Source organism: Magnolia sinica, chromosome 9 (genome assembly GCF_029962835.1).
Source record: "Magnolia sinica isolate HGM2019 chromosome 9, MsV1, whole genome shotgun sequence".
NCBI lineage: Eukaryota > Viridiplantae > Streptophyta > Magnoliopsida > Magnoliales > Magnoliaceae > Magnolia > Magnolia sinica.
Window position 1 is genome coordinate 66,484,009 of NC_080581.1, and position 72,089 is coordinate 66,556,097.

General features: G+C 42.6%; 1 protein-coding gene across 1 annotated transcript; it reads left to right on the plus strand.

Annotated features, from left to right (window-relative positions):
- The first annotated feature begins 17,945 nt into the window (after positions 1-17,945).
- LOC131255571 (aldehyde dehydrogenase family 2 member B7, mitochondrial-like) lies at positions 17,946-32,707 on the plus strand. Its single transcript, XM_058256320.1, has 12 exons — positions 17,946-17,964; positions 18,068-18,197; positions 19,031-19,156; positions 20,357-20,499; positions 20,625-20,778; positions 20,894-21,123; positions 21,580-21,669; positions 25,893-26,066; positions 26,152-26,289; positions 31,586-31,723; positions 31,812-31,873; positions 32,354-32,707. Exons 2-12 carry the CDS (start codon positions 18,122-18,124, stop codon positions 32,625-32,627), a joined length of 1,605 nt encoding a protein of 534 aa, XP_058112303.1. The 5' UTR covers positions 17,946-17,964; positions 18,068-18,121; the 3' UTR covers positions 32,628-32,707.
- The last annotated feature ends 39,382 nt before the right edge of the window (positions 32,708-72,089 follow it).

A 72,089-nucleotide genomic window follows, 5' to 3' on the forward strand; every position in this document is an offset into this window, starting at 1 on the left:
GATCTTGCAGGTGAGCATTGTCGTTCGGTTTTTATTTGCAAAAATTGACAGTTACATTGCCTCTACGGATAAGCTGATGGGGCTAATGGTTTGGAATATTTTTGGATTTTTTTGAAAGATCCGTTCGATTTTGCCAGTGAGCACAGTCATCTGGTTTTTATTGTACGGTTTGGATCGAATAGCCAGATGGCCTCCACTAATGAATTAATGGGGCAACTGGGGAACATGGGCCTTATTTGGACATGTGGGCCTAGGACCATGGGCCTTGAAATAGGGCTTGTGAAGTGGGCCTTGCCTTAGATATGTGGGCCTAGGAAATGAGCTTGAAAACATGGGCCTTGAACCATGGGCCTTTGAACAATGGGTTTCTGGGGCTTTGAACTTGTGGGCTTTGAAATGTGGGCCTATGAGGCTTTGAACTTATGGGCCTTGTGTCTTCGAAATGTGGGCCTTTGAGGCTTTAAAATGTGGGCATCTGGGGCTTTGAAATGTGGGCTTCTGGGGCTTTGAATTTGACTTTGTAGATCCCCGTCTTTGTTGGCTGATTGTCCTGTATATGCATGTATGTTTTTATTTTTGTTCTTATAAAGGAAGGAAAACAATGTACTTGTAAAAAAGATGTTTTAAAGGAATGAAAATTTTTATTTACGCCAAATTTGTTAGTGTTTGCTTGTGTTTGGATTTATGCTTTGGATGATTGGGATCAGGACATTGAACTCAACCCATGATGAATCCGATATTCTGAGTTGTTTACCAGGGATCTCTGTTCCCTTAGAGTAACGCATATTAGGATCATACGCCCTTGGATTTGGGTAGAGTTTGATAGAATTCTAATACAGGACCTATCTTTTCCTTGTGTTTGTTCTCTTTGCTCGTTGCCTTAACTTCCTTTGTACCTATAATTTTTTTTCTTTTCTACCCATTTTTTGCCCGTAGCGCCTTTTTAGGTTTTCACCACGACTTGCTTTCTCGTCATTTTTGCCCGTGGCACCCTTTTAGATTTTCATTACGTCCCGAGTTTTTATTTTTGCCTGACCCTTGACAGCTGTACTCTTTTTACCCTTGGTGCCTTTTCAGGTTTTCACCAAGTCCGCTACATGTCCTCTATTTTTACTCGAGGCGCCCTTTCGGGTATTCGCCTCGCCCGTTTCGATTAAACATGTTATTTTTCTTTTTCTTTTAAAGTAACATAGGTGGGAGGCTAGACTCCATTCATTACCAGCCGATTGGTAAGCTACATGACTTTATCTTCAATCACGATCGTAAAGCTGTTAACGTTGGGTTAAACTATTCTAAGGGGAAACGGGTTGGTGACCTGTGTTCTCACTCATTGAGTTCGACTCTTCTTTCTTTTTCTTTTTCTTTTTTTCATTTTTTTGGACTGCGCACTTTGTTCGTCCATTTTTTTAAAATTTCTTTATCTTTTTTTTCTTCTTTTTTTTGAACCCTCTATTTTTTGGAACACTTATTGGAGGAAAGGAATGATGATGGAATGTACCTCAGGATGCTAACATTTTATCATTTGACTTTAGCTTTACGATTGTGGTTATTGACATAGTCAGGTAGGATTACTGGTGAAAGATATTCACGTTGTCGGCATTGATGGGCTCTGGAAGATCTTTGCCCCTAATGATGGTAAGATGAAGGGAACCTCCCAGAAGAATCTTCGTAGGATGGCTTGGACTTGTCCCTTGGATCTAGTAGGCGCAATGGTAAGATGTGCATTGTTACCATATTGCTAACCTTTCTTTTAGACTTGCTTGTCGTTGGTCCTAGTGATCATCATACACTTTATGTCTATAGTTGGTTGTATCGAGATTACCACCAATCATTTTCCTTGACTTCTCTTTTTCATTTGTACCGATGATGTAGGATGTTCTTGGTGCCCGCTTTTGTATGCCACAAGAATGCACTCATGACCATTGAATGCCTTTGAGCTCATTCTTTCGATGATATCCACACCTCATAATGAAGAAGGGCTAGAATGTTATCAGGTTATAAAGATTCGAAGCATGCACATGGATCCGTTATGCAAGCTTTGAATACTTGAAGCACTTCCTGACATGCTGTAATAGCTTATCTCCATCGTTCATCAGTAGGACTCCATCGTGGACTTCAGGCATGATCTTAACAACTTTGCTTGATGGGTTTGACTTCAGGTTTCATAGCAGATGGTGTAAGATTGGTTCTTCATTTGATATAGGTAAGGCTTCATAGGAGAACGCAAGGTTGGATAGCCTTGACCTTAAGAATTCTGCCATCCTCTGCTTATACTCAAGAGGTGAGGATCTCTTGATGCGTACTTTTCTAGGGAGCTCCAGGGATCCCAAGCTTACAATTTCAAAATCGTCCATCACAACATTGACCTTTGTTTCGAACTTTCTAAGGGAATCCTCAAGTTCGAGAGCTGTATCATCATTTCCCTCATCGTGGGCTTCATCTAAACACATGAGTTTGAAGTCTAACTCTAGATCGAAACCATATGAGTCGACTTTAAACTTGGGTGTTGTAACAGATGCATTTGGCACATTATTGCTTATGAGCTTTGAAAGATTTTCTACTATTTTTGTGTTTTGTGAGATTTCTGATTTTTTTGGATTTTGACAAGTATTTGATTTTTTTTTCAGCATTTTGAAAATATCTAGTATTTCTGGCTTTTGGGAATTTTCTGATTTTTTTCTTTTGGATTTTGACAAGTATATGATTTTTTAGTATTTCAAAAATATCCATTGTTTTTGGGTTGTTGGGAATTTTCTGATTTTTTTTATTAGAACGATGGTGATGCGAACCAGGGATTGCCTGATTCGGCTTTGAGGAGCCAAACGTTGTTTTTATTGTGTCGTCTTGGGGACTGTGAACCAGCTATTGCCCTGCACTCCCTCCTCTTAGGAGGCAGGGCCAAATAAATCAGTAGGTGGGCCCTTATTGTTGTATCTAAATGTTGTGATGAGTTTGGGATTGGGTTCTGAGTTGGTGTTGGATATCACTTTTCTTAGCTCATCCTCGATGCATTGTAAGTCTTTGGATTCTTCCTATTCAGGTGGGACCGAGACTGTGGTCCAGTCAATCAGTGGCAATTCTTGCCCCCTGCCTGAGTTATTTTAAAATGGCTCAGTTAGGCCCGTTTGGCTCATTTGATCCTCCATGGTGGATCTCGGCCTGCCCACTGGATAGATGATCCCCTCCTTGATGGATCTGATTGATGTGTGGATGAAGGGATTGTTCTTCTCTTACCGATTTTGCCCTCATTCGATCCATTTGTGCTTCGGTATCTTACCCTTAGGAGGCTAATATCCTAGTCCTGGCATGCCTGTATTTTCTTGATATTTGAGCTGATAATAAAAATGTTGGTGCTCGATTGAAGGGAAGACATAGTTTGATCTGATGGGACATACAAGAGGCATGCAATTTACAGTCTCGAATTCGAGAGTATGGTATGAGATATCCTCATCAGAGCATTGTATGTCTATGATCAGGATATTTAGCTCTTGATGGTTGGCTGCTTTTATCAGAAAGGTTTGTTTGGGATCATTAAGAACGGTCAGCGCCTTGTCTCTGAAAATGTACTTGGCCTTTTGGTGAAGAATTGAAAAGAGAGCCTTAACTCTATGGATCCAAGACCGATCAGGGAGGAGATGAAATGAAACTGTGATCTCAAAGACCTGAAAAGTGATGGTTGATGCTTTGGGACTAATCAAGATCTCGACATTAATCTCTTCCTCGAGCTTTCTCCTAGAGGCGGGAACCATTCTTCCTAGACTCTTCTCTTGAAGGATTGAAGACTAAGTAGAGCTAGGAAAATCCCTTTGAGCAGCAATGTTCCTAAAAAGTCACCATATGATTGAAGCTGGGCCCTAATTTTGTTATGACATGCGGTATATTACTCGGGGAAGGAGAATTTTCTTAGATCATGAGGGTTGGAGTAGGAGCCGGATAGGTAGGTGGTGCCCCTTGTAAGATAAAGGATGTATGGACTGGATTGATCGGTGGTGGCTCCTGTAGACTTAGGGGCATGGAGATTGCACTAGATGGAGATGCCCCTTGCATATTTAAGAGCGAAGAGATTATACTGGCAGCGATTGAATGGATGCATTAGATTGGATTGACCAGGGGTGGTTCTCCTTGACTAATATTATTAGTAAGGGTTCCTTATGAGCTGGGGCATACTTGATGCGGTGGCAGAGAATTCTGGAGGATGTTGGCCTGAGCCATAGTGTTAGCCTGCGGGGTGATCGCAATCTTCTAGCTTTCGATCAAATACTGGACTGCATATGTCAAGGCATAGCAGCGGTTGGTTAGATGGCCAGGAGACTGATGATATGCGCAATACTCATTTTCATTGTAGCTTGCAGGTAGGGGATTTGGCAGAAGTCGAGGTTGGAGTGGTGTTAGAAGTTGCCTTTGCACCAACATTGTCATGATCTGACTATATGTTTGTGCTAAAGGAGTGAACTTCCTGCCCAGCATTGCTTACTGGTATGGGTTTTGCGCATTTTCCCTAGGCTGTCGTTGTTGTTGTTACCATTGCCCCTTTTGAGGGGCGAATTAAGCGCCTTGGGTAGAGGCGACGAGATTGTCTTCTTCTGTTGGATGGGGGTCAGAAACATTCCTGTTACCGTTCTCGTATCCAGTAGACCTTCCTTCTATTATCCATTGTATTGGGGAGGCCTGATGAGGCCACTAAGGGGAGATCATCCCAGCCCTTATTCTGGCTTCGACTTGTTCCCCATCACGGATAAGTTAGGTAAAGTTGGCATATGGATAGGAGATGAGGTATCTAGAGATACTCGCGTTTGCTGAGTGGATGATCATGTAGATTTGCTCCTCGTCATCAATGGGTGTTTTTATTCTGACGGCCATTACCCGCCACCATCTAATGTAAGCTAACAAGAACTCATCATTCCTTTGCCTTAAGGTAGCAAGATCCGTCCTTTTGGGTACTACATTAAGATTGTATACAAAATGATCAATAAAAGCTTGGGAAAGTTATTCCCTAGTTTTAATTCGATGGTAGTTTAATGATGTGTACCAATCTAACGCATCACCTTTCAAGGATTTTTAAAATAAACGGATCAACGCTCCGTCATTACCTGCCATAGTATTAAGCTCTCCATAGAATGCTCTTAAATGGTCCATAGGATACCCCGTACCATCATACCTTTTCAATTTTGGTACCTCAGAGTTTTGAGGTACCATTGCATCAGGGAAGGGACAAAGATCCCTGAACTTGGTGGATGGGAGATCCACCCCCTGCTGCTTTCATAGCTTCCTCTGCATATCTTGCAATTGCTCTCGGAGCTCTTCAATTTCGGAGAGACTGGTCGAGAGAGGTTATGCCCCCTGGAATTGATTGGATCTCCTATTAGGAGGAAGATGTGCAAGAGGGTTGCTCCCGTTTATATGTTCGGCTAATTCTGTTGGAAGAGGGAGAATAGGATTTACTGGAGGAATGAGGGAGAAAGTAAAAGGAGTTTGTGGGATTGAGTTGTTTTGCACGCTAGGCTTTGTTGCCTACATGTTTGGTATGACGCCTTACACTAGGCGAAGCAATATCTCTTGTAGTGCATGGAAACTTTGGGCCATCTCATTCATGGCTGCAGTAGTTGGTGAGTCTGTTAGAGCTGTCAGTGCCAGTTCCGGTTGTAAGGCTCATATCTTAGTCCGTACCATTCCATAGGCTTCCGTGATCCTCCTGGTCGAATTTCGACAACTCTCGACCCGTATCCGACATTTGCGCATGATCCTAAGCCGGGTCCCACATACCAAAGTCGGCTCGAACCGAAACTTATATCTTTGCGACTAGGCCGTCGCCGCGGTTCCAACGCTGCGACTCGCGCACCGAATTGATACCCGTACCGGAAGATGTGGGCCCATGTTTATTTCAAGAAAAATGCCGCACGTTGTGAATTTCAAGGGAATCTCTACCACATGTCCCATCAATCAATCAATCAATCAATGTCAAGTACAAGCCATACCCCAATTACATCACCCATCCCTCCCTTTTCATAAGTCAACTCTCTCTCTCTCTCTCTCTCTCTCTCTCTCTCTCTCCTACCCATCCCTCTTTTACAAGATTTCAACCCAACCCATACCTCTCCTTACAAACACCACTCCATCCATCCCTTTAATCCATCATTTCTCCTTTTCTCTCATTTCTCATAACTCAATCCCAAGCAACCAAAATTCCATACGTTTAAGCTCTTCCCCAAAGCCAAGTGTGGCCCACTTTTCCAACCCTCTCATCTCTCATCCCCACCATCAAAATTCCATCATCCACCGTCAAAGGTTAAGCATAGGAACTAAGGAGGCTAAGGGACCAAGGAGAAGGCCTAGAGGTGAGTTATCCACCGTTAAATTCTTATTTTTAGGGCCCACTTGTTGGTGGGACCCATTTTGATGTATGTAATGTAACTACGAGGGGCCCATAGTGGTGGGGTCCCTTTATCACCGTCTCTCTCTCCCTCTCTCTCTCTCTCTCTCTCTCTCTCTCTCTTTCTCTTTCTTTATATGATGATGATGATGAAGGGGTGTGTGGCCCATCTAGTGTGTGTGTCCCACCATGCGGCATATATTTTATCCATTCACCTTCATGTGGGACCCGCCTGATGAATGTGTTGGATTTACACAATCCAGCCCATTAGTGGGCCCGGACGGAAGGAAAAAAAACACAAACATCAGATGATCCAAATAGGTGGGCCACGTACATGTGGGACCCACCATGATGCTATGTTTATCCATGCTGTCCAGCGTCCGTGGACGCTGGACGTGAGGCAGGGAGGAGCTAACATGGAGAGCATGTACTGACATGGGTGTGTACTTACAAGCTAAAAAAAAGAGCTTTTGGGGTAGGCTACTCATGTAGGCCCTACCTTGATGTAGAAATCAAATCTACACTGTCCATTTCATTTCTCAACCCACTTTAAGCATTGAGCCGAAAAATGAACCCAATCTGATCTTCTGGCGGGCCCTAGCATGGAAAACAATATTTTTCACCTTTAAAATCCATTAGGACCCACCTTAATGTCTCTACCCGCCAAAAATATACTGCATATTGGACTTGTTTGATCCGTCATGGGCTATAGAATCCAGTGGCTGGGTTGGATTTTCCTAAGGTAGGCCCCACATGTGAAAAACCACGAGAAAACGGTTTTCCAAAAAATAAAATAAAAATTTTGAGGCAGCAGCCGGCGTTGTTGCTGACCGTCCTCTGGACGTGCAGCGTCCTGTGCTGCTGTGTTGGGCTGGGACCCACAGCCATGGGCCCCACATGATGTATGATGAACATCAACACCTTGCACTTGGTGGGTCCCCCTCAGGGCTGCAAGCCACCCAAAAATTAACTGTATATGAGACTCAGGTGGCCCACCTCCAATGGAACAGTGTTGAATTGGACGTTTTCCATTGAAACCCTTTCTGGGTCACGGAAGTTTTGTATCAATATGAAATTTGTTTTTCCACTTCACCCATGTCCGTGTGACCTTACCAACAGGCTAGGTGGAAAATAAACGTTATGGTGGGCCCAGGTCCGTGTGACCTCATCCACAGGTTGGGTGGAAATTAAACTTTATGGTGGGCCCCAAGGTCTGTATGACCTTGTCAACAGGTTGGGTGGAAAATAAACATTTTGGTGGGCCCCAGATTTGTGTGACCTTATCCATAAGTTGGGTGGAAAATAAACATTATGGTGGGCCCCACATGGGACCCACTGATGTATGTATGTATGGTAATCCACACCTTCCATTAGTGTAGACCCCACCATGAGTTATGTAATTCATCTATGTCGTCCATCCTTATGGGACCGACCATGATGCATGTTTTTCATCCAAACCGTCGAACCATTTTGGAGATTATTTTAAGGCCTATGATGGAATAAAAATATATATAAGACAGATCTAGGATCAGGTGGACCACATTATAGAAAACAGTGGGTTTGAACATCCACCATTAAACCCTTAGGAATTCTAATGGTGGAAATCCTTATCACCACTTATAATTGAGTGTGGCCCATTTGTTATGCATGTGGCCCATGTGGTGTGGCCCACTTACCATATTTATGGCCCATTGTTGAGGCCCACCTTGATTTGTATGAGGCCCGTTGTTGAGGTCGCCTTAATAGATATGAGGCCCATGTTATGAGGCCCATTGTGACGTATGCGAGGCCCATGTGATTGGGCCCATCTTAATGTGTTTGTGGCCCGTCGTTGAGACCCACTTTAATATATACGAGACCCATTTGATGTATTGAAGGCCCATGGGTCGAGGCCCAATAGGATGTACAGAAGGCCCATTGTAGTGTGATTCCACCATGGTATGTGTTGACATTTATAGCGGGCTATGCCTTAGGAGCAATGATGGTTTAATGTCTACATTTTAAGGATAATGTTGGTTAAATATCCGCATTATGACTGTCCCTAAGGCCCATTGATAGGCCCATACTTGTAGTGTGTAGGTCGTTTAGGCCCATCTCTTTTATGAACAGAGTCCATCACCATATAACATATTTAATATAGATCCATAATTCATGCTCACACGCATCATATGTATGCTTGATATGAGGAGTGACTAATCATAGCATATGCCTTCGGGTAGATTGTTATGGGCTCCCTGATAGGCGGAGTTGCCCTTCATGAATGCGCGGTACGCGCATGACTGTTGCATGACTGGTAGTATGATTCATGCACTTCACATTTATATGACATGATTACTATATGTCCTAGCGACATCAGGGTTATGACCTCCATAGACACATCATGGATGAAAGGATCGAATACTGAAAATATTGCTACTAAGCATCGGGGCGCCATAGATGTCCCTGAGTGAAAATCTCTAAACCCGATGGTACTAGAGGATGACTCCAATGTCGAGATCGAGTGGATATATGAGCGCACGAGGGCCAAATACCAGGATGCTACGTCTCCCATTGTGTCGTGGCCGGTTAGAAAGGGGTGTGGCTTTACTCGCCTGAGAGTAGGGGGCAATACTAGGCTGAGTTTGACCAGCTCGTGAATGGTCCGTTATCAACATGCCGGATAGGTATTGACAGACTATTGGCCAAGCAGATAGTGAGGTTCCTTACGCTCACTTGGACTATGCGGCTATGAGAGCGGCAGTGCCATTTGGATTGTACTAAACTCCGGTGATTATCCAGAATGAGAACTGTACTGATATATGATGAGGATTGACATGCTTGAACTGCATCTCGCATCGCATAGTCTTGACATGGACAATAACATTCATATCTTGCACTGCATAGCCTTGGTACAGCTGATTGCATTCATGTACTCATTAGCATAATTTCGCATTTCTCTGACCCTGTATTTTGAGCACGCTTATTTTACGCACACACTTACACCACCCTTTAAACTTTCTATAAGCTTATGCACAATTGATGCGTGCAAGTGACATCAGGACGCAGCCGTAGCCTTGTCGCAGTTGGAGTGTGCAGCCGAGCTTTTGGAGTTTCTGTTATTATCATTATCTTGTATTTTCCTTCATACACACTATATGCAAAGTTTTTAATCATAGTAGATTTTGTGATGATGTTCTTATGGTTATTGTTCGTGGGTTATGCTTATGGTTATACTTATATTGAATTGAAATCATGTTTGAAATCCTCCTTGTAGGATCCCAGGATCGGAACCTGATGTATAGATGCCGAGAGCCGAGAATGGGGTACTACGGAGGCTGTCAGCGCCAGATTCGGCGATTGAGAATTTTATGAGCTCGGTTTCCGAGTTTGGGGCGTGACACTGATGCCAATACTGATGCTTCAAGAGCTGGCAGAGCTGCCAGCTCTTCCTCATGGGTAGCCATAGCTGCATGTGATCGAGTAGTCGTAACTGAGATTAATGCTTAAACAAGTGTAGCCAAAGATGTTTTTTTTTGTATGAATGTAGTGATGATGTCCCTTGAGATTAAAGTACCATACACTTTCGAGTCGGGTCTTAGCTAGTGCGAGCTAGTAATTCCCCAGTGGAGTCACCATTCTGTGGACACTGGAAATTGGCGTCCATGCGAGTTTAAAATGTTTTTGAATTTTAGTTTGATAGGTGGGAGTTAGTTGACTTATTTGTGAATGTTGGAGTCGCCACTAGCCAATTAATCTTAGAATCCTACAGTCGGCTAGAACCTGTAAAATATATATAAGGTTGGAGAAATCCAAAGAATCTCCTACCTTAGATTGACTCCTAGTCTACGATCCAGGATTCCGGGTAAGGGACATCGATTACAAAGAGGGAAGGTGTTAGGCACCCTCTTTGCCTGTACAAATGTACGGTCTCTACTTGATGCGGTAAAACGATCTCAAGGGATGATGTATGCTGTGGTTGAGATGAGACTAGGCACACACACGAATTTCTGATGTATAAGGCGGATGTCCAACGACATGTCTAGAAGGCAGATGTGATAATGCTTATATAAAGTAATAAAGAAAATTGGACTAAATCGATAGAAATTTTTGATGTGACAGGATCTAGCACACGGCAAGTCACAGAGTATACATTCACTAGAAATCTAAAGGAGCAGGGGTTTGAGAAGGAAATAAATGACATGATGAATGCTTGTGTATGAGATGAATGAATCTTTGGCTTGAACTCGAATAGGCTAAGACATGGACCGAGCCGTGACAACTTTGGGGTAGGTCTAAGGGTTGAGATGGTTGAGGTGAGGCTAAGAGATGGCTGGAAAGAATTTGGAATTTAAGGCTTGGGAGCTCCTCCTCACCCTCACTCTCACTCTCTTCTCTTCTCTCCCTCTCTTTCTCTCACACTTGGAAAGTGAAGTGGTTGTTTAAAATGTGAAGAGGAGAGGGCTATTTATAGCCTTCTCCAATGACAATGTGGTTATTGTTGGGTTTGAGAGGGGTAAATGCTGACATGACGACTTAGGATTGGTTGAGGAGAGATGAATGCCACGTGACGTACTCTCATTGGCTCTTAGAGGTTGGTAGGATGGTAAATAAGATAGGTTGGAGAGGTAATTTCAGAGAAAAGTTGACTTTTAGGCATAGAGACAACTATTACTTGGGGGACACATGCGCCCCGCCAGCGGAGGTAATCGGATTACCGCCAGTGGTAGTCAAACTATTGCCCGGGCCTGGTTCAGGCCAGGCTTTAGTCGGTGGGCCTCGTTTGGTGTGCTGGCTCGTCTAATAGTTTTCTTTCGGGCTTTTGGGTTCGAATAAGTGGGTTTTCATGCTGGTTTATGTGTATCTTCTGGTTCTAACGGGGTTTAGGTTCGGATTAGAATACGGGTTAGGCTTGGTTTAAGGTTTGGGCTGAGTTTAAGGTTAAAGCTAGGGTTTGGGGGTGTGGATTAGGGTTTCGAGGTACAAATTAGGGTTTTGGGGTGCAGATTAGGGTTTTGATTAGGGTTAGGGGCTTGGGTATTGAACATAGTTTAGATTGTCCTTGCCTTTTCAAGATGTTAGCCTGTGTGAGGTGTCTACACATGCATAGGAAACATTTAATGACAGCAAACAACATAGAATCTTAAACACTGTTATTAATGCAAATGTGTGATTATGATATGATGCATGCTCCTCGCCAAAAACTAGCACTCCCTTAAGCAACAATATCTGACGTTCACAATGAAACAATACTCCCTCAAAAGTGACAATATCTGACGTTCACAATGAAACAACACTTCCTCAAAAGCGACCTCGACTGTATAATCGCCACAAATATGTTAGCCTAGTTGATTAGTTAAGTTTGTTCATCCACCAAGTTGGAGAAAGCAGAATCCCCTTAGTGGAGCTATTGCCCTAACCCGATCGCGTGGCTTAAGAGACGTGGCCATGTGGCTCTCGCGACCCTTAGCCCTATATTGGGTTCGTCAATCCCGAAAATTAGTATAAACATAGAAAAAATCGGTTGAGACTTAAATGTCCTACTCGCGGTCACTGTAGGGAGGTCATTACCCCAACATAGGCCGACAATACGGGTACAATGTCTCATACTACCGTTCCCGGCTAACGAGTCCAAGTACTCAATGGACACTACGGGGAGGCTCGTCACCGCAGCGTAGGCCGACAACACAGGCATAGTATCCCATACCACCATCCCTAACTCATGAGACTTTGTGGGTTGTAAATCATAGTTAACAATGGGTGCAACGGTCTTAGGGTACTTCGGATTCATATACGCGTGATCAAACAAGGTTAACGTACAAGGATGGTCAACTATTAGTCAATGTGCCTCGACGGGCTGAACCATAATAAATTGGCTTGAGAACGTAGTCTCGCGTAGTCCAACTACGACCAACAACGTATAGTTCAACTATTCGGGCCAAATTAGTCGCGGGCAGATCCAACAAAAGGAGTCACCCGAGCAATTCCAGGTAATCGGCCCATCCAAAAGGGTTTATGCAATAATACACAACATGTATTGTCAAACTCAAAGATAGTTCACTCATGGCAAGCATAAATCAGCAATTTAAGTACATGGACAACAATATATCAAGTTCCGCTAACCCATACGGGTCATGTTCACCATGTTCTAACATATACACCCATAAGGGCAACCATGCACCAATATACAATAACTAGCCTTCCATGAGTTAACATAAGTCACATAATACAACTATAAATCAAGGAAATCAAGCAAGTAGTTCAATAAATCAGTAATGTGACAACATTCCATGCCTTTACGCTTAGCATAATTGACATGTAGTGACAATTCAACCGACAATCAGGAGTTTACAGCAATGCATATCATTGTTAAAGCATAGTTAGCACCAGATTAGGAGATTAACAACCAACTAACATAGATTTGGAAAAAGTTAGATATTTGTACCCTACATGAGCATGCAGATGTACAAGTCACAGATTTGGGGTATTAGGTTCTAATCCCCTTCATTAATTTTAGCAATTTCTAGTTCATTAATCTAATTATGCAACCTAAATGAAAATTCAGCAATACACACTAACGATGCTCCACACACATTCACTAAACCTATACTAAGCGCGATAATCGACTACCTAAAGGTAATGGTCTTCATCTAAACTTAGCTGGAGATTGCTAAGATGATTCTAATGACGCCGGGTCCTCAAGCTCGAGGTGCCGGGGTCTAGCATTGCATTGGATGGACATGGATGACATGCATGTTGTAGAAATTATGAAAATAGTGTGAGAATCCCTATATTACTTTAGATGGGTTAAAATTTCTCTTCCAACGGCGGAGAACAACTGGGATTTGCCGGAATTCACGAATTTCGGCCACCGGGGTCACATGCAAGTGAGGTGCCCTCAAAATCTCTCCTCTACTCTCATTCTCACTCTCTCTCTCTCTCTCTCTCTCTCTCTCTCTCTCTCTCTCTCTCAGCTACTGGAAATGGGGTTTAAGAGAGGAGGCTAGACTTTTATATGTCCAGATTTATTTCAATTGGCCCTAAGTTTCAAGAAATGCTTCTCATGGCTATTAGGGCTGTCCTGATGGCCCCTTGGCCCATCTGATACATGGGATAGGTTCTTCATGACCCGATGAAGGCTTGAGCAAAGTTTGATCGTAAACAGATGCGTAGTTTTGTCGTGACAACCCGATTTGCGATTAATAGTCACCATTCCACGATTAACGGCTAGATTTTATAGGCGCGGGACGAGAATTATTTTCAACATTCAGTGTGAATTTAGAAGAGATCTGATGGCTAAAACGCCCGGATCTGCATACTCAAGCAGCGGGGTTATAAGGGCAAATTTCTGAATTTTATTTCTTTAGGCCAGGTGATTTGCAGCTAGCAAGTGCCACTAGGGTAGCGCTGTCAGATGGTTCCTGCATATTTCCAGGGCCTGGCATCCGCGTGAGACCACAAGCCTAGTGAGCTCATAGGTCTGACAAAGTTTCGGGATTTTTGGATCTTCCTCGGGCGATACACGGTCTATTTGGACAGTCGCCGAATATAAATAAAGGGGCTACCTGACTCTACGACCCATGCTCGACCTGAGCACGACTTGATTTAATCTCATTAGTAGTTAAGCTTGACATTAATTAGTCCATAGCAGGCCCACACGTGCGACTGAATTATCTGATCCTAAGTAGGTTCGCATGTGCACCTCAGGACACTGTTCCCTTTTCATATGGGGCGTTACATATATTATAAATGGGTAATGATTATCATTATTACAATATTCGAAAAGAAAGCCTTATATAATACCAATACCACTTTCACAGCTTTAATCTTTTAATATGCATATAATGTACTCACGTGATAAGATTCATGTTGATATCACTTGCCTAATGTGTGTTATCTCTACACCGTCCATCCATTTTGCAATATCATTTTACAACATAACCCCAAATATCAGCTTTATCCAACACTTGTGTGGGCCATAGGAAGGTTTTAATGGCAAATGTTCAATCCCTATTACTTCTGTGGTGTAGTTAATTTCCATTTTGGATGTGGCTCATTTTTTATTTTTTATTTATTTTTTATTTTTTATTTTTCTTTCCAAAAAATAATCTGGCAGGATGAATAAATGGTGTGTATATAATACACATCATGGTGGATCTCACGAAAGTATGATTTGACAACTTATTTTATCCAATAGGCTACTAGGAATAATGATTTGAGTTTTACACTTACATTACCATGAACCCATCTAAACAAGCCCTTGAAAATGACCGTTCAAATTCCAAGTGGGCATTCCATGTATATTTTGAAAGTGGATTAGGCATTACTCGGGCCCACCTTGATGTATTTGTTGTATATCCATGTTGTCCATTCATTTTTTCATCTCATTTTAAGACATTCCAAAACTTAAGTAAATCAAAATTTAAGGTAGACAACACCATTGGAAATAACAGCAAATTATCATGAAAAAAAAATTGTGGGCCACAAAAGTTTTTAAAATGTTTATTTTCCATCCAACATGTTGATAATGTCTAGCTTTTATTGGAGGGGCTATCAATCACCACGTTTCTTTTGTTACGGTTCACCTTAAATTTTAATCTCCTATTTTTGAGGAAGGGTTAAAAAAGAGTCATGTACATGACGTGAACAACATGAGTTTTATGAGACAGACTGGACCACAACACCTACCTCGGTGAGGAGATACAGTGGCGACGGTCGTACCCTTTCAGAAATGACCAAGGCACATACCTTACCCAACTACCTTGAAACAGGTTGGTCAATCTCTAAATAGGGTATGTGTCCGCATCAAATCTCCCCACATTTCCTAACTACCGAGGTGGGTAATGAGGACCACATGCAGACCATAGAGATAGTATGGCAGGAGGTTAGGTACCAACCAGCTGTGGCCCACCATTGTAAGGAATCCACCTTATTTATTTTTTCTGTCAAATCATGTTAAGACCTGAATTAAATGAAGCACATTTAGAACTGTAAGTTAACTGCATTATTGAAAATAGCAAGGAATGAAAAACTTATGGTCCACAATATTTTTAGATGAGGTTAATATTTTTGTGCTTTCAATTAATCTTAATAAGAATGATCTTATGAATGGCATATGAATATCACACTAGGCTTAAGGTAAGTTTTAATGGTTTTGGATTTTTGGTTTCATGTCTTAAGCCCTCGTTTGAAATCGTGAATTCCGAATATTCAGATTAGAAATTTCTTGAATTTGAATTATAATGTATTTGGATTTCTCTAATTGTGTTTGGCACCCTGGATTCAAAATCTCCTGTAATTGAAAATTAGCTGTGCACTTAAATTATATAATATATTAATAGGAGTTTAAAGTTAATTACTAAATTAACTTTAATAGGTGTTTGGATAGTAAGTTAACCTTTTTTTTGTTATTTATTTATTTTATTTATTTTTATTTTTTTACATACACTCACACCACTATGAGATTTCACCACAACAGGTACTCAAACCCATGAGCTCATGTTGAAACTCTTGTTAGCTTACCATTGAGGCATCAGTAAGGACCTAATAATTTAATATAAGTTACTTATATCACAAGTAGTTTGATTTAGTTTTTACTTAATAAGAAGATGAGTATGTTTGGTAAACAATATGCTAATCGACTTCTCTCCTATGTCTTTGCTTATAGCTACTTCAGTAACTTTTGAATTGAAATGTATAAAAGTTAAAAAAATTAACTAAAGTGATTAAGTATTTTTAAGTAAAAAAGTTACTTATAACTAATCATAAACCAAACTATCTTATCTAAAATGTCACTTATCTACTATTGTAAGTAAAAAAAAGTTGGGCATCCAAACAAGCTCTTAATATCCTTAATTATTGTACATATATAATGTTTGACACAATGATCATGATAAGCCCATTAAATATATACTTGGACAAAAAAAAACAAAGAAATTTCAAGCCTCGAATGAGCCACAAACATATGATCACAAGTGAGTGATTAACCAACGATATTTAATAATTGATTCACGTGGATAATGCTTGAATTGCTTAGATAATCCTATTGAAATAATTTTAATGTAGTTGATAACATGATTGGTTTGGGATATCATCAATGTGCTACATGCCTAGTAGATTACAAGCCTAGTAACATATATGTTACAGCAAAATTAAGGCAAGAATTAGAAATCTAAGCAAAATAGAGTAATTGCAAAACTCACCAAAAATGATTATTCGAAATCCACTTAGATCATAAATACCTTCTAATCCACTCTACCAAACTGCCTTTGGATTTGAAATACCCTCAAATCCCCTAGATCCTTAGCACCAAATAACCCTTAATATAATTGGGCAAATCCCCCAAATCCTTAATGCCAAATGACCCCTAATGGATGTACGGCGTAGATTTTTTTGAAACATTACGGTCACCCATGTTAAATTGATTTTCTCACATAATTAAATTAATTTCGACCGATACCCAGTGGCACGTACGAAGTCTTTTCCTTGGAAGCCGATTGGCTGGTGTACCGCACACCAGCGATCTGGCTGGCATGGATACGTGTCCTGCGAAGAAGCGGATTGGCTGGTGTACCGCACACCAGTGATCTGACCTGTGTGGGTATGTGTCGGGTAAAGACGAGTGCTGCCACTCCTTGAGCTCCGAGTTTCAGAACGACTCAAGGGAAATCAAAGCTACATGGACCACAAAATTATATATTTATTATATCCACACTGTTAATCTATTATTGTTATCATTTTAGACCGTGAAAAAAAGTAATTCATATCTAAAGCTTAAGTGGAACATACCAAAAATAGCAGTGGAGACTAATTCTCAACGTTAAAACATACGTAGGGCATATCATAGTGTTTATTTTCCATCTCATAAGCTCACGGGAAAATGGATGAAGAGGAAAAACAAATATCATACTGAACCAAAACTTCTATAACCCTGTTGGGTTTCAACGGTAGACTAAACGTACAATCCCCACTGCTTAGCTTTTTGTAGCGTGGTCCACTTCATATTTGAATTTATCTTATTTTTTGATTCAATGATAGGATATGCTGGCGAAATGAAAGGTAAGTTGGGTTATAAAATATACATCATGATGGGACCACAGAATTTGGTGGCTTCGACGCATCGGCCAAATCGATGTTGTGTACTACACCAGCAAATCGGCTTTCCTTTTCTTTGGTGTTCAACCTCTACACGTCCTCCCCTAAATTAAGATTGAACGCCCACCGTTGAAATGTTATTGTGGCCCACCGTGATGCTTATCTGCCATCTGACCGTTCATAAGGTAACTACCACCAAGATCAAGGAAAAAAACACATATGATCCTGATCCAAAATTTCTGAGTCTCATGCTATCAATACCCATTGTTTCGCGTGTTTTGGCCCACCTGATTCCTGGATCTTCATGATTTTTTTGTAATCACACTCTCAAGTGAGAGAAAAAACTGATGGACGGACTGGATTTTAGATGGACATCCCCAGTGGGCCCCACAAAGTTATATGACGCACGACTTCATGTAGCATATCGCTGCACGCAATAGGCGTTTCTGCCAGAGCGAAAATTAACCACTCAAGTGGAATTTCTCATTTTCCTTGTCACTGTGCCGTCTCTATCCGTCTGCCTCGCAAGCATATCCAATCTCTTGCATTAAAACCCTTAAAGTCTATAAATGAGAGAGATCCTTTTTGTACTTTGATTATTCTTCTTTTCCGTATATCGATTTTCAGAGCTAGCAGTAGGGTCAAAACAAGCGCTGGAGATCTTCCGTTCATCGACTAGTAATGGCGACTAGAAGGATCTCATCCCTCATTTCTCGATCTTTCTCTTCTTCTTCTGCAGCAGCTCTGCTGCTTCAAGGTATTCGCGATTTTCTTTTCTTTTAGTTAATTGGTTTTTTTTTTTTTTCGCTTTAAGTAGATGTAAACTGATTCTTAATGTGATTTGAATTTGGAAGAATAAAATAGGGTAGTTTGAATTCGATGGGAGAATCGAGATTCAAGTTTTGTTCCGATTGTTTTGAGTTTTGGATTTTTCAGTTGATTATGTGAAGAGATTCTATTCTCTGATGTGATTTTTTAGTAAAAAAGAAGAGATTTTGAATTCGAAGGACGAATCGCGATTCTATGGAATACTTACGGATTGTTATAAATGGAAACTCTGAAGTCCCAACTGGTTGGAGGATGATAAGTTGCTGTCCAGCCAGCCGATAGCTTCCAACCTTTCATGTGCATGCAACATCCAACCCGTCCAATAGGTTTTCTGCATCATGAGGATGATCTTGTGCAAAAATCAACCACATCCACTCATGCAATACGGAATTTCATGCTCATGCGTTGCATAGAATAGGAACCGTTCACCAAATTTCAATCTCAAATAATGTCTCTTTAATGTTGGAATTCGAAATAAACTTAAAAAAGTTAAAACAGAGAAAATTCCCAATGGCAGTTATAAGATGGTATTAGAATAGCCAAAGGATAAGTGAGTAGCTGTTTAAATCTTTCTTTATCTGTTGTTTATGATTTGGAGGCTTACTTGTAGAATTTGATGAATATTTCAACTGCTTGGATGCTTGCCACTCAAAACTCTTGTATCAATCATCTTCTGATTCTTTTGACTGTGAAGTTCCTCACTGATTGTGGCAGTTCTAGCAATTCTATTTACAGAATTCTGTGTTGTAAAATAAACTTCAGGCAGAAATTCTAGAAGCATCCGTAGATTTGGCACGGCCGTTGCAGCTGAAGAGCCGATAACACCACCTGTTAAAGTAGAGCATACGCAGCTGCTAATCAATGGGCAATTTGTGGATTCGGCATCAGGTCTGTCCTTCAACTCATAAACAAGAATATTTCTTTCATTTGGTAAATCAGTTTGTGATGTCTTTTTCCCATGAGATCGGGCATATTTCGAAGTGCTAGATTTCTTCCATGCTCCGATGGTGCTTGTAGTTACTGGTCTATCTTAAGGCACCTAGATGCTTATATATTCTAAGCTTAATGTTATGGGGATGATATGATTGCAATAATGGTCAATAGGGCTGTTCAGTGCTTGGCCCAGCCTGTCATTGGCCAGGCTTGCGTTCAATATGTAGGCTTGCAGTTTGGGCATGTGTCTGATCTCCTGGCCCGAAATAGGGTCTGCGTTCAATTTTTAGGCTTGCAGTTTGGGCATGTGTCTGATCTCCTGCCCTGAAATAGGGTCTGTGTTCAATTTTTAGGCTTGCAGTTTGGGCATGTGTCTGATCTCCTTGCCCGAAATAGGGTCTGTGTTCAATTTTTAGGCTTGCAGTTTGGGCATGTGTCTGATCTCCTGGCCCGAAATAGGGTCTGTGTTCAATTTTAAGGCTTGCAGTTTGGGCATGTGTCTGATCTCCTGGCCCGAAATAGGGTCTGTGTTCAATTTTAAGGCTTGCAGTTTGGGCATGTGTCTGATCTCCTGGCCCAAAATAGGACCAGGCCTAGGCCCGATTCGAACAACATTTTTTATTGAAGCCCAGTCTAATCCTGAATCTAGGTCCTTTTTTGAAGGCTATAGGCAGAGTTTCAGCCTAACTCGCAGGTCTGTTGGCAGAGCATGGGCTTACATACCAGAATTAACAAGTAAATGGGCTGGGTGGACCTCCGGCTGGCCTGACGCTGGCCCCATTGAGAAGCAAGTATACTTGTAGGATTTGGCTTAAATGTATGAGGGTAATTTACAAACTCCTCGCGGTTTTCATATTGTATCAGCAGGTCGAATGTTGTATCCATATCCATGTTCCTATCATACAGGATATCACCATGCTGCATCCCTGTCTCCCTTATATGGGCGCTTGTTCACATCCATATATGAGCATGATGGACCTGTTTTCACCACACAAAACCACTCTGCACCAGATGACGAGAAGCTTTCTCAGTCCACTGTGGAGTGCTTTCAATGACCTTCTGCCAATGAAGTTTCTCACTGATTATGCCTCTCCATTAATTTTCCTTAAGGCATGGTATAATGAAACTCCAATTGGGAACTTCCTTTGGCCTCAGGGAAAACCTTTCCGACCTTGGACCCTAGGACAGGAGAGGTGATTGCTCATGTTGCTGAAGGTGATTCAGAAGACATCAACCGTGCTGTCTCTGCTGCTCGCAAAGCATTTGATGAGGGACCATGGCCAAAGATGACTGCATATGTAACAATCCTGGACTTCTATTTCTTACTTTATGTCAGAATATGCAATATTGGATAGTATGTGAAGCCATTTTATATGTGAATTGGGGTTATTTATTTTAATTATCAATTGTTTGCTCTATCCAGGAAAGGTCAAGGATACTTCTCCGTTTTGCGGATTTAATTGAGAAGCACAATGATGAAATTGCAGCCTTGGAGACTTGGGATAATGGGAAGCCTTTTGAACAGGCTGCGGAGGTTGAAGTTCCTATGCTGGCACGCTTGATTCGATACTATGCTGGTAAGGGAAATAAAAAAAGTAGTCCGTGCTCCCACTTAAATATATCTGAATGGTTTCCTTTGAATGATTGGATGAAACCAATTAGCTCTAACGATTCAGTTGGAAAATTCTCCAGGTTGGGCGGACAAGATTCATGGTCTCACTGTTCCAGCTGATGGGCCATACCATGTGCAAACCCTTCATGAACCTATTGGTGTTGCTGGGCAGATTATTCCATGGAATTTTCCACTTCTCATGTACGCTTGGAAGATTGGTCCGGCATTGGCATGTGGAAATGCTATTGTTTTGAAGACTGCTGAGCAGACCCCTCTATCTGCACTATATGTCTCAAAGCTATTATATGAGGTGGGTGTAAAGAGTCAGGAATATGTGGCTCTCTCAAATCACTTCACAGGTCCTCTTAGTTCAGTCAACTGTCCATTAATTTCCACACGTGCAATTCACACACTAGTCAACTAGCCCCAAGAAACCATGGAAAGCTCTGTGTATGTCCTATCTAGTTAAGCTAGAGCAGAGCATTATTTCTATCCTAGTATGACCCAGTTTGGTGGATTGATATTGATGTTGTAGTTTGAGCAAGATATAATACTTATTTTTCTTGGTCTAAAAGAGCTGCTATCAAGTTGCTTTTAAATGCTGGTTTATGTTTGTGTCTTTCCTTTGGTTGGATTTGAATGAATTTTTTTCTGCAGATGCTGAAGAAAAGCTAATGCTTTTTGTTTTTAACTGTTTTCTTTGACAGCCATTCTTATGTTACCTGTTTATTGATCTTTCAACAAAAATGTTATTTCTTTATTGCAGGCTGGTCTTCCTGCTGGAGTTCTGAATGTGGTTTCTGGATTTGGTCCAATTGCTGGTGCAGCTCTTGCCAGTCACATGGATGTGGATAAGGTATTTTAGAAGAGTAGCATGTTTTGAGTTCTCAAACTCATATCTAATGTGCATTAGAATATGTTTGAATATTTCTTGGGTTATTAGAATTAACATGTTTTTAGAAGGACCAAAAGATCAGAACTAATTTGAAATATTGTTTCAATTAATACAGCTGAAAATTCCGACTTTGTGCCCATGCACATATTTCACCAAATTATAAATCAATGCATTTCTTTAGGGACACTGAGATTGAGACATTGATTCTATTCCATGAAATATGCCTTCTAACGATAGTGGAGCAACCTTAAGGTGGGGTATGATATACATTGGATAACAGATCCAGGTAAAAAATGAAGAGACTATTAAATTTCCCTCTAGGCATAAGACAAGCAAATTCTGATCAACTAGGTGGCCTACTGAACTAGGCCAGTGTATAGACTAATAAAGGACACTCAGGCTTGCTAATGGAGACTAGTATCAAAAGCTAGTGCAATGAATTTGACCACAGGTTGGACATCTAGATTCGATTTGGTCATTTGAGACAGAAGAATTGCCCAAGTAGAGCAGGGTGCTGTGGGTAAGTGTTCATCTTTTGGTTTATGGGGGGTTTTCTTCTGTTTATGTATATAGGCCATATGTGTGTGCGTGCGTCCACGTGTGGGAAAAAGTACCATGGGGTCGACCTCATTGGAGCTTCCCATGAGGTTGAGCTTTGTGGGCCCCACTATGATGCGTCAGACATCCACCCATCAGTTAGATGCACCCTTCCATGGTGAATCATGGACCTAAAAATCAGGTCAATCCATGACTTAGGTGAGGAACACCACAAACAATAGTTGAGAGTGGATGCCCACCCATTAAAACCTTCTTAAATGTTTATAGGGCCCACTAAGAAGAGGTTCAAACATCCAGCCCATCTGTTGTGTGTGTCCCACTTGGATGAGGGATCACACCAAATTTCAGGCCATTCTAAAACTTAGGTGGGCCCCGCAAAGTACTTTTAGATGTTTTAGGCTTGATGTCCGGCATGCATCACTGTGGGTCCCACAGAGCTCGAGATCATATATATATAAGGCACAGACCTTTGTACACATTTCATGGGCCTAAAATCCGAACGGTCCATGTGATGCGGCACCCCTTGAAACCCCAGGGACCAATTTTCACCCTGATTGAAAACTATTTTCTTTAGCGCACCAAAGTTTTGGATCATGGTAAAATTTGGGCCCTAGGGGTTTCATGGGGTGCTGCATCATGTGGACTGTTCAGATTGTGGGCTTACATCATGTGTTGATGAGTTCTCAAAAAGAGAACTTGTGAGAACTGGCGCATAGTTGAGCATTGGGCTATATATATATATATATATATATATATATATATATATATATATATATATATAGGCATGCTCACGTGCGCACCTTTGCACATGTGTCACGGGCCTAAAATCTGAACGGTCTATTTGATGCGGCACCCCATGAAACCTATAGGCACCAATTTTTACCCTGAACCAAAACTCTGGTGGTAGCAAAGAGATGCAAATCAAGGGAGGAAACCATTTTCTTTTGCCATGGCCCACCAAAGCTTTGGATCAAGGTATAAGTCGGGTCCTGGGGGTTTTATGGGGTGCTGCATCACATGGACCATTCAGATTTTGGGATCACATCACGTGTGATGAGTTCTCAAAAGGTTCTCATGAGAACTTGTGAGAACTGGTGCACAACTAAGCATTGGGCTACACACACATATAGGAAATGGTACTATGAGGTCGACTTTATGGGAGCTTCCCATGAGGTCGAGCTGTGTGGGCCCCACCATGATGTATATCGGACATCCACACTGCGCATTTGGTGGGTCCCCTATAGGTTATGGGATATGCCAAAAATCATCCATATCCGGAACTCAAGTGGGCCACATCATTTGAAGCCGCGTGAGATCATGCTTAAACAATCTAAATGCACTTTTTGGGGCCCGCCTAAGTTTTGGATACAGCTGAAACTTGGTGTGACCCCTCATCCAAGTGGGACACAATAGATGGGCTGGATGTCTGAACCATGTCTCAGTTGACCCTACTCTCAACTGTTGCCTATGGTGTGGCCCCACTAAGTCATGGATTGGCCTCATTTTTAGGCCCGTGCCCCACCATGGAAGGATGCATCTGATTGATGGGGCAGATGTCTGAGATAGATCATGGTGGGGCCCACATAGCTCGACCTCATGGGAAGCTTCCCATGAGGTTGACCTCATAGTACATGAGGTCAACCTCATAATATCATTTCCCTATATATCTCATAGTACCTACACACACACACACACACACACACACACACAAGTCTGAATAGGTTCAACCAGAACTGGAGCTCTTTCTGCTTTGGTCCATTTCAAACTGTTTGAGGTGTAAAACCTTCCCAAACTGGTTGGAAACGGTAAAATCCAAAATGAACCAGTAGTTGGATCGGTAAAACCAGGTGGCTGAACCAATTTGGGTAGATAGTCCTAGTAAAAATTAATTATATATATTTATGATATCACTGTTCAAACCAGTTTGGTTGGCAATTGAAGTGGTTTGGACTCTGGTTTGTTTTGGAAACATTGCTTGAGAGATATCTCAAGTGGTTCGGTAAAAAGGAGCAAGAAATGCTACTGCTAGGACCTGCACGTCATAGAAGTTCCGTGTTGTTCTGTCCTAACCATGCTTTTGGCAAACACGTATGATGATCGGGCCTGTTCATCTGAAAGGCTACCATGTGATTGGTCTATGGGCTTAAATCTAATGTAGAGGAGAGGAAGAAGAGAATGTATGTATATGAACTAAACGTAGAAGTAGAATATCCAAGGGAAACAAATAATGAATCACACAGTTTCACTCTGTTTCAAGTGTAAATTCTCCATAAATATAAAAAGAAGTATGTCTAGAGTTGTGAATCTTTGGAAAGCGATATTTATGCTTAACCTGAACAACTCTAAAGCCCAATGTTGTTATCATAAAGGCCTTATCCTACTAACTGCCAAAATAGATTACTTGAGAATCTATATTAACTGAAAACAGAGTTTGAATTTATAGAGAACTTTGTATGCGAATAGAGATGTCTCGGTACCCTTCAAAAGAGAGAGGGAGGAATGGATGCTTCAGATATTTCCTGAAACCTAGCAACTGAAAAAGGACTTCAAATTAATATAAAATTTTGACTATGAATGGAAATGTTTCAGATACCCAGAGAGGGAGGAGGGAGGAGTTTTCAGAACTTGATAATGAACTTAAAGACCGATTTTGAGTCAACAACTTCTTAAGAAACCAACTCTAACTAGATATCTGACTATTTCATAACTTATTGACATGTATCTGAATCTTGTATTTCGCAATCTGGACTGTCGATTGGTGGTATCAGTATGGATAGAACACAAGTGCCATGTGCCACTAGTACCACATTGTTCCATGATGTGTGTTTCATAGAATTCTTTTCATTGTGAAGATAATCTAAGACTTCAGGGTACTATATGATACTTGGCTGAACTTAATTGCACGGACTTTCTTCCCAGGTGCCACTCCCACTTTGAATCACACCTTTGGACTACTGCTCCTGCTTCCTATCTCTGCTTGTTAAAAATTTGAAACAGATGCTTCCTCCATCTCACGCCTGAATGTGCTGCTGCTTCCCTTCACACTTCGTGCCTCTATGGGCCTAGCAAAAGCGTTGTTTTTTGTTCATTAAAAAAAGATACAAGCAGATGCCATGTTTCAAAGATCCAGACCATTCACTGGGTTGGCCAGACCATCCATCTTGGTTGGTTCTATCATGAATGAGCCACGCCCCAAAATCTCATCAATCAGTGATCTTAATTTTCTGCTTAATAACATGCAAATGGACAGGTAGCCAGTAGTCCACATGTAAATAGAAAAGAAAATTCAGTGTTTGTGAGGAAAGAAGTTTTGGGAAGTCTTTTGGAAGACGAGCTATCATCAGACCCAACTAGATAAATATTGTTGATCAAGGTGGGCTCAAGATACAGTTATTGGCTGACCAAAAAATGGGTACAAGATAACGGTTGTTTGCTGAGTAAAAACTGATGTTTTATTTAATTGCTTGTCTATACTATCTCAGAAGTTATACCGCTAACCCAAGCCTGGTCCAGACATCTCTAAACCTAGAAACACCTGACGATTCTTGAATACTGTGCTTTCTATGTTTCCTGCCAATGTTATTCCTTCTCTCATACCCATACAATTCTTTCTACTTTCTTTGTAGCTTGCATTCACAGGATCAACTGCTACTGGTAAAATCGTTCTTGAATTGTCTTCCAAAAGCAATCTTAAGCCCGTGACGCTAGAGCTTGGAGGGAAATCTCCTTTCATTATATGTGAGGACGCTGATGTTGATCAGGCTGTAGAGCTTGCACACTTTGCTCTGTTTTTTAATCAGGTGTGTGATCAATTCTACATACAGAAAATTTTCTGGATTTTGCGGAGAATGATTTTATTGAAAACTAAGTCTGTTTTGTCTATAGGGACAATGTTGTTGTGCTGGGTCTCGTACATTTGTACATGAACGTGTTTATGACGAATTTGTAGAGAAAGCAAAAGCACGTGCTTTGAAACGTGTTGTTGGTGATCCTTTCAAGAAGGGCGTTGAACAAGGTCCTCAGGTAAATTAGACAAATTCTCTCTTTTCCTTTGTCCTTTTGTAGTGGGTTACCACTGGGTTGGATCAATGTTTTAAATATCGTTATCACGTAATGTATTGCACCCTTGGGATGTGGATACATATTAGTTATCGCATGGGATATATTGGTTGTATCGCATAATGTATCGTTGTTCTTGGGACACATGGGAACATTGGAAAATTGGTCGAATTTTTCAATGAAACTTGAGGGATTGTTGGAAAAGACATCAATACACACTTAGAAATCAAAACATTACAAAAACAAAGTGCAGATAATAGGGGTTTCCTTTGTATGGGGTCCTAAGATATGTGCTTTCCAACTTAACTGATGCAAGTATATTCAAAATTTATTCTTATAATTTATAAACGTAAGAAGATGTATGGAAACACAAGCAATACATCCGTAAGCAAAAAAAAAAATCATTAGATCAGGTCACATATATGTTTAATTTTGTGTTTGCATACAAAGATTGCAACTGATTTGTGAGAAATTAAGAAATTTTGATTTTTCTCAATTTTCCGCAACTTGACCCATCTCCCCCAAATCTCGAAATCGAAGTTCTAAATTCATGATTTTTCATGGAAAATATAAAGATCATAGATTTGTAACCATTTGACATTGGTTTAACGTGATTTACAACAAAAACATGGATCGAAAATAAAAAATGCTCACTGGATCGAATAAGTGCGATATATTGGCACTACTTGAGCATTTCCTATCACACAGGTGGGATACAAGATATATCGACCGATATCGTCGATATTTAGAACATTGGGTTGGATGAACAATTGATGATTTTTCCACCAAGTTAGTAATTTTGCACTATACACAGGCACACTCTATTTTCTACGATACTGGCATGTGAGGCCAGTGTATAACGTGTAGGGCTGGCACTATGCTGGGCCTTGGTCGGTATGAGCCCAAAATTCAATCTGGCCAGGCTGGGCTCAAAATTTAGATTGGCTTGGCCCATGGATAACTCTAACTATGTTCATGTGTGTGTGTGTTGACAATTGTTTTTCTTCCTAAAGATAATTCCAATATTATTAGAAGGAAAAAGAGAAATAGGCAAAGGATGAGAGATCTTCACCCCCAAAAGTCCAATGAGCAAGACCAAAAAGGTCCAAGCGGAAGTAAAGGCCCAAGCAGTGACATCCAATTTCACCCTCCAAAACAAACACCTCCCATTGCACTTGTGACGATTATGGATGCATCTCCCATTGCACTCATCCAAAATAAACCATAAATCCATGAGAAGAGTCACAATTCTTTCACTTTATGACTAATACCAACCCCATTCCGTATTAAGAACAGAGACCCAGTCACCGCCCGATATCACGCAACACTGGAAGAGGTTGAGGACACATTCCCAAATGGCTCTGGCAAAGATACAATTCATGAATAGACAGTCTGCTGGGTCTGCATCTTGAATATGGGCACTCTAATCTTTATCACCAACCAAGAAAACACATTACCCTTAGACAGCCCCTTGTACAACTACATAGATTCCATTCTCTCCTCTACTCCCTCAGGTACAAGGATCAAATTGCTGCACAAAAGGTCAGAATAGGATATCGTCCAGACCTCTTCCATCTCCCACCCAAGCATCCAGATTGAGGGAAGACTGTACCTGATTTCAAAGGAGATCCAGTAAGTGTAGCATATCTTCCAATTTCTCATATATGATAAGTTTTCCACCGTCATGGAGGAGCCCAAAGTTCTTCGCTTCCCACAATCGAGAAGCAATTGGGTGGGGAAAAAAAAATCTCCCGATCTGAAGCAATTCTAGCCAGCCTAGTAAACATATGGAGCAATAAGGCCTATTGATGCAACCAACATCCTCCTAGAATCTGATTGGAGAGCCATCACCCACTGAATGCATGATTCCTTGAAATTAACAATTCTAATGATGACCTTCCAAGCCACTGAGGCACTATACAATGAAAATCCCATGGTGCGAAAACTTCATCACCTACACTCTATCTACATGTAATCATCTGTTTCCATAGAACATCCTTTTCCATCCCAACTCTCTATGACCATTTTCCTATAAGATCTAAATTCATGGATTTGAGATTCTTTTCGCTGGCAATGCCTTCACAACTGGCTGGTAGAGCTCAGTCCCTTGCATGAGGTGGATCTTATGCTTGCTTTTTGCTCCTTAGGATAGACATTTTGATTTGCTTGGCCCATTTCACGTACTATATAAAATTTTGGTGTGCCTACTAGGAAAGAAACCTTAAGTATCATTTTCTTTTGTTTTAGCTTTGCTTATATATTTTTTGTATGATTTTAACATATTTCTAGCAATCTGGATTTTTCACTTTACACCTTTTATGAACTAAATTTTATATTATTTTCCCAATACTAAAATTTATTTTTTGTACACTAAATTTTAACACACGGACACATAGTGTTCGAAATATTGGTATCACGTTATGTATCACAGCCTTGGGATACGGATATGTATCGGTTATCGCATGGCATACATCGGTTGTATCGCGTCATGTATTGTTGTTGTTGGAAACATTGGGAAATCGGTTGAATTTTTTTAATGAAACTTCAGTGATTGTTAAAAAGAGACATTAATACACACTTATAAATCAAAACATTACAAAAAGCAAGTGTACATAGTAGGTTTTTCTTTGTATGGGGTCCTAATTCATGCTCTGTCTAACCGAATTGATGCAAGTATGTTCAAAGTCTATTAATATAATTATGTAAAAAGACGTGTGAAAACACAAGCAATACATTCAAAAACAAAGAGAAGAATCACTAGATCAGGTTACATGTTTGATTTAATGTTTGGACAAAAAGATTGCAACTGATTTTCGAGAAATTGGGAAATTTTGATTTTTTTTATTATTTTTTTTAAATTTTCCACAACTCGGCCCATCTCTTCCAAATCTCAAAATCGAAGCTCCCAATCCAAAACATGAAAAATCATGGATTTGTAACAACTTGACACTGATTGAACATGATTTACAGGAAAAAAAAAAAAAGGATAAAAAATCGAACATGTGGGATATATCCCACCACCTATGCATTTTGTATTGTACAGGTGGGATACAAGATATATCATGGGATATATTGGCAGATAGCGCTGATACTTTAAAACAATATATATATGTGTGTGTGTGTGTGTGTGTGTGTGTGTGTGTGTGTGTGTGTGTATATATATATATATATATATATATATATATGAACTATATGGTTTAATTGAGGATATGGTCCTTGATATAAAAGAATGGTACAACAGGATTCATGTACTCGACCCGAATTAGTTGAGAGAAGGCTTCGATTGTCATGATTTGTTATGAATTAAATGTCATACAATAATCTTTTCCCCGTCTCACTACATATGTATACAAAATTTTTGCTGTCAAATAGTACCAGGTTCCATGTCTCTGACACCTATAAGTATCTAACTACAACACATGTCAATGTCTGACTTACACAGATTGTATGAGATAGTTATCTACCTTCTGTGATATGGAGTATACTTTAAGGTATTCAATAATGGTAATGGTGGCCATAACAACCACTATAATTAGTGTTACAATACGGGCATAACAGCCAATACAACCATTTTTTTAAAAAAAAATGTTGGCCCTGTAACGGACCATAACGGTCTGTTACGTGGCTGTAACAACTGTTACTGGCCATTTTTTCCGTAACGGCTATTATGGTCTTGTAATGCATAATGGTTCCCCCAGTTACTGTTATGGAACAGTTGTCACAGCCATTATGTAACCGTTTTTTTAATACCTTGAGTATACTTGAGACCTGTGTTTGTATTTGAACTGCTCAAAACTTCATCTGATTCATCTTTTTTGCATCATGCGTCACCAGATTATGGGCACCCACCAGAATCCTTAACTAGTAAATAGAAGCTAAAAAAAAGAAAGAAGAGAAACCACAAGAAACCCGTGATGTCTTGCAACTAAGCACAAGAATGGATATGCTCCACTTAAAGCCATCATGTACCTCCTCTATACACAGAAGAAAGGTTTGAAGTAAGAGTGTGAGAAGAAGAATCGAAGAAAGTAGAATTATAAAACAATGCGACTGGGGTTCTAAAGCTACCTCTTAGTATTTTACTGTAGATACTAACCTACAAAGAAAGGTTTGGGTTTGTCAAGGGGTCAGGTTCCCGAGTTATAGATCTGGGCTGATGATTACTTCAGGATCTTGCTGGGTCTGGGTCCTTTCGGGCTCATTTTTTGAGGACCCAGACCAGATCCGATCGTGTTCAAGTATCCATTGGGTCTTTGGGCCTTGATACCAGATATATATATATATATATATATATATATATATATATATATATATATATATATATATATATATATATATATATATATATATATATATATAACACAACAGCAGCAGGATTTTAACCAGATCCAGGATAGTGCAGTCAACTCAGACCCTGGTAGACTTTTTATTTTTATTTTTATTTTTATACACACACACACATGCTTACACATGCACACACACCCCACACACGCACGCTGTGGGATTTCACCACTGGTGGGTACTCGAACCCTTGACCCGGTGTTGAAACTCCTGGGAGTCTACCACCCGGGTAAGAGTAAGGACCCAGACCTTGGTAGACTTGGTTTTGTAAAAGGGTCCAAAATTGCAGACCTGAATGTGACCCATTTTCCAAAAGGGTCTGAGAAATTGCACTGGGACCTGTTAAAATAGGGTCAGGTCCATTGGGACCTGCTGGTCTGGGTACCCTGACTGCCCTAGAGAAGTTTGAAGGCCAGCGAGAACGAGCGAAAAAAGACGAGAGAAAAGGATGGTTAGGTTTGTAAGTCACCCTTAATCTTTCATTGTAGTGACTAATTTCTATTTATTACCTATACTGCAATAAACTCTTAGAAGGGCAAAAATACCCCTAGATGCTAATATTATTACAAAAGAACCAAGAAAGAGAAAAGTGACCAAAATAAAAGTGTAGAAGGCATCCATTCAAACTGCATATACTACCATTCCATGGTTTTGCAGTCTTCCACTCATTTCATCAATCTTATTATGGTGCCTTCTTTATTTTATTATTATTATTATTATTATTTTGGGATAATTTAAGAGTTTGGTTTCTCATCATACAACAACCATTCCAAAAGGCTAGAAAGTCGTCACCTGCATTTGTGCATTTTCTTCCTAATCATTTGTGGTTACACCTAGTCTTCCTGCCTTTGATTATCAATTGTTATTTTCTACAAGATTGTATTAGTGATACCGTTTGTTGGCCCTTTTCAATTCCCAGATTGATTTGGAGCAGTTTGAAAAGATCATGAAGTTCATCAAATCTGGCATTGAAAGTGGGGCTACCCTCGAATCAGGAGGTGAAAGGCTTGGCAGCAAAGGATACTATATTCAGCCTACTGTCTTCTCAGATGTCAAGGTATCACTTTGTTTCACTCTGTCAATGGCTCCTAGATTGAAGAAGTACCATAGGACTAAGCCATGTTTTTACTGTTTATGTTAAATAGGATGGCATGGCGATAGCCACGGAGGAGATTTTCGGCCCAGTGCAGTCCATCTTGAAGTTCAAGTGAGAGCTATAAACAGTCTGAGACATCTGTCTAAGCGGAATGCTAATCGCACATGACTTCGTGCACATGAGTTCCCATGGTAATGTGGTGGAGATGATCTGGACTGCTCACCCAGTTGTCTCCAGTGAATATGATCGATGCCCCGAAATTGAGGCTGATCAGATGATCCTAACTGCTTGATTGTATGTGACCCTGACCGAAATTCAGGCTGATCAGATGATCCTAACCGCTTGTTTAGAGGAAAAACATCCAAGCTTTCTGGCCGCGTTCAATCATGCAATTAGGATTGTCCAATGGGCCTGAAATTTTGGACATGGCCCATAAATGTTTTATCACACCAGCTGAGTGGTGTGGTGTTGGATGCATTTTCCACATGTGGGATGTCGACACATTGCAAAAAATCATGTGCTATTTGCATTCCTTGTTAACAAGTTGATTTTCTTTTTCCATTTCCTGTGCTTACTTTCCATTGATAACAGTGACCTTGATGAAGTGATCCGAAGGGCAAATGCCACTCGATATGGGCTGGCCGCCGGAGTTTTCACAAAGAGCTTAGACAACACTAACACCCTGACCCGTGCATTGAAAGCCGGGACAGTATGGGTCAATTGCTTTGATATCTTTGATGCAGCAATACCTTTCGGAGGGTACAAGATGAGTGGGCAGGGTAGAGAAAAGGGCATCTACAGCCTTCAAAACTACTTGCAAGTGAAGGCTGTTGTTACTCCCTTGAAGAATCCTGCATGGTTGTGATATCTTGATGCCTTACTATAGTGCCGGTGGCCACCATTATTAAGACATTTTCAATAAGTTATTTTAAACGCTGTTTGGGTAATATGACATATACTGTTTTAACTTTCGTGAAAATAAAGATGGGTGCAATGTCTGCGACAATATTCTCTTTTAGTTTGCATTTGGATGCAGAAGTGAATTGAATTGTGATCTTTGAATTTATTAGGCTTCGAGTTCAAATTGCAGTTACAGTCCTTTCAATTTCAAATTTGGAAGTGACATGGTTTGAAATTTGTATACCAATCCCTCAGGATTAATGCTAAGGTAATGACTGTTTGGTCAGTTAAGACTTCACAAGGGGAACTGGCACGTGCTAAGATAATTACTGTTTGGTCATTTAGACTTCACTAGGGGAAGTGGCACGTGCAAGTAGATCGTGTGGTGATGGGGTCATCAGGTAGCTACGTGGTGTCAGGACTGGCCCACCATTATGTATGTTTTTATCCAGGCCGTCCTTCCGTTTTGCCAAATCATTTTAGGGCATGGTCCCAAAATTTAAATATATCCAAAGCTCAAGTGGACCACATCACAAGAAACAGTGGGTACTGAACGATTGCCATTGAAAACTTCTTATGGGCCACCAGCTTTGGATCAAAGCTGATATTTGTGTTTTCCGTTCATCTAGGTATGTATGACGCTGCGAATAGGTTGATGACAAATAAACAATCACTGTGGGCGGAGGAAGGTTTCAACGGTGGAACGTCATTCTCCCTCACTCTCCTGTGGTGTGTTCCGTTAGAGCTTCAGATATGCTTCAATTTTGGGGTCGACATCTTAAATGAGCTAGCAATACAGACAGACAGCATTGATAAAACTACACATACATCACATGGGCCCAACAGTCCAGACGACACATTGCCAAGGTGTTTCAAAACGGTGATGGTGGCCCTAAGGGTGGCCACTATGATACGGCGGCAACGGTTATCATGGCCCCCGTATTGGCTCCTACGGCCGTTTTTATAGTTTTTGAAAAAACTATTATAGGGCCGTTACGGATGGTTTACGGCCGTTTCGACCCTATAACACGTAAGGGTTATGACCATTATCATTACCTAACGGCTGTTAGGTAACCGATTTTGAGTACCTTGTACACCTGGTGATGGAGTTGCGGGAGTGGATTAGGTGAGACCCGGACTCACCCAAGATGGTGCAGCCCTTACTCTTCCTTGATGTATATATTATGTATCCATGCCATCTGCTTTTTAGAGATCATTATAAGGCATTATGCAAAAAATGAAGCGGATCCAATTATCGGGTGGACCATACCATAGGAAACAGTGGTGATTGACCATTAATGGGCCTCTAAGGTTTTCTATGAAGCTGATATTTGTTATGTACCTTCATCCAGGCTTATGTGACCTTGTAAACAGATTGGATGACAAATAAACACTATGGAAACATAAAGGTGTGCCCTAAAAATGTTTTTAATGGTGGGGCGTTTAGTAAACTATCGTATGATTCACCTGATTACTGGATCTGTTTCATTTTTGGCATGATCCCTGAAAATTATCTGAAAAAAGCAGATGGAGGGCGTGGATACATAATACATACATCAAGGAGGGCCTAATGGTAGAGGCCGCACCATCTTGGGTGGGTCCGTGGTCTCACCTAAACCGCTCCTTGGAGTCACCAAGCAATCTGTCTCCTTGTACGTCTCTACTCATTCATTCATTCATTCACCATCCACTCGGGCTGGTGGTGCGCAACTATTTGTTACGTGTGCTTTTGCAATGGTCAGGATTTCGGTTGGGGCGTGTGACTAACTTGAGATTGAGAGTTTACCACATTGAGTCTGACTATCCAAATTAGATATGGGACTGGTTTGGATAGAAGTCCCTTGTGGTGGACCCCGTAGCCTGCGATACTAAGTACTATCATCCCGACTTCACACTCCAGCATGGTCATTCCATTCGCACCGCATACTTCATTACATCCGCAGGTATATGGCATTTTGGATTACTGTGTTTCTGCATTTATATGGTCTAGATATGATTGACAGTATTCGTGAACTCATTAGGAGTTGTATGTTGCATTTGCATCATTGGCATCTGATACTTGGTTCTCTATGATTCCACTTTGCATAGTCGATCCGCATTACTTATTCTGATATTGAATGATTTATAGGCTTGTCAGTATTTCCACTTATTTTGATATCGTATGATTCATGATCTTGTCAATATTTTCGCTTATCCCGATGATATATGATTTATGAGTTTTATTGTATGCTTAACACTTACCTTGTGCACACACTTACACCACCCTTTAAGCTTTCTATAAGCTTATGCACGATAGATGCGTGCAGGTGATATTAAGTTGCAGCAGCGTGGAGCTTAGAGCATGTAGCTATCTTCCGGAGTTTTGATCTTATTTTTGACATATGTATTTTCCTTTCAGCATTGTATTCAAATGTTTATATTAGTGGATATGTGATAATGATATTGCCTTTGTGATTTGGGTATACTTGTGGTTATGCTTATTACGAGTTAAATGTATTTTGGAAAATCCTCCTTGTAGCATCCTAGGATCGAAACCTAGCGTATGAGCACTAGGAGCCGAGAATGGGGTGCTACGGAGGCTGTCGACACCGGGTTCGGCGATCGGGATTCCTGTGAATCCGATTTTTGGGTTTGGGGTGTGACAGAAGTTGGTATCAGAGCATAACTTGGGAACACCTGAGGATAATATCACATATCTGCTGATAGCTACCCTACACTATATGATTGTTGAGAACTTAGAATGATTAGATCCCCGAGTTCGTATAACTTAGATGCTTTCTGATCAAGCTCACCATCGTGTGTATATTCGAGAGTATTTAAGGATAATAGGCGCCTTTGTTCCTTCACATAGGACATGCCGCCCAGGAAAGCGATGCGACCAACTCCCACTCCACTACCAGAGATCCCTGCTCCCTAGCCTAAGGATGTCGTTCCTCTATTTGAAACCGGTGTGGATCCGACCGTACCTATGAGTGCATCCTAGTTACAGCAGATATTGCAGGCTGTGACGGCTACACTTCAGGGACAGGGCAGGCGCCCGGTTGTTTCGTTAGCCCAGGCAGAGCAGGAGTGTGCGAGCGCCCTTCTTTGGAAATTTCGGCAGCTCGATCCCCAGCGTTTTCAAGGGGAGCCAGATCCCACAGCAGCCTGGAAATGGTGCTCCGATGTGGAGAAGATTTTTGACACGATGGCATGTACGACCCTACAGCGAGTCCGATTGGCAGTATTTCTTCTCTAAGGTGAGGTCGAGCACTGGTGGACTTCTGTTACTCATATTGTAGGGCCTGATTTTATCTGGACATGGGAGGATTTTATTGATCGATTTGAGCAGCAATACTTCCCCGACCACATTCATCGTTAGAGAGCGTTAGAGTTTGAGACTCTATTGCAAGGGGACATGTCTGTGGCACAGTACGCGGCCCATTTTGAGGCATTAACGAGGTTCACGCCGCATTTAGTTAATGAAGAGGAGCTTGAAAACGGCTTACGTTACGGTCTCCGAGGCCGTGTTGTTGGGCATGAGCTCTCGACTTTTGAGGAGGTAATACAGAGAGCCCAGATTTATGAGGCTGAGTGGGTCAGTTCGCAGAGGGATCGTGACCAAAGAAGAGACCGGAAGAGACAGGCCCCCTCCGGCAACTCCCACCAGCAGCAGCGTCGACGGCCGCAGAGGCACAGGAATCGCCCAGCCATCCGAGCATCGGAAGCACCCCTAACACCACCTCCAAGGTAGTTCACCGGTGTCTGTCATGGGTGTGGTGAGAATAGACACCGATGGTGGGAGTGTCCCCGCCTTCAGCACCAGCAGCATCAACAGAAGCTCCTACCATCGGGACCAGTTGCGACAACGACGATCACAGAAAAGACACACACCACTCCAATAGGCACAAGGCAGACTTTATGCAGCCTAGTAAGACCCTCAGTCATCAGAAGGGATCGCCGACGATTCATGTGACTAGGCCCTAGGACCGTCTCGGTAGATTCATTATTTGTAAAATTATGAGGGTACAAGGTATCCTAGTTTCAATCGTTTCTGATCCAGGATCTAAGGTTCAGTAGGGGTCACTTTTCTATTGATGAGGCGTCTTGGGAGCGCGAGGCTGAGATTACAAAGTGCTATCCACATTTGTTTATAGGATTATTATGCCTTGTATGATATTAATTATTGTATGAATATGTTGATTCTTCTTCTTCCATTACCTTGTCCTACGTGATAGTAAATTTTGAGGATGAAATTTTTTTTAGGAGGGGAGAGTTGTAAGGCCCGGATCCTAGACCATACCGTTCCGTATGCTTCCGCAGTCCTCCCAATCAAATTCCGACGACCTGCGATTTGTTATCGACGTTTGCGCACGATCTTAAGTCATGTACCGTATATCAGAGTCGGCTTGACCCGAGACTTATATCCCTGCGACCACGCCGTCGCCGCAGTTCCGATGCCACGTCTCGCGCACTAAGGCGATACCCGGGCTAGGAGATGTGGGCCCGCGTTCAGTTTGAGGAAAACGCCACGTGTTGTAAATCCTGAGAAAATCCATCACATCAATCCCATCAATCATTCAATCAAGTACACATTACTCCCATCACTCACACCCATCCCTAAGTACAACTACCCATCCCCAAGTCAACTCTCTCCCTTACACAAGTACACCCATCCATCCCTCTCTCCCATCACTCCTCTCCCACCATCTCTCTCTCTCTCTCATTCTCTCTCTTATTTTTCCTCCCAAGCAACCCACATTCAAACTCCCCATGAGAGACCCAGTGTGGCCCACCTTCCTATCTCCCATCTCGACCATTCAAAGTCCATCTTAACCGTCGAAATCGTTTCCTTGGAACTCTAGAGACTATAGGACGTAAAAGGAAGAGAAGATCAAAGGTGGGTGATTTTTGTATGATTTTGATGATTAGAGGACCCACTTATGGTGGGACCCATCTTGATGTATGTGTTGTAGTCATATGAGGGGCCCATAGTGGCGAGGTCCCTCCACTACGCCGATCTCTCTCTCTCCTTCTCTCTTTCTCTCTCTCCCCCTTTTCTTATTGATGACCCACCTGGTATGTGAGTGTGTGGCCCACCATGAATGTATTTTATCCTTACTGTCCAGCCAGACTGGACGCGGGGCCCACCTGGATGGATGTATCCTCGCCATCCGTCTAGATTGTCCAGAGGATATGGATGTTGGCTATGAGCTATATATATATATATTATAATGTTATATTATATATATCTACATGTGTGGACCCCATGTGGGACCCACCTACTGGACGGGTTGGCTGGGTACCGTGCACCAGCTATCATCATAGAGACGGTGGGACCCACCATTTTTTATGTGGTAAATCCACACTGTCCGTCCATTTGGGATGTGGACCCCACGATCATGACATGTACGTTATATCCCAGCCGTCCATCATCTGGACGGTGGGCCCCAGCGGTGTGGCTGCGATACTGAGAAGACGTCAGCAGCTATGTGGAACCACTGATGTATATGTTACATCCAGTCCGTCCATCAACGGACGTCCAGAACCTGGATGGTTCTTTTTCTATATACATATATAGTATATATTATAATATATAATTTCATATTATATTTGTAATATATAATTTTATATTATATCATGGTGGGCTCCACGTGGGACCCACCTAATGAGAAGTGGTTTGGTTGGACGTACCTACCTGGTACGTGCGGCGCCCATACGTGTGGCCAGATATGATGTATGAGTTTTATCCCACCGTCCAGTGGGTGGGATGGTGGTGATCCAGGCCATCCAGCCTCACACGTTGTGTGAGACCCACACCACATGTGTTTTATCAAGACCGTCCATCCAGCAACAGGTAGCTGCTGGACTGACGTCAGCAAGTTCTGTGGGTCCCTCCTTGATGTATGCATTATAAATCCACACTGTCCATTCCTAGACGGTGTTGGTAGGCCAACCGTGACATATTTGTTTCATCCACACCGTCTAAACCATCCGGACGGTGATGGACAATGTTTGGATGGTGTTATGGACCCCACCTCGATGTATGCTCCATATCCACACCGTCCACAATGTTCGGATGGTGCTCTGCAACCTTTAGATGGTACCGATTTACATAGATAATGTTTGGATGGTACTGGACAACGTTTGGACGGTACCGATTTACATAGACAATGTTTGGATGGTGCTGGACAATGTTTGGGAGGTGCTAATCATCATTAGTGTGCCATGTGCCCCATAGAATGATGTGTACAGTGATATACATGTTGCACCGGTAACTATTGTAATGATTTTTAAATTAATTCAAGCTCTCGTCTATGAGGCCCACCTTGGTGTATTTTGTGGCCCGTCTATGAGGCCCACCTTGATGTATTTTGTGGCCCATCTATGAGGCCCACCTTGATGCATTTTATGGCCCATGTACCGATGCCCATCTGACGTATTCAAGGCCCATGGGTGAGGCGCATCGTGATGTATTCAAGGCCCATGGGCGAGGCCCATCATGATGTTTCTTTGGCCCATGAGAGGGACCCACTTGTTGCGTATTCATGGCCCATTGATGCGGCTCACTTGATGTATGTTGAGGCCCATGGGTTGTAGCCCATTATAATTTATGATGAGGCCCATGGGTCATGGCCCTTGGTGACATATATTAAAACCATAAATGTGGCCCACCAGGATGTATGTATTATGTATCTATGTCATCCATTCGTGCGGGTCGCCGTGTTATATACAATGTATATCCATGCCGTCCATTTATGCGGCCTGCCATGTTGTATGTATTGTACATCGATGTTGTTCATTGTATATCCATGCCGTCCATTTATGAGGCCCATTGAGATATATCGGGACCTATTAGTTAAGACCCATTGTGATGCATTTAGGGCCCATGGGTAGAGGCCCATTGTGATATATTTGGGGCCCGTGTCAGATGTCACACCCCAAACCCGGAAATCAGATTCGCAGGAATCCCGATCACCGAATTCGGTGCCGACAGCCTCCGTTGTACCCCATTCTCGGGTTCTAGCGTCCATACGCCAGATTCCGATCCTGGGATCCTACAAGGAGGATTTTTTTTTTGTACATTTAACTCATAATAAGCATAACCACAAGATTACCCAATTCACAAAGGCAACATCATCATCATATATCCACTAATATAATCATTTGAGTACAATGGTGAAAGGGAAAATACATATATTGAAATCGAAGCTCCAGAATACAACTGCACGCTCCAAGCTCAACGCTGCTGCAACCTAATAATACCTGCACACATCTATCATGCATAAGCTTATAGAAAGCTTAGAGGGTGGTGAAAGTGTATGCACAAGGTAAGTGCCAAGTATTCAATACAATGCCATCATCCTACAATACCGGAAATACTAGTAATCCATAAATCGTACATAATCAGAATAAGCAGAAATACTGACAAGAGCAGGAATTATCAGAGTAAACAGAAATACTGACAAAGTCCTAAATCACACGATAACAGAGTAAGCGGAATATTGATAAGTGCATACATCATACAATATTAAAATACACAATACAAATCAGTATGCAAATGAAGAGTCGTAGAGAGCCAAATATCAGATGCAGAGGATGCAATGCAATATACATTCCTGATAAGTAAAATGAATAGCGTCAACCATACCATATGCTGTGGATGTAACGTAACATGCAGTGCAAATGGAATGACCATGCTGAAGTGTGAAGTCGGTATGGTAGTACGTAGTATCACAGGCTGTGGGGTCCATCACAATGGACTTCTATCTAAACTAGTCCCATACCTAATTTGGATGGTCAGACCCAATGTGGTAAACTCCTGATCTCAGGTTAGTCGCGCGCCCCAACCGAAATCCTGGCCATTACGAAGGTACACGTAACAAATAGTTACGCACCACCAGCCCGAGTGGATAGTGAATGATGAATGAATGAATGAGTATACAACTCCTACTCACTAAGTCCACATATCAGTGTGGTTCATCTCTGGGATCATTACCGGGGTTTAGTACACTCCAAATGGCACTGCCGCTCTCCCAGCCGCACAGTCCAAGTGAGCGTAAGAAACCTTACTATCCGCCTGACCAATATTCTGCCAATACCTATCCGGCATGTCGATAGTGGACCCATTCACGAGCTGGTCAAACTCAGCCTAGTCTTGCCCCCTACCCTCGGATGGGTAAGGCCACACCCCCTCCCAACCGACCACGACACAGTGAGAGACGCGGCCTCCTAGTATTCGGCACTCGGGCGCTTATGTATCCACTCGGTCTCGACGTTGGGGCGTCTCCTGGCCACGGTGGTTTAGGAATTTTTACCTAGGGACATCTATGGCGCCCGTATGTTAGAACCAAATATTTTCGGTGTCCCATTTGGCCATCCACGATATGCTTGTGAAGGCTACGACCCTGATGTCGTTAGGGCATACAGTAATCATAATGCGAGATGCATGAGTCATACAATCCAGTCATGCATCAATCCTGCGCACACCGCGTGCTCATGTGAAATAACCTCCGCCTATCAGGGAGTCTCATAACAACATGCTCAATGACATATGCAATGATCAACCACATCTCATAACAAACATGCAGATGATGCGTATGGACATGTATCATGATGCTATGCTGTCACATACTCATAATCGGCATCAGCAACCGACATCGATAATCGACCTCGACAATGTGGACATTTAACCAACATTGCCCCCCAAGGAATGACCCTCATGGATCCTAACATATAGTGGACCCATCACCTCACACAAGGGCCAAATATAGAACACCATGGGCCTTACTCAAGAGCTTAATACATATCACGATGGGCCTTTCACATGGGCCTAACATACATCACAATGGCTCCATAGCCTAGCCCTCAAACACACCACAATGGGCTTCGTACAATCATAATGGGCCGCGTCACATGAGGCTAATACGCATCACATGGGCTACATATACATCACAATGGGCCACATCCATGGGCCTTTATACATCATAGTGGGCCTCAACCTACGGGTAGAATATACATCACAATCGGAATCCACAATTGGCCACGATGATTGGCCTTGATCGATAATCGGTCAATCGACTACAACAATCATAATCGGTAGTCGATAATCAGAATCAACAAATCAGTCACGTCAATCAAAATCGATCAATAATTAGCCTCATTGATTGGTCGAACATGGCCTATGGGAAGGTCACAATATGAACATTCAACCATCATCGCCCATCAAAGTGGACATTTAACCAACATTGCTCCTAAGTAGTGGCCCATGTAGAGTCAAATATAAGGTGGGCCCAAATATCCAACAAGTGGCCTCAAATAGTCATCATAGGTGGGCCTTACACACGCGGCACGTGGGCCTACGCATCACCCTGGGTTGATACATTGGGCCGCACCATTAGCCTAATATGCACATCACGGTGGGTCGCATCATTGGGCCGCATCAATGGGCGTCAATCCAACAAGTGGGCCGCATCAATGAGCCAGAAATACATCTCGATGGGCCTCATCACATGAGTAGGAATATTTCACAATGGCCTCACTAAATGGGTCGGAAACACATATCAATGGGCCACGACGTATGGGCCGAGTATATATCACAGTGGGACACGACCCATGGGCCGTAACCCGTGGGCCACATTAATGGGGCCCATATATAAACCTCAGGTGGGCCCTACTCATGGGCTTCAAATACCTAATATGTTGGCCCTACCCATGGGTCTTATACGCATCAAATGGGTCACACATCATGGGCCCAATACATGTCACGATAGGCCTTGCATCAATGGGCTGCACTAATGGGCCTCGTACACATCAAGTGGGTTGTATCAAATAGGCAGCACTAATGGGCCTCGACCTATGAGCCCTGATATATATCATAATGGGGTGCCTACCCTGGATGGCGTGGATAAAAATACATCAAAGTGGGCCTGACAAACGGGCCACAACATACATCAAAGTAGGCCTCATAACATGGTCATACATACATCAAATGGGCCACACTAATGGGCCCCATGTATATCAAATGGGCCACACTCAAACATAAGTGGTGATAATGATTTCCATTACTAAAATTTTCAAGGCCCGCCATAACATTTATTTTCCATCTAATCTAATCATAAGGTCTCAAGATTTCAAAGATAGCCCCTATGGTCCACTTGATATATAAATCTGTCTTATTTTCATCCCAAACCTAAAAAAAAGATCATTTTCCAAAAATGGTTGGACGGTTGGATGAAACACATGCATCATGGTGGGTCCCATAGGGGTGGAAGGTATAGATAAGTCACATGTTCCTTGATGGAGGTCCACAATTATGGACACAACACATACATAAATAGGTCTTAAGTAAGACCCACCAAAATGTTTATTTTCCACCCAACCTAGGGCCCAACATACTGTCCATCCAAACTGGGGCCAACATGATGTTTATCTTCCATCCAAACTAGTCATAGGGTCACATGGGCCTAGGGCCCACTGTAATATTTATTTGCAATCCAATCTATTCATAAGGTCACGTCGACCTTGGGCTCATCGTAATATTTATTTATCATCCAACCTGGGCCACTATAATATCTATTTACATCCAACCCGTTGATAAGGTCTTATAGACCTGGGGCCCACTACAATATTTATTTATCTTCCAACTTGTTGATGGGGTCACACGATCATGGAACCCACTGCAATGTTTACTTGCATCCAATCTGTTGATAAAGTTACATGGGCCAGGGGCCCGTTGCAATGTTTACTTGTCATACAACCTGTTTATAAGGTCACATAGACTAAGCCACTGTAATGTTTATTTGTCCACCAAACTTTTGGTACGGTTATGTGGTCCTGGGGTCCACCATGATGTAGTTCACAAATCCAACCCATTCATTGTGTATGTCCCACTAATTTAAGGGTCCAAACCGAGTTTCAGGTAGACCCCAGCAGTTGATTCCATGTGGCTTGGCATACCACTGCATGAAAGGTGATGGTGTGGGCCATCCGAGAACTTTTTATGACCGACTTTTGGAACCAACGTATTATAAAAGGGGACCTATTAAATGAACAACATGGATGTAGAACATACATCATAGTAGGGTCCACAATTGGGGCCAAGGGGGCCCTCCCTATTTAACGTTGGACGTCCAGACTCCTCTGGATGTCAACATGTGTATATATATATATATTTATCCTAGGTGGGACCCACATTAATCAGATCTACTCCATCCATTATATGTGTCCCATAAAATTAAAGGTCCAAACCAAGTTTCAATCACATCCAAAACTCAGGTAGACCCCACCAAATGATTTTATATGTTTAGGCATGTTTTCACATGATTTTAGATGGTGTGGCCCGCCTGAGTCCCGTATATGGCTGATTTTTGGGGTGGACAGCTGGTCCATGGGGACCCATAAAATGCATGGGGTAGATGTTCAAAACGCATCACGGTGGGGCCCACAACTGGGGCCATGAACCCCAGCCCATCTGTCCATCGTTAGGCGCAGACAGCACCTGTGGCACTCTGACAGCAGCAGCAGCGCTGCTGCATGCTGGATTTGTTTTTTTTATTTTTTTTTAAAAATCTGAAGATTTTCAGAGGTATGACCCACATCTGAAAAATCCAATCCGTTCATTGAATTCTACGGCCTCTGATTGGCTAAATGAGACCAATATGTAAAGTAGTCTCGGCGAATAGAAGATTCAAAGTATTTTTTTGACGGTTTTACCACTATTTCTTATGGTATGGCCCGCTTGATTGTCAGATCAGCCTCATATTTTGGATCAACGTCTAAAATGGGCCGAGAAACGAAATGGACGGCATGGATTTTATACATACACCAAGGTGGGGCCTGTATCAACAGCCCATCCCAAAAGCCCCTCTTTTTTTTTCTCTGGACGATAGTACACCCACTGTCCTCATACTTCACAGTGGCAACGTCCAGCGTCCCTGGACGCTGGACGGTTGTCTAAGACATGCATTTTAAGGTGGGCCCCACCTACGGACATGTTGTCCAGGTGGGTCACCCAAATAGTTGAATGATGTGGGTAATACACACATCAAAGTAAGGTCCATTTGATGAGTGGTTTGGACATTCACAACTCATTAAGTGGGCCACACAATCACATCTTCATACACAAAACAAATGAACAAGAGAGGGAGAGAGAGAGAGAGAGAGAGAGAGAGAGAGAGAGAGAGAGAGAGAGAAACACCCACTTGATCTTCTCCTTCTTCTTCTTCCCATGGGTTCATAAGCCTTCCAGGACTCCTTCCAATGGTGGAGATGGGCTTCTAAGGGTTAGATTAGGAGGGATTTAGAGGTAAGAGGGTTGGAAATGGAGTTTGCTTAGGATGTCCATGGCTAGCAATGGAAGTGAAGAAGAAGAGAGAGAAAGTGAGAGGATAGAGAGAGTGAAAGGATGGGTTGTAAGAGGTGTAATAATGAGTTTTGAAAAAAAGAGAGCATTTATGGGATAGGCTAGGTAGGGGGTAGGTTAGGTTGTAGAATAGGGTGATGTCTTTCCTAGGATGACATCATCCTCATTATGATTATGGGGAAATGTGTAACCATGGCTCGCAACGTGCGGTCCACCGCTATGATCGTACATAGGTCATATCTTGGGATCTAGACGTCGGATTGACGCACGAGACGTGGCATCGGAATCGTAGCGACGACATGGTCGTAATGGCATAGGTCTCGGGTCGAACCGACTCGGGTGAATATGGTGTGACTCGCGGTCAAGCGTAAATGAAATCTACAGGTCACGGGTCGCCAGAATTCGACCGGGAGGACCGCAGAGGCATACGAAATGGTACGAGCTAGGATACGGGTCTTACATCAGAGGCCCATTGCGATGTATATTAAGACCGTTGGTGTGGCCCATTGATATGGCTCCCACTTGATGTATATGAGGCCCATATAGTGCGGCCCATTTGATGTATATGAGATCCATGTATTGTGGCCCATGTGATGTATATATGGCCCATGTGCAAGACCCACTTGTTATGTGTATTAAGCCCTTGAGAGAGACCCATGGTGATATATATTGGACCATTGTGTGAGGCCATGAGCCCATTATATGTTTGGCTCTATGTGGGCCACTGCTTGGGAGCGATGTTGGTTAAATGTCCACATTGTGACCTTTCATTAGGCTTTATTAGGTTCATTCTTACCGATTAGTGATCGAGGCCAATTATCCTGACCGATTGCCGATTCTGATTGACATGGTTGATTTGTCGTGGCTGATTGTCGATTAGTGATCGAGGCCGATTATCATGACCGATTGTCGATTCCAATTGACATGGCCAATTTGCCAATTTCGATTATCGAGGCTGATTATCGATCGATTTCGATTGTTGATTAGTGATCGAGGCCGATTATCATGACCGATTGCCGATTCTGATTGACGTGGCCGATTTGCTGATTGTGATTATCGAGGCTGATTATCGATCGATTCCGATTTGTCGAGGCTGATTGTCGAGGCCCATATGATACAACCCACTTGATGTATATGAGGCCCATTATGATGTGTAAGGAGTATTGTGTTGTGATTATATGAGGCTTGTTGTGAATCTATGAGGTCCATTGCGATGAGAGAGGCCCATTATGACTGTATGATACCCGTCGTGACTAAATGAGGCTTATTGCGATGTGAGAGGCCCATGGTTATTGCGTGAGATCAATCATTATTATACTTGATAATCATACATAGCATCATGATACATGCCCATACGCATCATCTGCATGTTTGTTATGAGATTCCCGAATAGGTGAAGGTTATCTCACATGAGCGCATGGTATGCACAGGATTGATGCATGGCTGGATTGTATGACTCATGCATCTTGCATTGTGTACTGTGATTACTGTATGCCTTAACAACATCAAGGCCGTAGCCTCCATAGGCATATTGTGGATGGCCAGATGAGACACCGAAAATATGTTAATAGCATCGGGCTGTCATAGATGGCCCTATTTGAAAATCTCTAAACTCTCTTGGTACCAGAGGACGGCCCAACGTCGAGACCGAGTGGATATATATGAGTGCATGAGGGCTATATAGCAATAGGTCATGTCTCCCACTGTGTCGTGATCGGTTGGGAGGGGGTGTGGCTTTACCCGCCTAAGAGAGTAGGCATATCTAGGCTGAGTCTGACCAGCTCGTGAATGGGTCCACTATCGACGAGCGGGTCCAGTTTGGTAGGCGGATAGTGAGGTTTCTTCTACTTACCCAGTTGTGTGCTTGATGGGACGACAAGCTAGTGTGGAGTTTACTAGGCCCCGGTGATGATCCCAGAGATGTACAATATGGATTGGTGGAGCAGGCGTTGCATAGTCATTCATTCATTCATTCACCATCCACTCGGGTTGGTGGTACACAACTATTTGTTACTTGTGCCTTCGCAATGGCCAAGATTTCGGTTGGGGCGCGCAACTAACCTGAGATCAGGAGTTTACCACATTGAGTCTAACTATCTAAATTATGTATGGGACTGGTTTGGATAAAAGTCCCTTGTGGTGGACCCCATAGCCTGTGATACTGCATACTATCATCCCGACTTCACACTCCAGCATGGTTATACCATTCGCATCGCATACTTCATTACATCTGCAGGTATATGACATTTTGGGTTACTATGTTTTTGCATTTATATGGTCTAGATATGCCTGACGGTATTCGTAAACTCATCAGGAGTTGTATGTTGCATTTGCATCATCGGCACCTGATACTTGGTTCTCTATGATTGCATTTTGCATAGTCGATCCGCGTTACTTATTCTAATATTGAATGATTTATAGACTTGTCAGTATTTCTGCTTACTCTGATATCGTATGATTCATTATCTTGTCAGTATTTTCGCTTATCCCGATGATGTATGATTTATGGGTTTTATTGTATGCTTGACACTTACCTTGTGTACACACTTACACCACCCTCTAAGCTTTCTATATGCTTATGCATGATAGATGTGTGCAGGTGATGTTAAGTTACAGCAGCGTGGAGTTTGGAGCATGTAGCTGTCTTCCGGAGCTTTGATCTTATTTTTGACATATTTATTTCCCTTTCGACATTGTATTCAAATGTTTATATTAATGGATATGTGATAATGATGTTGCCTTTGTGATTTGGGCATACTTGTGGTTATGCTTATTACGAGTTAAATGTACTTTGGAAAATCCTCCTTGTAGCATCCTAGGATCGAAACCTAGCGTATGAGCGCTAGGAGCCGAGAATGGGGTACTACGGAGGCTGTCGGCACCGGGTTCAGTGATCAGGATTCTTGTGAGTCCGATTTCTAGGTTTGGGCTGTGATAGAAGTTGGCATCGGAGCAAAACTTAGGAACACCTGAGGATAACATCACATATCTGCTCATAGCTACCTTACACTATATGATTGTTGAGAACTTAGAATGATTAGATCCTTGAGTTCGTATAACTTAGATGCTTTTTGATTAAGCTCACCATCGTGTGTATATTTGAGAGTATTTAAGGATAATAGGCGCCTTTGTTCATTCACATAGGACATGTCGCCCAGGAAAGCGATGCGACCGACTCCCACTCCACCACCAGAGATCCTTGCTCCCCAGCCTGAGGATGTCGTTCCTTTATCTGAGACCGGTGTGGATTCGACTGTGCCTATGAGTGTGTCCCAGTTATAGCAGATGTTGCAGGCTGTGATGGCTGCGCTTCAGGGACAGGGCAGGCGTCCAGTTGTTTCGCCAGCCTAAACAGAGTAGGAGCGCGTGAGCGCCCTTATTTAGGAATTTCAACAGCTCGATCCCCCGCATTTCCAAGGTGATCCAGATCCGACAGCAACCAAGAAATGGCGCTCCGATGTGTAGAAGATTTTTGACACGATGGCATGTACGACCCTACAGCAAGTCCGATTGGCAGTATTTCTTCTCCAGGGTGAGGCCGAGCACTGGTGGACTTCCGTTACTCATGTTACAGGTCCTGATTTTGTCTGAACATGTGAGGATTTTATTAATCGATTTGAGCAGCAGTACTTCCCCGACCACATTCATCATCAGAGAGCATTAGAGTTCGAGACTCTGGTGCATGGGGCATGTTTGTGGCATAACCAAGATATGTGCAAGCTCGCCTCAGGTAAATCTAAGCCTCACATCCCTTGTCCCAAAACACCAGGTATATAAAACCCTTAAAAAAAAACTAGAATATCATAAGGTTTTTAAGTTAAGATAACTTTTTCAAAATCAGAAAATTCTCTAAGTTATCTTGCTTTGTCGATTTTATCGATACAGTTCTCGATCGAATCGACTTATGTTGTCGATGTCCTTGATGCTTGAATGATATCATCAAAATGAGGACAAAATATGTCCAGCAACCACATACTCATCTGGACTGATTTATCGATGTATCGATATACCTATCGATACCATCGATATTTGAAGCTCGAGTCCATTGATAGTGACTCGATAATATCAATAGACAGATCTCCGTCGCCCCTGTTTTTACTTAAGAAAATCACATGTGTATCGATATATCGAAGTTGTTCCCGATACCATCGAAGTTCAAATCTCGATGATATCGGAAGACTCTCGATGTTATCGGTCATGGGCGCCTAAGTTCTCCAGCAATTATTTCAAGATTGTTTATCTGCGACCAAGGGGCACTCGATATAATCGATATTCAAATAACAATGATATCGGTACGGTTTCGATGGCATCGAATAGGGACAGAAACTATCCAGCAAGCTTAAATGAAAATCCTTTGGATTTATCGATGCCTCAACACTCTATCGATATCATCGATATTCAAATTCCAATGATCTCGAAGGTCCCTCGATCATTCTTGTAAAACCTGAAATATTACATAGCAAATCTCTCTCATTTTCAAGTGTTGATGAATCGATCCTATCATCGATGATATTGGAGTTTGAAATCCAATGACATCGATACGTGTTTTGATACCCTCGACTAGCTGGCAAAAGGTTTCAAAAGCATATGACATTTCAGTTTGTGTCATCGAGCGGCCAGTCGATGCAATCGAGCTCAATGATATCGACCCCGCTTGATGATATCGAACTCTGTCATAAATGTGACCATTTTATATCTGTTGAAACCTTTTGCCTATATAAAGAGAGCTTGTCTATTGTTGCTGGTAGAGAAAGAAGAGAGTGCTTTTGAGTGTTTTACCTTATATCATATACTCAAAGCCCTTTCTCTCAAGGAAGTTCATCCTCCAATCCACCCTCATCATTGATATTCAATAGAGTGGATTGGGGAATGAACTTCCGCAATCAAGGATCCTCCAACTACTACCTTAATGGCAAATTATTAAGCTAGGATGCCTTGAATGCATAATCGAAATCACTCTATCTTCCTTATAGGAAAATATTTTATAGAGTAGGATTCCATCTTAACCTTGACCCAACCCAAAGCCTCAAATTGGTACATCATCTGTGTTGCAGATCAAGAAAGTTGAAGATTCTTCATCAACAAGGAGGAGATCTTCGTCAATGCGCTGAATGGGACTCATCCACTTATTTGTAAGTAACTAGAGTCCAGAGGACACTTATGATCATTCCTTTGTAAGATTGGGTCTAAGGTGTTTCTCACCCTTTCAAGCCCACGTAGGAGGCCTCCAGCGGGAGTGTACATGGTGGGTGCATTGTGTAGACCCTTGCTTTGTGGAGAGCATAAACATCCGGTTGAAGGTGAACCTATCTAAAACCTTAGTTTAGAGGTGAACCGTGTGAAACCTCAGTTAGGGTCTTATGGAAGATCCTTGGCGAGTGTGCCTAAAAGTGGGTGCGTTGTGTTGACCCTTGCTCGTGAGAGCATAAACAGTCAGCCTCAATGTAGGTTGTAAAGGTTGAAGGTGAACCTGATTTAAAACCTTAGGTTTGAGGTGAACTGCTGTGAAACCTCCTTAGTGAAATCCGGTATACTCAAGGGTTGAGTGTGGTTACTGGGAGTGGATTAGACAAGTAGTTGAACCACTATAAAAATGACTGTTTGAGATTGCTATTCTTTTGTCTATGTGATTTACTTTAATATTTTCATATCCAAGTATCTGTGATCACACCTTACACACTTACACAGTCATATCCATCATAAACTAATTTGAATATTGTTTACATCTTAAATACTTTGTGATTGGATCCTCTACCTGGCTTGGAAGCCAGTGGAGTTACTTTTAAGTAATCCTAATATATGTCTGTTGTTAGGATTAGTGTAATAGGATTTTAAATAAACCATACAACTTTAAAAAGTCCTATTCACCCCCCTCTAGGACATATTGAAATATTCCTACTTCGACTAAAGTGGTCTTCACCGCAATTTCAATTGGTATCAGAGCGAGTCTCTCTTTAAGGGCTTCACCGCCTAGAGAGTGATCTTGATTAAAGTTGGGAATATGGCCAAAGGAGAGGGCTCATCGGTCACTAGACCTCCAGTGTTTGATGGATCAAATTATGCATACTGGAAGGCTATGATGCACTACTTTCTGAGATCTTTGGATCATGATGTTTGGGATATAGTTGAAAGTGGATATGTGCCACCATCTAAACAAGTTGTACTTAACAGTGGCACAACCATCAAAAAACTCAAACCGAAAGAAAAGTAGACGATGTTCGATAAAGAAAAACAGACTACTAAAGCTATGAACGCCATCTACTGTGCCGTGTCCCAAGATATATTCAATCAAATAAGTATGTGTGGGACATCCAAAGAAGCATGAGATCTATTGGAAACAACCCATGAAGGCACAAGCACTGTGAAGAGATCTAAACTTCAACTCTTGACTTCACAGTTCGAAAGTCTCAGAATGGAAGAGCATGAGACCTTTATGGAGTTTTTCACTAAGTTAAATATCATTTGCAACTCCATGGGTGGTTTGGGAGAAAAAGTTTCGGTTCCTAAAATCTATAGGAAAATATTGAGATCATTGCCGAAACGGTTTAATCCCAAAGTAACAACCATTGAAGAGTGTAGGAATATTAATGAAATGAAAGTAGAAAAACTGGTAGGTTCCCTACAAACTTTTGAACTACACTTCAAACAAACCTAAAAATCCAAAAATACTGTCCTAAAAACTTCAAAGAAAATAAAAAATGAGAACAGTGGAAGTGAAAAAGAAGATGAAGATGAGGAAGTTGCTCTGCTGGCACAAAGATTCTGAAAATTCTTTCAGAAGAATCGTGGTCGTCCATCTAGATAAAAGTGGGTAGACAACAAACCTTCTACAGGCAAATTTGGTAAAAAGACCAAAGAACCACAATGTTATGCCTGTCAGAAGTATGGACATCTATCTACCGAATGCCCAAACAGAAAAACTAAGGTCAAAGCAATGGCTGCCACATGGGATGATACAGAAGAGTCAAATTCAGAATCTAGTGACTCGGAGAGTGATGGAGACCAGAAATCCTTAAAAATTCTTATGGTCTCCACTACTCCAATCATCCCCAATGAATCTGAGAATGAGATAGAACAGCAAGCCACTGAATCGTTTCTGTCAGATAATGAGGAAACTAAAAAGGAAGAAGAAGAAGAACAAAACAAGCTACAAGATACTTACAATCAACTTTATATTCATGGCATCAAAGTGGTTAAAAGACTTAGAATATCTGATAACAAAAAGGAATTGTTGCAAAAAGATTTGGATAAAACATTGGAAATCAATTCACATCTAATTAATGATCTACAACAATATTATTCAGATAATGACAAGTTGGAAAGAATTAACCTATCCCTAAAAATTGATTCATCAAAGCTTACCAAACAAATTGAATTATTAGAAGATGAAAATAGGCATCTCCAGACTTAGTGAAATCCAGAAAATTTGCTAAAATAAACTATAAATTTTCCCAGAGTAGTGAAAAGCTCGAAAAATTGTTAGGGATGGGAAGACAAGGAAGAGACAAGAGTGGCCTAGGGTATGATAAAACTAAAACAAGAACTAGAAATGTTGCATCAATAACTAAAAAATTCGCTGCTTTAGGGAGTAATATGAAAACTACTCCAGTTTGTCATTTATGTGGTGATTTGGGTCATTATAAGTTTGAATGCTTGACACCTAGAAGGACTTCACATAACTCTGGTCAAAATCATATTGGTAAATTCAAACCGATCAGAGAAATACAGAATGTCAAAAATCTACCTAGGAGAAACACTCATCCATCACCACCTAAAATGAAGGACAGGATGAAGGGATCATTAGATCAAGTGGGTGAGATAACCTTGAAAACTAAATCTACCACAGTAAAGAATTCTATCTCAAAATGGATAGTAAAAGAAAAACTGAATTGTTTAAACTCTATACCTTGATATATCAAGCATGAAAAGACAAGTCTAGGTCATGCATCTAGATCTAGATATTTACTGAAATGATGCAAGTTTTGCTAAGCTTTTGAAGCTATATCTGAGGTTTCTCGCCTCAATCCTTTTGTATATAAACATTTTAAATGTTTATAATTTTGTCTTATACAACATCTGTAAAAAATTTTATGGTATACTGTTGATTCATAGATACACTAAAGGTATACATAAAGGGATGTCTGAATGCTAAGTATTGAAAATACTCAACTTTGTTATGACTGTTACGTGCATTTTCGATAAAATCGGTAAACAATCAATATCATCAATATCTCTTCAGAATGTGAAAAGGCACATGAGTGAGGATGATATCGAAGACAGTCTCAATAAAAATGGGGAAATTATCTTGATATCATCAAAACAAGGATCGACGATATTGACAGATGCTGCCCGATATAAGTCGTGGAGCACGAAAAAGGGATTTTTATCGCAAGGGTTTCTTTTCTTCTTCCCTGCTCGATTCTCTCTAGACCGGACCACTCGGATCTTCGACAGACTACCCTAATCATTCAACAAATCCAGTAATACCCTTCTAATCATCAAGATTCTATTTTTTTTTGGGTATTTCCTTTTCAGTTGGGTTGTGTTCCTTTTTCCCAAATACCTTTAAATCCTTTTTTTTCCACATGGGAAAAGACAAGGGAAAAGTGTCAGGTCCAGGTGAATCTTCGAGATCTGCTCGACAAAAGATGCTTACTCCAAAAGAAAGAGCAAGGGCCCCAGAATGTGGGACCCCCACTAGGCAACGCATAAGACAGTGTGGGCCCCAGTCTGAGGCGCAGGCGCCCCCACCAGTATAGGTTAATCCGATTTTGGTAAAGTTCACTGGAAGAAAGGTTATTCCTGAGAGAAGAGTTGACAGAAGTTGTCTGATTCCATATAATTTAGAACCAATATTCACCACCATAGATTAGTTACCAGTTCTCGACTTTGGGGGACCGTATCAACTTAAACGGACTTGGAATTTCTTTGCCGCCTATCACTCGCCCGTGTCTGATCCTCCTTCTATCATTGTATCTATTGATGGTGATGATACATTGATCACTCCTGTTACAATTGCAAACATCCTAGGCCTGGAAATTTCACCCGATGGTCTCCCCAAAATGGACCTCGAACATTCTGAAATTCGGTCAAAGGTCACTAAATATCTCTGTCATGATAGGGACATTCCTTGGTTTCAAGGGAATGCATTAAAATCCAGGTACATGGAACCAAGGTTTCGAGTTTTGCACGGTATCTTCACCACAAATATATATCCCAGAAGTACCAACTGGTTCGATCTCATAGGTTTTATGACCAAGCTAGTGTACTTAATCGCCAAAGGGACAAAGATTTGTCTTTCGACTCCACTTATTTATCAGTTGGTAAACGCCATTCATACATCCAGGGACCTTCATCTGTCATATCTCTGGATCATAAACATGATATGCAACACCATTGGCCTCCCAACAACCACTGATCCGATACTCCCTCTCCAAGTCTTTAACAAAAGCAACATTTGGAGAATGGAATTGAAGTTTCACAAGTACCCTGAGGACTTGGAAGAAGGTATTCAAGAAGAAGGGGGTGGAGGTGAAGGGGATGCTCCCATGGAAGGGACTAAAATGGCCGGAGATGAACCTCCTGGACCCGATCCCGCACAGTCAACATCAACGCCTGGGTTTGCAAAACGGTTCAAGCTAGACAAGATTGGAGCAATTCAGAAGGATGTCCACTCATTGCACGAGAGGCTTACCGTCTTTGAACGGCTGGTCCAAAGAGTACAGCAGACAGTCCAACAATTAGTTGAGATAATCACCTGTCATCGAGACCATACGGTGCCATCTACCTCTGCTACTCCGTCATAGTATGGGATTCTGATCGCTATCACATTCGCACACACTTATTTCTGCATATGAGCACTAGTATCTTTTTGGGTGCTCTACGCTCTCATGAATGAATGTGATAGCCTCTTGACAGTTTGACATTTTTTTTTTGTATATGCCCCGGTGTGAGTTTGTTACTACTGGTTATTTATGGGTGCTCTTAAATGGGCGTGGTGATTTTTGTTAACCTACTGCTGTCTGTGGTAGTATGTGTTTTGAATATTTGGATATGGCTATTATAATTCACTATTTTTGTTGCCATAATTATGCCTGATAGGTCCCCTGGTTTATTTCATTTTTGACATATAGCATGCATGTATTTTTTTTTTTATCATGAGTTTATCTACTTCTATCATTGCTCTATGTGATCTGCTATGCATACATAGTTACTAATGATATCTGATTAATCAACTGTTTGACCATTATACATCTATTTGATAGATGCATATTCCATGAAAATTAGTTCTCCCACATGTCTTTAAACTTCAGTCAATATCAACTGCTACACCTTTGTCAATGATTGACAAAAAGGGGGAGAACGTTTCAAACACCCCGAACGAAAAATTGTATATTTGCTTGAATGGTGTTGCAGGTGTTAGGGGGAGCAGCTGCACCAAGATAGGGGGAGTTTGCAGTTAAGGGGAGCAAATACTGAGTTGTGTACATTGTTTCACTAGAAATTGTAAAATTGTGTAAAGAACATGTACACACAATTTAGGATGTCAGTGTAGATACTAGTCTAGGGTGTTTTGGCATTTTGTCACGTAATTGACAAAAGGGGAGATTGAAAGTGCCCTGGTTTGTCAATTAGCGTGAGTGTTGAGTCAGACAGACTGCAAAGCCTTATAAGAAGATCAATTTAAGCATCTACCTCAACCGGGATGTATGTAAGCTCGCCTCAGGTAAATCTAAGTCTCACATCCCATGTCCCAAAATACCAGGTATATAAAACCTTTAAAACAAACTAGAATATCACAGGGGTTTTTAAGTTAAGAAAACTTTTTCAAAATCAGAAAATTCTCTAAGTTTTCTTGCTTTGTCGATTTTATCGATATAGTTCTTGATCGAATTGACTTATGTTGTCGATGTACTCAATGCTTAAACGATATCATCAAAATGAAGACAAAATATGTCCAGCAACCACATACTCATCTGGACTAATTGATCGATGTATCGGTATACCTATCGATATCATCGATATTTGAAGCTTAAGTCCATCGATAGTGACTCGATAATATCGACAGACAGATCTCTGATGCCCCTGTTTTTACTTAAGAAAATCACATGTGCATCAATATATCGAAGTCATTCTCAATACCATCGAAGTTCAAATCTCGATGATATCGAAAGACTCTCAATGTTATCGGTCATGGGCACTTAAGTTCTCCAGTAATTATTTCAGGATTGTTTATCTGCGATCAAGGGGCACTCGATAGAATCGATATTCAAATATTAATGATATCGGTACGGTTTCGATGGCATCAAATAGGGACAGAAACTGTCCAGCAAGCTTAAACGAAAATCCTTTAGATTTATCGATGCCTTGACACTCTTCGATATCATCGACATTCAAATTCCAATGATCTCGAAGGTCCCTCGATCATTCTTGTAAAACCTGAAATATTACATAACAAGTCTCTCTCATTTTCAAGTGTCGATGAATCGATCCTATCATCGATGATATCGGAGTTCAAAATCCAATGACATCGATACATGTTTCGATTCCCTCGACCAGCTGGCAAAAGGTTTCAAAAGCATATGTCATTTGAGTTTATGTCATCAAGCGGCCAGTCGATGCAATCGAGAGTATACGCTCGATGATATCGACCCCGCTCGATGATATCAAACTTTGTCATAAATGTGACCATTTTATATCCATTGGAACCTTTTTCCCATATAAAGAGAGCTTGTCTATTGTTGCTGGTAGAGAAAGAAGAGAGTACTTTTGAGTGTTTTACCTTATATCATATACCCAAAGCCCTTTCTCTCAAGAAAGTTCATTCTTCAATCCACCCTCATCATTGATATTCAATAGAGTGGATTGGGGAATGAACTTCCGCATTCAAGGATCCTCCAACTACTACCTTAATGGCAAATCATTAAGCTGGGATGCCTTAAATGCATAATCAAAATCACTCTATCTTCCTTATAAGAAAACATTTTATAGAGTAGGATTCCATTTTAACCTTGACCCAACCCAAAGCCTCATATTGGTACATCATTTGTGTTGCAGATCAAGGAAGTCGAAGATTCTTCATCAACAAGGAGGAGATCTTCGTCAATGCGCTGAATGAGACTCATCCACTTATGTGTAAGTAACTAGAGTCTAGAGGACACTTGTAATCATTCCTTTGTAAGATTGGGTCTAAGGTGTTTTTCACCCATTTAAGCCCTCGTAGGAGGCCTCTTGCGGAAGTGTACGTGGTGGGTGCGTTATGTGGATCCTTGCTCAGTGGAGAGCATAAACATCTGGTTGAAGGTGAACCTGTCTAAAACCTTAGGTTAGAGGTGAACTGTGTAAAACCTCAGTTAGGGTCTTATGGAAGATCCTTGGCGAGTATGCCTAAAAGTGTAACGCCCTGAAATTCGGGGGTCGAGCATAACTCAGCTCCCGAATTCCAAAACATCACTTATGCAACATAATTAATGAATGATGTATGTTGATTGTATTAGCACATAAACATGGGATAGATTAAGCCAAAATGCAGATATGATTCAGGGATAAGTGAATAAAGCAAGCGGAAGACTTATAGTAAAATATGTGTACAAGTGTAAGTCCCTGAATTACATATACAACCAGATCGTGTAAAAGTATTATTTATCAAAATTATAAGTACAAGTTACATCATTTCAGTTCCCAAAATAGTAATCCCATAAATCCCGCGCAATGTACTCAAGGCTCGCTAGAACTCGTCAAAACCGCATATAGGAGAAGGCAGCCCGTCGCATCCAGCGCCCGCTCTGCCTCAGACGTCACATCCACATCTGCAACATCGTGGCCTAAGAGCAGTCCGGTGGGTGTGCAACACCGCCGAAATGTGGGAGTGAGTGATCAACTCAGTGGAACAATAAGGCACTGGTTAACATGTTATCAGTTCAATCAAACAGTAATGATAAAGCAGGACAAGGAAATAAATCCTAAGTACTCTTGTTAATGCAGGTATGAATGCAATATGATGCGTGCCCTCACGCGTACACCCTCAGCATCTTCATCTTACGTTACGCATGACATCGCCTCAAAGTGCGCCACATCTACAAAGCACATGCAAATGCGGTGCATGGATATGATTACCAAGTTGTTATTAGTCCAATTCATACAGCAGGATTGGGAAGCTAAGATACCTTCCTCATATCACCATCCAAACAGTGATCCATACTAGGGTCGTCAATCCTAGCCATCTCATACGATCATATAGTTGAGGTCGTAGCAAAGGGCTCGTCACCAATCAATGCACTCCTTTCATGCCCTTACTACCACAGATCAGCTCGTCACCTCCTTGCGGTATCCAGGTATGCTCGAGGTCACTACAAAGGGCTCGTCACCAATCAATGTAGGCCGACAGCACGAATATAGTGTCCCATACCACCATAATCGGCTCACGAGTTAAGTTGCTCACTGGTCACTACGGGGAGGCTCGTCACCCCAGCGTAGGCCGACAGCTCGACCACGATGTCCCATACCACCATGTCCGGCTCATGAGTCTTAGCGGATCAGGTACCATGGTTATTAGGATTTCACTGGTAAGTTCGGTATCCTAGATTCAAGCAGTAGCGTCCATAGATGGTTAATGTACATCGGACAATCGGGTTAGTTGACGAACTTGACTAGCACGAGCGCACGTTGAATTGAACGACATGGAGTGCGCAAACACTCCGCGTGGTCGAACCACTGCCGACAACTCTAATACGACTCGGGTTCGTCTAATACGTCCTACGTGGCGAAAGCAATCTCAACCACGATTCATAGGGTCAATTACCGATTTCCTGGACTAAGGCATAGTCCCAAACACATTACACTACTACAGGTATTCATATGGAATGTAAAACAGTAATGGAACAACCACTCAAATCATGGTGCATACACATCTGAAGAATATCAACTTAACATAATTGTAAGCATAGGAGATGCTTGAATTGGAATAACTTGGAATGTAACTGTAGAAAGAAATCATACGCATCCATAGGAGTATTGAGAATCACTCCTCAACGCCCACATTTAGTGTAATCAGTTACACTTAGATCATTCATGCATTTCTACAAACACTTAGCATACATGGAACAACATACATGACGCATGTTGAAATACATGCACTTAGACAATTCCTTTTATCAAAGAGCTGTCATACATGCATCTAGCATATATACATGACAAATAATCATGGCAAACACAAGTGCGTATTTTATACGTATACGGTACTTTATAAATACACTTAGAATACACAAATCTCAATATAGCATATGCATAACAGGAAAGCGATGTAAACACAACATTTGGCATGTGAAATCTCATCCATAACAAGAATAAATCACTAACTGGGATTGAAAGCCTTGAAAACCATAACCTATACACTTAAAGTCCGCACCTTAAGCAAAGAAAGAACCGCCGAACTGATTTAGACGAGTTGTCTTCGTCAACGGCGCAAGAATACCCTAAAATAAGGATAGAAATGAGATACAACAACACCAAGTCTAATCTAAGCTCTAACACAGATTAGGGTTAGTTTAACTTACCCCAAAAGAACTCAGAATCGCCAAAGGAACGATTCAAAGTGAAGATTCAAAGGTGAAGAAGAACAAGGAAGAATCAAGATGAATCACCAACCAATCTCTCTCACTAACTCTCTCTTTTCCACTCTCTTTCCAAGCTAGGGTTAGAGAAATTCGTATGGAAATGAGAGCTAGGGTTTAAGGACTATATATAGACCTTAAAATGATGGAAATAACCCCAGGGTCAAGGTATACTTAGGTAATAACCAAAGTACGCCTTTCTCGATCCAACGAAGCACTTCTGGTGGGCCTATAACCACGAAAGGTCGGACTTAAGCTCACTGACCATGGATCTAGGTCAGGCTGAGTTTTCGTACCGACCGGCTCTTCAGATCAGCCGTGGCGGACCACACTCAATTCAACGGTCACGGAATCTCGATCAGGTCCACAAGCACTAGGATATGCCTGGGCCAACCATCCTGATCAGAGGGTGAAATTGGGTCAGAATCCAACGGTCAGATAGCTTAAAATCGTCGCGCAAGCGACACGACTCAGATTTCATAAAAAGCTTATTAAATTCCAACCGTTCTCACACTCTTCACTCCGAACTCAACCAAATCGACCCAGAACATCAGATCGACTTGATTTTTGAGGTGAAGACTAAGCCCAACTCAGTGACCGCAACAGCCTAAGATCATCGCCATCGGACTTTCGACGCGCGGTCTAGGTCCGATCCAGATCTTCCAAAAAATCCCCAGAACAACTGGATTTAGCGATGGATCCCAGATTTCAGAGTAACGTAGCGCTCACTAATCTGCACGTTTAGAGCCATGCAGATACAATTTAAAGTGATTGATGCGAATTTCACAAGCAATCAAGTAAAGCACTAATTACCCCAAAACAACTACTTAAGGAAAGATTAGCACAAAAAATTCCAAGGTCGTTACAATCTACCCCCCTTAAAGAAAATTTCGTCCTCGAAATTCATACCTTCATATAAGCCTCAAGGATCAGAGGGTAGGTCTTCCTGACCTCAGCTTCAGATTCTCAAGTAGCCTCTTCCACACCATGATGCGTCCATAGCACCTTCATAAGAGGGATAACCTTGCTACGCAATACCTGCTCCTTTCTATCCAGAATACGCGTCGGTCGCAGTACATAAGTGGCATCCTCACTTAACTGCACTTGCTCCCAACTGATAATATGCGAAGGATCAGGAACGTACTTCTTCAGCATAGAAACATGAAATACGTTATGCACGCCCGCAAGAGGTGTGGGCAAAGCAAGGCGGTAAGCTACCGCTCCCACTCGATCCAGAACTTGAAATGGACCAATAAATCTCGGCGTTAGCTTTCCCTTCTTACCGAACCGCAGAACTCCCTTCATAGGAGAGACCTTCAGAAAAACATGATCTCCCACTACGAACTCAAGCGGTCGACGCCTCGTATCAGCATAACTCTTCTGCCTGCTCTGCGCTGTGAGAAGTCGACGTCGAATGATGTCAACCTTCTCTCAAGTCACCTGCACAACTTCGGGCCAAGCAAACTATGCTCACCAATCTCGCCCAACAATGTGGTGCTCGCACGGCGACCATACAACGCCTCGAAGGGAGCCATACCGATACTCGCCGAAACTATTATTATACGCGAACTCGGCATATTCAAGACAATCATCCCAACTGTCTTTGAAATCCAAAACACAAGCTCGCAACATATCTTCCAGGACTTGATTCACGCGCTCCGTCTCCCCCATCCGTTTGCGGATGAAACGCGGTCTGAACTTCCACACCCATCGCTTCCTGGATACGAGTCCGTAAGATAGATGTAAAACGCGTGTCTCTATCGGACACAATCTCCAGGGGAATCCATGTCGACGCACTATCTCCTTGATATACAACCTAGCCAACTCGTCTGCAGAGTAAGTGACTCGATCGGTAAGAAATGCGCCGACTTCGTTAATCGATCGACGATCACCCAAATAGAATCAAATCCCTTTCTCGTCCTCGGCAACCCGTAAATAAAATCCATAGAGATGAAATCCCACTTCCATTCCGCTATGGGCTGCAGAAACCCAGGAGGTCGGCGATGCTCGCCCTTGTCGGCACGTGAGACAACGAGAAACAAATTCAACAATTGACCTTCATATTGTCCCACCAATAAGACCTCTTCATATCCTCGATACATCTTCGTGCTACCTGGATGCATCGCAAGTTTAGAACTATGGGCTAACTCGAGAACCTCACGCCTCAAGTCAGGGAGTTAGGAACACATAACCGCCACGAAAACGTAGGCCCCCATCGGAACTAACACTCCAGTCGGAGTTCTCATCTGTACCAACCCGCCGCCTCATCTTTCACCAAGAGCTCATCATCTGCCCGAGCCGCAACGATCCTCTCGTCGATAAGGGGCTGTACACGAATGTGTGCGATAACCTCATACGGCTCAACCACCGTAAGCTTCTGCTCAAAATCTCGCACAAACTCCAACATATCCCACTCTACTATCATCAGCGGAGCCGCAAACTCAATAGCCTTCTTACGACTCAACGCATCTGCCACAAGGTTCGCCTTGCCCGGATGGTAAGAAACATCGAACTTAAAGTCCTTCAATGTTTACTTCCACCGGCGCTGCCTCATATTCAAATCACGCTGCGTGAAATTATACTTAAGGCTCTTGTGGTCGCAAAAGAGCTCGAACTCCTCACTATAGAGGTAATGTCTCCAAAGCTTTAATGCGAATATGACAGCTGCTAATTCCAGGTCATGCGTAGGGTAATTCTCTTCGTGTTTCCTCAACTGACGCGAAGCATAAGCAATCACCCTGTCCTTCTACATAAGGACACAACCTGGACCAACGCGAGAGGCGTCAGTACATATAATATACTTAACCCCTTGCTCTGGCAATACTAGCACAGGGACGGACGTTAACTTGTCCTTCAGTTCCTGAAAAGCTAACTCCGCCTGCTCATTCCAAGCAAACTTCAAATCCTTCCGTGTCAACTGCGACAACGGTCTGGCAATCTTCGAGAAGTCTTGAATGAAGCGTCGATAATAGCCTGCAAGACCCAGAAAACTCCTTACCTCAGTAACTGAACCAGGCTGTTTTCAGTCCTGCACTGCAGCTACCTTGGCAAGGTCGACGGCTATCCCGTCCTTGGACACCACATGTCCCAGGAACTTGACTTCCTCTTTCCAGAAATCACACTTCTTAAACTGTGCGAAGAGCTGATGCTTCCTAAGAGTATCCAAAACCGCCCTTAAGTGCTCCTCGTGCTCTGCCCGACTCGCCGAATAAACCAAAATGTCATCAATAAAGACAATGACGAATCGAAACAGGAATGGCCGAAACACCCTGTTCATCAGATCCATGAACACGGCCGGTGCGTCCGTCGACCAACGACATCACAAGGAACTCATAATGACCGGCCGGTCCTCGAAGCGGTCTTCGCACGCTCCCCATCCTTCGACGCACAATCGATGATACCCGATCGCAGATCAACCTTCGAAAAGTACCGTGCCCCCTTCAACCGATCAAACAGATCATCAATCCGGGCAAGGGGTACTTATTCTTCACAGCATCACTTAGTTCAACTGCGATAATCAATACACAATCGCAAGGAACCATCCTTCTTCTTCACAAACAGACAGTGCTCCCCAAGGAGACACTGGGCCGAATAAAACCCAATTCTAGCAAACCATCTATCTGCTTCCTCAACTCCTCCATTTCACTCGGAGGCATCCGATAGGTGGGTAAAGAAATGGGCGCCGCACCAGGCATAAGATCGATAGCAAAATCAATCTCACGCTGAGGAGGTAATCCAGGAATCGACTCAAACACATCTTCAAACTCCTGAACCACCGGCGTACTAACCAACGCCGATTCGGCCGAACTCTCCAACAGAGAAGAATAAAAATCAATACGAAGAGGGTAACTGACCTGAACTGGGAAAGTAACAGTCTCGCCCTCAGGTCCATGGATCGTCACTGATCTCGCTTCACAATCAATCTCAGCTCGCATCCTCGTGAGCCAATCCATACCCATAATAACATCGTAGTGATAAAGCGGTGCGACTAGCAAATCAACACGGATCGATCCACTCCCCAGATCGACCAAACAATCCATACAACGCTTGCCCAAGGCAGAGGACATCCCCGTAGCGGTAGTAAGCGTCACTCCATGCATAGGAATAGATCTCAAACCCAAACGCCTAACTGCCGCATAAGAAATAAGAGAAGTAGTGGACCCTGTATCCACTAACACAGAAACGGAAATACCTTCTATATGCGCTGTCACCTCAAAGGACCTCGGCACCAAATCAGACATAGGCGCTTCAGCTGAAAGCGCATGAACACGAGCCTGCTGCTGACGATTCGGCGGAGGAACCATGGGCCGCTGAGGTGGCCTGAAACCAGGAACTGCAGGTCTGAAGGATGGATGAGCTGGCGCTGATCGAAGAGGAGGAGGAGAAATCACCTGAGGCATCGGACGACTAACCCTCTGCGGTGGAGTAAAACCACCTGCTCGCATACGAGAAAAGCAGAAACGGTCCAAGTGCCCCACCTTCCCACAATAAGAACATCTCAGATCAGCTCTCATCTGCTGAGCGGGCGGCGCTGAACGCCTAGGAGGAGAATCAACACGCAGCCTCTTGCCGAGGAAAGGTGCACCCTGGAAATCCGGTCCCGGCCTAGGAGGCATCGGTGCTCGTATGCGGGACGCTCTATCTCCGTCCTGTTCTGCTCGCAAGGACATGCTCACTAGCTCCGCATATGAAGAAATGTTGGCACAACAAATCTTCGATCGGATCTCAGGTCGCAGCCCCTCAGAGGGCTCGTCACCAATCAATGCACGTCTTTCATGCCCTTACTACCACAGATCGGCTCGTCACCTCCTTGCGGTATCCAGCCCCGGCGGAGGCGAAGGAACTCACTCTCCTTCTCATGTCGGAACGTAACCGGAAATACTTCTCGTGGAAGCGCGCCTCAAACGCCTGCCACGACCACACGAAGTCCTCCTCGACAGTGCGAAGCACACTGTCCCACCACAAACCGGCCTCCTTCTCAAACATGAAGGTGGCAAGCTCAACTTGCTCGACCTCAGAGAGTGTAGCGGCTTTAGGATCTTAGAGATGCGGTCAATCCAATACTCGGCCTCCTCGTCTATGAGAACCCGCAAAGTAGGAGGTCGCAAGCGCTGGAATCACTCGAATGTGCCGCTGGCACTAACTCGCACTGGCACTCCCGGATGGAGGCATAGGTGAAACAGTGGAGTCGCCCCTACCGACTGAGCAAAGATGCCCGCCATGGAGGAGAGGAACTCCTGCTGCGGCTGCTGCTGCTGTCATTGCTGGTGGTGCTGCCGCATCAACAACATCATCTGCTCAAACCTATCAACAGTGGAGTAGAAGAAGGTGCATGGCTCGGCTCAGGAACCGAGGGTGTGACTGGAGGAGCCATAGGTGTCGACCCAACACCAGCACGAGATGGACCCGCCTGCGGATCTGAATGGCTATCGCTCAAGGGAGGAACCCCCTCAAGCGACTCAATCAGAGATAGACGGGCCGAAGTCTTCGAACCCTTAGGAGGCATCCCTACATTCAATCAAAGGATGCAACCTGTCAGATTCTAAGTCACATAATCCATCCACACAACAACAACACAGCACAACTCCAAAAACAAACAACATGCATTCCATTAATCAAAATCGTCGCAATACAAGTAGTGCAGCAATACATGAATCACGACTAGGAAAGCATGAAAACAACAACATCTAACACTACAAACAACCACAACTACTACAAACCACCACAAACAACTACAACAACTCCAACTACAGGCCAACAACGGCCACACACAGAAAGAAACACCAAACAAAGCAAAGACGGCCACGACGATGCTACTCGTCGGAATCAGGAGACGGAGGCGGAGCACCCTTATCCTGCAAGCAACACAGGATAGACTTCAAAGTCCGGGACATCTTCTTGAACTTGTGCTTAACCAAGCCTCGAAGATCCACCATCTCCTGGCGTAAAGCAGCTTGCCCTTCTTCAAGCCGTGTAAGACGGGCATCTCTGGCAACCTGCTCTGCGCCCTGCTCTGGCACCACAGGAGGAGAGCGATCACTCGAATCCTGTGCCTCAATCTCTTCCTCGCCTTGCTCTGCTTCTTCCTCAGACTCCGCACCGCCTTCAGCATAACTCTCATCGTCACCACTCTCAGACCCGGCCTCACCCTCAGAGGCAAGCCGACCAGAACCAACCTCCATCAGCTTAAGGGTCCTCAAGTTGAGATGACGAACAGGGACCGGTTTCTCAGCTCCAAGCCTATAGCCAAACTCATGTGCAATCTTGCAAATGAGGCGGCCAAAGGGAAGAGACTCGGTCCGCCTACTCGAACGAGCGATGAGAATAATCTGACGCAGGACGTACGTCGGCACACACAACTTCGCTTCCTGCCCCACGTGATATAGAAAATCCACCATCAGGCGTGTACACTCGCTGCGGTTGCTCCACCTGGGATACACATTGAACGTAAAGATGTGGTGAAGCAAACGGAAGTCGTCCGTCATGTGAGAAGCCAAAAGACTCTTATTCGGCTGCCATTCAACCAGACGACCACATAAGAATCGGGTGCGACGATCCTTCTCGCGTACACTGTCCACATTCTTCTCGCTGGCATGCACTTCCCCAAGTGGCACCTTCAAGAGTCGGGATATCAAAGCAACATTGACAATTCCAACTCGACCGCTACCACAGGGAATCTTGAACTGCAGAGGATCCAGCGAAGGCTCCAGAATGTTGGCATAGAAGGCCCGAACAGTGCTAGCATTCGCGCGATACTCGCCTTCGAACAAGGGACCCCAACCGGCCCCTTCTAGGCGCTCCAACAAAAGGAACTCTCCAAAGAGCCGCGGATCAACATGAGCCTCAAAAAGGACTCTACGCCCCTCATAGACTCCATGCGACAATTCCGCGATCAAGGTCCCACTAACAGGAGCTCGAGGATCAAGGTCCAGCTCCATCTGGAACTCACGAGTGGCTGACGTGCTTGCGGCGGCACCTCTCGGCCTCCGTGCACGGGTTGGGCGGCTCGGCCCGGCTTCATCCACGGGCGCTCTCTTCTTCCCCATCAAGGAAAGAAGGGAAGAAATGGAAAAGATGGCCGTCACAATCTCAAAGAGGGCCATGAGAAATGAGAGAAAGAGAGAAATAGGAAGATGGTGAAGCTTCCACACAACTATGAGCCAAAAAGGGAATGAAAGGGCTCAAATGAGAGGGAAAGATGGAGAAATCAGCAATGGAATGGAAGATTTGAGAATGGAGTGATGGGTTTGCACGAAAATGGGAGGAAGATGAAGATTTGGGAGAGATTTGAGAGAGTTTGGAGAGGTTTTGGGAGAAAAAGAAAGCTTGGAGGTGGGTGTTGTGAAGGAAGGAGGTATATGGAAGGGTTTTAAAATGAAAACCGTGGAGGGGTGGGCCACATTGAGCCTAGGGACGATCGGCCCGCGTCGGCCCGGCCCGCCTGGCCCGCCGACCGGCGATCCCTCGCCGAACCGGCGATGGCATCGCCGGTCTCTGGACATATCGGCGATGCCTCGCCGATTTGGCGAGGTCCTCCTGGTCCTCCTTGGTCCAAATGATGTGGTTCCCCCCCCTGGGTCCCACAGAAAATGCCCCGATTGGCCCCTTGTGTAATTTGAAGCCTATCGGGTCATTATGACAGAAATCTGATGCAAACAGCGATTTCTGGAAGGTTTAAGATGAATAATGGGAAGATAGACCATCTACACTCATTAATAGAGGGTCTAGGAAAGGTTTCGGGTCGCTGTGTGTGATCAGGTAAGGGTACAGACTCGATCTCGGCAAAGGTTTCTAGGAAACTTTCGCCGATAGAAACTACGGAGCACAAACACAAAGCGATGATAGACCCGCACCCAATTACACTATAGTGGCGACAACGTGTGGTGTGTGACCATAACCCAGGTCCGGTTTAATCCAGATCATGCTCTGATACCAACTTGTAACACCCTGAAATTCGGGGGTCGAGCATAACTCAGCTCCCGAATTCCAAAATATCACTTATGCAACATAATTAATGAATGATGTATGTTGACTGTATTAGCACATAAACATGGGATAGATTAAGCCAAAACGCAGATATGATTCAGGGATAAGTGAATAAAGCAAGCGGAAGACTTATAGTAAAATATGTGTACAAGTGTAAGTCCCTGAATTACATATACAACCAGATCGTGTAAAAGTGTTATTTATCAAAATTATAAGTACAAGTTACATCATTTCAGTTCCCAAAATAGTAATCCCATAAATCCCGCGCAACAGACTGAGGCTCGCTAGAACTCGTCTGAAAACTGCATATAGGAGAAGGCAGCCTCGTCGTCATCCAGCTCCCGCTCTGCCTCAGACGTCACATCCACATCTGCAACATCAGGGCCTAAGACAGAGTCTGGTGGGTGTGCAACACCGCCCCAGAAAAGTGGGAGTGAGTGATCAACTCAGTGGAACAATAAGGCACTGGTTAACATGTTATCAGTTCAATCAAACAGTAATGATAAAGCAGGACAAGGAAATAAATCCTAAGTACTCTTGTTAATGCAGGTATAAATGCAATATGATGCGTGCCCTCACGCGTACACCCTCAGCGTCTTCATCTTACGTTACGCATGACATCGCCTCAAAGTGCACCACATCTACAAAGCACATGCAAATGCGGTGCATGGATATGATTACCAAGTTGTTATTAGTCCAATTCATACGCCAGATTGGGAAGCTAAGATACCTTCCTCATATCACCATCCAAACAGTGATCCATACTAGGGTCGTCAATCCTAGCCATCTCATACGATCATATAGTTGAGGTCGTAGCAAAGGGCTCGTCACCAATCAATGCACTCCTTTCATGCCCTTACTACCACAGATCGGCTCGTCACCTCCTTGCGGTATCCAGGTATGCTCGAGGTCACTACAAAGGGCTCGTCACCAATCAATGTAGGCCGACAGCACGAATATAGTGTCCCATACCACCATAATCGGCTCACAAGTTAAGTTGCTCACTGGTCACTACGGGGAGGCTCGTCACCCGGCGTAGGCCGCGCTCGACCACGGTGTCCCATACCACCATGTCCGGCTCATGAGTCTTAGCGGATCGGTACCATGGTTATTAGGATTTCACCGATAAGTTCGGTATCCTAGATTCAAGCAGATAGCGTCCATAGATGGTTAACATACATCGGACAATCGGGTTAGTTGACGAACTTCGACTAGCACGAGCGCACGTTGAATTGAACGACATGGAGTGCGCAAACACTCGCGTGGCCAAACCACCGCCGACAACTCTAATACGACTGGGTTCGTCTAATACGTCCTACGTGGCGAAAGCAATCTCAACCACGATTCATAGGGTCAATTACCGATTTCTGGACTAAGGCATAGTCCCAAACACATTACACTACTACAGTATTCATATGGAATGTAAAACAATAATGGAACAACCACTCAAATCATGGTGCATACACATCTGAAGAATATCAACTTAACATAAATGTAAGCATAGGAGATGCTTGAATTGGAATAACTTGGAATGTAACTGCAGAAAGAAATCATGCGCATCCATAGGAGTATTGAGAATCACTCCTCAACGCCCACATTTAGTGTAATCAGTTACACTTAGATCATTCATGCATTTCTACAAACACTTAGCATACATGGAACAACATACATGACGCATGTTGAAATACATGCACTTAGACAATTCCTTTTATCAAGGAGCTGTCATACATGCATCTAGCATACATACATGACAAATAATCATGGCAAACACAAGTGCGTATTTTATACGTATACGGTACTTTATAAATACACTTAGAATACACAAATCTCAACATAGCATATGCATAACAGGAAAGCGATGTAAACACAACATTTGGCATGTGAAATCTCATCCATAACAAGAATAAATCACTAACTGGGATTGAAAGCCTTGAAAACCATAACCTATACACTTAAAGTCCGCACCTTAAGCAAAGAAAGAACCGCCGAACTGATTTAGACGAGTTGTCTTCGTCAACGGCGCAAGAATACCCTAAAATAAGGATAGAAATGAGATACAACAACACCAAGTCTAATCTAAACTCTAACACAGATTAGGGTTAGTTTAACTTACCCCAAAAGAACTCAGAATCGCCAAAGGAATGATTCAAAGTGAAGATTCAAAGGTGAAGAAGAACAAGGAAGAATCAAGATGAATCACCAACCAATCTCTCTCACTAACTCTCTCTTTTCCACTCTCTTTCCAAGCTAGGGTTAGAGAAATTCGTATGGAAATGAGAGCTAGGGCTTAAGGACTATATATAGACCTTAAAATGATGGAAATAACCCCAGGGTCAAGGTATACTTAGGTAATAACCAAAGTACGCCTTTCTCGATCCAACGAAGCACTTCTGGTGGGCCTATAACCACGAAAGGTCGGACTTAAGCTCACTGACCATGGATCTAGGTCAGGCTGAGTTTTCGTACCGACCGGCTCTTCAGATCAACCGTGGCGGACCACACTCAATTCAACGGTCACGGAATCTCGATCAGGTCCACAAGCCCTAGGATATGCCTGGGCCAACCATCCTGATCAGAGGGTGAAATTGGGTCAGAATCCAACGGTCAGATAGCTTAAAATCGTCGCGCCACGACTCAGATTTCATAAAAAGCTTATTAAATTCCAACCGTTCTCACACTCTTCACTCCGAACTCAACCAAATCGACCCAGAACATTAGATCGACTTAATTTTTGAGGTGAAGACCAAGCCCAACTCAGTGACCGCAACAGCCTAAGATCATCGCCATCGGACTTTCGACGCGCGGTCTAGGTCCGATCCAGATCTTCCAAAAAATCCCCAGAACAACTGGATTTAGCGATGGATCCCAGATTTCAGAGTAACGTAGCGCTCACTAATCTGCACGTTTAGAGCCATGCAGATACAATTTAAAGTGATTGATGCGAATTTCACAAGCAATCAAGTAAAGCACTAATTACCCCAAAACAACTACTTAAGGAAAGATTAGCACAAAAAATTCCAAGGTCGTTACAAAAAGTGGGTGCGTTGTGTTGACCCTTGCTCGTGAGAGCATAAACAGTCAGCCTCAGTGTAGGTTGTAAAGGTTGAAGGTGAACCTGATTTAAAACCTTAGGTTTGAGGTGAACTGCCGTGAAACCTCCTTAGTGAAATTCGGTACACTTAAGGGTTGAGTACGGTTACTAGGAGTGGATTAGACAAGTAGTCGAACCACTATAAAAATGACTGTGTTTGAGATTGCTATTCTTTTGTCTATGTGATTTGCTTTAATATTTTCATATCTGAATATCTGTGATCACACCTCACACACTTACATAGCCATATCCATCATAAACTAGTTTGAATATTATTTACATCTTAAATAGTTTGTGATTGAATCCTTTACTTAGCTGGGAAGCCAGCAGAGTTACTTTTGAGTAATCCTAATATGTGTCTATTGTTAAGATTAGTGTAATAGGATTTTAAATAAACCATAAAACTTTAAAAAGTCCTATTCACCCCCTCTAAGACATATTGACATATTCCTACTTCGACTAAAGCGGTCTTTACCGCAATTTCAGCAATCACTTTCTAATTACTCTTGTTATTTCAAGAATGATATACAGTAATGATGCATGCTCTCTCCTGCACTCCCTCAGCAACTTCATCTAACGATCGCACATGGCAAACTCCCTAGACGTGTGCTTCCTCGCCAAAACACATGCAATGCAGTGCATGGTCGTGTTAGCCAAGTACTTTATTAGGCTTATTCATACAACAGATTCGAGAAGCTAAAGTACCTCCCTTTTTATCATTTACCCAAACAAGGATCCATCTAGGGTCGTCAATCTTAGTTAATCACATACGATAGGCAAGTCGTAGGGCATCACCCCTGATGAAAGTAGTAGATAGGTAAGTTCAAGAGTTTACACTCGAGGTTGCTATGGGGAGGCTCATCACCTTAGCGTAGGCCTGTTTATACTCAAGGTCACTACGGGAGGCTCGTCACCTGAACGTAGGCTGACAGCTTGAATATGGTGTCCCATACACCACCATATTCGGCTCACGAGTTTTGGGTTGCTCACTAGTCACTACGGGGAGGCTCATCACCCCAACATAGGCCGACAGCTCGACTGTGGTGTCCCATATACCACCATGCCTGATTCATGAGTCTTAGCGAATCTTGGTACCATAGTTAAAATAGGCTTTACATTAGTAAGCGGTACCTTAGATTCAAACAGTAGCGTCTATACATGGTAAACACACAATAGGCCAATCGGGTTATTTGACAAGTTCTATTGGTACCAGCGCACACTGAATAAATTGGCATGGAGCGCATATGCATTCCACGTGGCCTAACCACTGTCAACAATCACCGTACAGCTCAGATTCATCAAACATATCCAATGTGGCGAAATTAGTTCGGCCACTCAATCACGAACCGTTATCGATTGCCTAAACTACGTAGTAGTCCCAATCATACTCAAATA

Bases quoted from the DNA above. Each gene is read 5' to 3' on its own strand.
- LOC131255571 (XM_058256320.1), top strand. From the start codon at position 18,122: ATGGCGACTAGAAGGATCTCATCCCTCATTTCTCGATCTTTCTCTTCT. The intron at 26,290-31,585 runs GTAAATTAGACA...TTCAATTCCCAG, and splicing joins GCGTTGAACAAGGTCCTCAG to ATTGATTTGGAGCAGTTTGA. The intron at 31,874-32,353 runs GTGAGAGCTATA...CATTGATAACAG, and splicing joins CAGTCCATCTTGAAGTTCAA to TGACCTTGATGAAGTGATCC.